At 44.0% G+C, this 71,067-nt stretch overlaps 1 protein-coding gene, 2 long non-coding RNA genes and 1 other non-coding gene across 13 annotated transcripts; 3 read left to right on the top strand and 1 right to left on the bottom strand.

The window, feature by feature from the left end:
- Window positions 1-12,821: 12,821 nt before the first annotated feature.
- On the bottom strand, window positions 12,822-18,902 carry LOC144336319 (uncharacterized). The gene is made up of 2 exons (XR_013407966.1): window positions 18,507-18,902; window positions 12,822-14,474 (listed from the first exon to the last, which is right to left on the bottom strand). It is a non-coding gene; the product is annotated as an uncharacterized LOC144336319 (long non-coding RNA).
- On the top strand, window positions 13,308-57,579 carry RUBCNL (rubicon like autophagy enhancer). 10 transcript variants are annotated; one of them, XM_077974331.1, is made up of 16 exons: window positions 13,666-14,067; window positions 14,684-14,766; window positions 28,289-28,948; window positions 32,424-32,506; window positions 32,990-33,200; window positions 38,543-38,641; window positions 39,207-39,267; window positions 40,225-40,357; window positions 42,452-42,597; window positions 43,971-44,035; window positions 50,179-50,417; window positions 51,194-51,255; window positions 54,933-55,086; window positions 55,701-55,791; window positions 56,206-56,287; window positions 57,035-57,579. In XM_077974331.1, the coding sequence occupies exons 3-16, from the start codon at window positions 28,414-28,416 to the stop codon at window positions 57,105-57,107; spliced, it is 2,034 nt and encodes a 677-aa protein (XP_077830457.1). In that variant the 5' UTR covers window positions 13,666-14,067; window positions 14,684-14,766; window positions 28,289-28,413; the 3' UTR covers window positions 57,108-57,579. The 10 variants fall into 10 exon arrangements, with proteins under 10 accessions (XP_077830458.1, XP_077830460.1, XP_014976532.3 ...); XM_077974332.1 differs by lacking the exons at window positions 13,666-14,067; window positions 14,684-14,766 and adding an exon at window positions 13,308-13,505; XM_015121046.3 differs by lacking the exon at window positions 14,684-14,766 and having other exon boundaries at window positions 13,654-14,067.
- Window positions 26,302-26,492, top strand: LOC114673639 (U2 spliceosomal RNA). The gene has a single exon (XR_003724409.1). It is a non-coding gene; the product is annotated as a U2 spliceosomal RNA (small nuclear RNA).
- Window positions 57,580-58,751: 1,172 nt separating the features above from the next.
- LOC144336320 (uncharacterized) lies at window positions 58,752-60,612 on the top strand. The gene is made up of 2 exons (XR_013407967.1): window positions 58,752-59,141; window positions 59,597-60,612. It is a non-coding gene; the product is annotated as an uncharacterized LOC144336320 (long non-coding RNA).
- Window positions 60,613-71,067: the final 10,455 nt, after the last annotated feature.

Genomic DNA, 71,067 nt, shown 5'->3' with positions numbered 1-71,067 from the left:
TGGTGGCCCAGGCTGGAGTGCAGTGGTGTGATCTCGGCTCATTGAAACCTCCACCTCCTGAGTTCAAGTGATTCTTGTGCCTCAGCCTCCCAAGTAGCTGGGATTACAGGTGCGTGCCACCATGCCCAGCTAATGTTTTGTATTTTTAGTACAGACAGGGTTTCACCATGTTGGCCAGGCTGGTCTGATCTCCTGGCCTCAGATGATCTGCCCGCCTCAGCCTCCCAAATTGTTGGGATTACAGGCATGAGCCACAGCTCCTGGCCAAATGGAATTTCAAAGTCCATTTGGTAACTAAGCACATGGAGAGCAAGATGAGACACAAAGTTCTGAGCTGAAAGAGCAGAGTCTAAGTAATGGTGCAGAACACAAAATGCTCAGAAGGAATGACTAATGACATTGCCACAATGTTCTCTGCCTGAGCAATTAGGTCACCCCAGGAAAACATGTAGCCATTTGAGGATGGAAAGGAGCTTTGTCTATGCCTTACAGCTACTCGCTTTCTTGCAGTCTCTGAAAAAGCCAATGGGGGAGGTTCACAAATGATTCTGTCTAGGACTTTGCTACTCAGAGAGCAGTCTAGGGCTCAGCAGCCCTGTCATCACCTAGGAGCTTTTCACAGCATCTGGAGCCTCACGTGAGACTAAATCAGAATCTGCACTTTCCCAAGATTCCAGGTAATTCCTGTGCACGTTAAAGTTTGGAAAGCACTGCCTTAAGGAATATTAGATCACCAAGGAAGGAAAATGCAAATATAGGCTTCCAACCTGATCATGCCCCACTTTTCAAAGCCCTTAAGTAGCTCCTACTGCCCTTGCAATGAAGTCTACAGCTCCTTAAAGTGGTTTTAGACTCCCACCTCCAGACTTTGCTGCTCCCTCTTCCTTCTCATAGTCCAGCCAAGTTCAACTTAGAGCAGCAACACAAACCAGTCAGGCTTTCTTTTTGTTCCATGTGTTGCACATCTTTCTGCCAACGCTTACGCTTTTTAACACTTTAACAAATAGGACTGAACAGGCGTGGTGTCTCAGGCCTGTAATCTCAGCACTTTGGGAGGCATGAGGTCAGGAGTTTGAGACCAGTCTGGCCAACATAGTGAAACCCCATCTCTACTGAAAATACAAAAATTAGCCAGGTATGGTGGTACACACCTGTAGTCCCAGCTACTCGGGAGACTGAGGCAGGAGAATCACCTGAACCTGGGAAGTGGAGGTTGTGGTGATCCAAGATGGCGCCACTGCACTCTAGCCTGGGTGACAGAGCAAGACTCTGTCTCAGGAAAAGAAAAAGAAAAAGAAAAAAATAATAATAGAACTGCTTTAAAGCCACAGAAATACAACACTAATTAGGGACAATGAACTTTTTTCTTTTTCTTTTTTTTAAGACGGAGTTTCACTCTTGTTGCCCAGGCTGGTGTGCAACGGCGAGACCTCAGCTCACGGCAACCTCTGCCTCCTGGGTTCAAGCGATTCTCCTGCCTCAGCCTCCCAAGTAGCTGGGATTACAGGTATGTGCCACCACACCCAGCTAATTTTGTATTTTTGGTAAAGACGGGGTTTCTCTATTTGGTCAGGCAGGTCTTGAGCTCCCAACCTCAGGTGATCCACCGGCCTCAGCCTCCCAAAGTGCTGAGATTACAGGCATGAGCCACCGCACCCCGCCGAACTTTTTTCTTTAAAGTCCCCAAGCCCACACAGGCCCAGTGAGTGTGGCTAGTCTCAATACAAGAAGCACATCTCTTCCCAGGAGGGTTCTCAAGCCAGCAACTTCCAACTGATGGCATTTTTCAAGGGACTTTTTTATTTACACTTGGTTTGACATTGTCACAGCAGCTCTAGCACCAGACAATAACAACTGGTCTCTTGGGAGCCCTTTGTAGCTGACCAAATGTTGTAATGGCTCATTGAAACGCCCTACTTGTCTTTTCTTCTTCAGACAGGCTCAGTGTTTAGTGTTGGACATGATACGCTGTCAGCGGTGTTGATCAGAATGTCACTAGCTTCCTAAATTGCCTAAACTTCCTAGACTGCCTAAAGAGCTTCCACACACCTCTAAATAGAAATAAAGCTTCCTGGGCCAGGCGCAGTGGCTCACACCTGTATTTCTAACACTTTGGAAGGCCGAGGTGGGCAGATCACCTGAGGTCAGGAGGTCCAGACCAGCCTGGCCAACATGGTGAAACCTCGTCTCTACTAAAATACAAAAAAGTACCCAGGCTTGGTGGTGTGCCCCTGTAGTCCCAACTATTTGGGAGACTAAGTCATGAGAATCGCTTGAACCCGGGAGGCAGAGGTTGCAGTGAGCCAAAATGGTGCTACTGCACTCCAGCCTGGGTGACAGGGTGAGACTCTGTCTAAAAATAAAATAAAATAAAATAAAGTTTCCTCTGGGGAAAGTCACTACTGTATGCTAAGACTAGGCATTGATTTTCAAAGGAATTCACATTTTCCCTGTAAGAAGAAAAAAGAGCTAGGTATTATCACAAATTTGCTGTTAAGTCCATATAATTTAACTACAGTTTCTTGATTTTTAGGGTTCTCCAGAGAAATAGAACCAATAGGATATTGAAATTGAGGGCTTTTGCTCATTTTGCTTTTGTGTATACATCTGTGTACATGTGTATGTATATATACACAAAAGCGTATGTATATGTATACATATTATGTATATATATATACACGATAATTCTTTGTGTATATATACACATATATATAATATACACATATGTATACATGCATATGTACATTTGTATATATAGCTATATATTATATATATGAGGGAGAGAGAAATTTACTTATTTATTTGCTTATTATTTTATTTTATTTTTTGAGATGGAGTCTCCCTCTGTCGCCAGGCTGGAGTGCGGTGGCACGATCTCAGTTCACTGCAACCTCCGCCTCCTGGGTTCAAGCGATTCTCCTGCCTCAGGCTCCCGAATAGCTGGAATTACAGGGGCCCGCCACCACACCTGGCTAATTTTTGCATTTTTAGTAGACACAGGGTTTCACCATGTTGGCCAGGATGGTCTCGAACTCCTGACCTTAGGTGATCCACCCGCCTTGGCCTCTCAAAGTGCTGGGATTACAGGCATGAGCCACTGCGTCTGGCTGAGAAGTTGATTTATTATGAGAAATTGGCTCACATGATTATGGAGGTTACAGGCGCTGAGAAATCCACAATATGCTGTCTGCTAGTTGGAGACCCAGGAAGGTCGATGGAATAATGAAATCCAAGTCTGAAGGGCTGAGAACCAAGGGCACAGTAGGAGATGAGATGAGATGTTCTAGCTCAGGCAGTGGGACGGAGAAAAAGGGGCGAATTCTTCCTTCCTCTGTCTTTTGTTCTATTCAGGCCCTCAAGGGATTGAATGATGCCCCCAACACTGGGGAGGGCCAACCTACTTTACTGAGTTCACAGATTCAAATGCTGCTCATCTTATCCAGAAACACCCTCACAGACACACCCAGAAATAATGTTTGACCAGCTATCTGGGCATCCTCTTATGCCGGTGACATGTAAAATGATACATCACATTGATATTAGAGGCATTTATTCACAACTCATTAGAGAGAGAAATGGTTAATCCTAAAAGTTTTCAGACTATCAAAAACACACCAGCCATGACTCACAGACTTTACAGTTAGCCAAAATTCACTGATTCAACAGATATTTTTAAGAGCCTATATTATGTTCAAAGCACTTGGATAATTAATTAGAGAAAGAAAAAAATTGAGATATTTCAGGTGAGTCCAGGAAACCACTTGGCAGGTATATGAAATCCAGAAACTGTATTTCGTCAGTGCAACCAAAATAATTCAGGCTCTCAGGGTCCCATGAGTTTCTTATTGCTGCTGTAACAACGAACTATAAATTTAGTGCTTAAAACAATAGAAATGGCCGGGGATGGTGACTCACGCCTGTAAACCAGCACTTTGAGAGGCTGAGGCAGGTGGATCACTTGAGGTCAGGAGTTTGAGACCAGCCCAGCCAACATGGTAAAACCCTGTCTCTACTAAAAATACAAAAAGTAGCCAGGCATCATGGCATGTGCCTGTAATCCCAGCCACTTGAGAGGCTCAGGCAGGAGAATCGGTTGAACCCAAGGAGGCGGAGGTTGCAGTGAGCTGAGATTGCACCACTGCACTCCAGCCTGAGTGACAGAGTGAGACTACCTCAAAAAAATCAAACAAACCAACCAACAAACAAAACCAATAGAAATGTATTATCATATAGCTCTGGAGGCCAGAAGTTTGAAATGAGCCTAACAGGGCTAAAATCAAGGTGTCTGTGGGGCTGTGTTCCTTTTGGAAAGCTCTGGGAGGATCTGTTTCCCAGTCTCTTCCACTTTCTAGAGGCTGCCCATATTCTTTGCCTCATGGATGGCCTCCTTCCATTTTTTTCAAAGGCAGCAATGGCTGGTCAAAATTTTGTCACATTGAATCACTCTGACTCTGTCTCTCTTTTACTATAAGGATCCTTGTCATGACATTGAACTCATATGGATAACCCAGGATAATCTCTTCATTTTAAAGCCAGCTGATTCACTAGCAACCTTAATTTAAAAAAAATAAAATAAAAAATATTTTGTTTTAAATTTTTGTTTATTTATTTTTAAGACCGCATTATGAGACTCGCTAATTTTTGTATTTTTGGTAGAGACAGGGTTTCGCCATATTGCCCAGGCTGGTCTTGAACTCCTGGCCTCAAGTGATTCACCCACCTCGGCCTCCCAAAGTGCTGGGATTACAGGCCTGAACCACTGTGCCCAGCCCAGCAATCTTAATTCTATCTGCGGTTTTAATTCCCCCTTACCATATAACATAATTATAGGCTCCTGGGATTAAAATGTGGACATCTTTGGGGGACCATTATTCCACTTATTACAGGTCTGATGTAATCGGACCAAACTCACTAGAGATTAATATATAAGTAAGAATGATAATTACTTACTATGTACTATAAAAATATAACATTAGGGGAGTGGAGTCGGTGGGAATGTCCATGCTGGTTGGTAAATGTCTTCTCTCTCCTTTTTTTTTTTTTTCTCGGTGTATTTTCTCTTTTATTCCAACGCTATATTTACTTTTACTATTTTTTTTTTTTTTTTTAGTTGGAGTTTCACTCTTGTTGCCCAGGAGCACAATGGCATGATCTCAGCTCACTGCAACTTCTGCCTCCTGGGTTCAAGTGATGCTCCTGCCTCAGCCTCCTGAGTAACTGAGATTACAGATGCCCGCCGCCACCTCCGGCTGCTTTACTAATATTTTATTTAGGGTCATTGCAAACATGTTAATGAGAGAAATTGTTTTATTAATTATACTGTAAGTTCTGTGATACATGTGCAGAACGTGCAGGTTTGATACATTGGTATACGTGTACCATGGTGGTTTGCTGCAGCCATCAACCCCTCATCTAGGTTTTTTTTTTTTTTGAGACAGAGTCTTACTCTGTCACCCAGGCTGGAGTGCAGTGGCGCAATCTCGATTCACTGCAACCTCCACCCTCTGAGTTCAAGCAGTTCTCTGCCTCAGCCTCCCAAGTAGCCAGGATTACAGGCACATGCCACCACGCCCAACTAATTTTTGTATTTTTAGTAGAGACGGGTTTCACCATCTTGGCCAGGCTGGTCCTGAACTCCTGACCTCGTGATCCACCCACCTTGGCCTCCCAAAGTGCTGGGATTACAGGCATGAGCCACCATGCCTGGCCTGTCGTCTAGGTTTTAAGCCCCATGTGCATTAGGTATTTGTCCTAGTGCTCTCCCTCCCCTTGCCCCCCACCCCTCGACAGGCCCTGGTGTGTGATATTCCCCTCCCTGTGTCCACGTGGTCTCATTGTTCAACTCCCACTTTGCACATGAATGTTTATTGCAGCACTATTCACAATAGCAAAAACTTGGAACCAACCCAAATGCCCATCAAAGATAGACTGGATAAAGAAAATGTGGCATATATGCACCACGGAATACTATGCAGTCATAAAAAAGAATGAGTTAATGTCCTTTGCAGGGACATGGATGAAGCTGGAAACCATCATTCTCTGCAAACTAACACAAGAACAGAAAACCAAACACCCGCATGTTCTCACTTATAAATTCCTTCTCTTTCTGTAGGCAAATTGGCATAGAAAATCCACTTTTAAGTAGATGGCTTGGTGAGCATAAAATCAGAGTATCACATTAAGCTGAATGAGTTTAATGGTTGGTGAAGTGAATTGATGCAAGAGATGCTGGATCTATAAACTTTATAGAGAGATGTAACCTCTGTTTAGGTCACAGACCAGTATCCATTGGTATTCATTGTACCAGTGCATTAAAATTTTTGAACCACTGTGGCAGGATAATTTATTGAGAAGTTCATTTGCATTTTGTGGCTGCTGATAATTAAGAAATTGATTTGTTTTGTTCTTATTGCTTTGTGGAAAAATCTGAATCAATGTGACCTCTTTTCTCCCCGCTCCCAAAAGACAGCCAGCAGGGCTGGGAGTCCCAAAGGGTAGAGTTAAAGATTTTTGTCTTTAGTTTTTTTGTCTCTAGGATATGGTATGCAGAGAGGCGGGAGTTGCCTGACTGGGAGGTAGCTTCTTCAGGTAGGAGATAAGGGAGAGGGATTTTTTTGTTTGTTTGTTTTGCTGGGAAGATTGAAGAAGGTGTATGAATGAGGAAGAGACTCTCTGAAAGGGTAGCATTTCGATGCTGAGCCATTAAACCTCTAGGGGTTTGGCAAAGGATCCCTGTACCTACACTGGGCATAGATTGATAGAACTTCCTAATTAACACAGGCTTTGAAAATGGGAACTTCTGCAGTGATAATGATGGAACAAAGACCAGAAATCTTTCCCTGGATGTTCCATAAGCACCTGGGCTCTCTTGGCCGGGCGCGGTGGCTCAAGCCTGTAATCCCAGCACTTTGGGAGGCCGAGGCGGGTGGATCACGAGGTCAGGAGATCGAGACTATCCTGGCTAACATGGTGAAACCCCGTCTCTACTAAAAATACAAAAAACTAGCCGGGCGTGGTGGCGGGCGCCTGTAGTCCCAGCTACTCGGGAGGCTGAGGCGGGAGAATGGCGTGAACCCGGGAGGCGGAGCTTGCAGTGAGCCGAGATCACGCCACTGCACTCCAGCCTGGGAGACACAGCGAGACTCTGTCTCAAAAAAAAAAAAAAAAAAAAAAGCACCTGGGCTCTCAAGAAGCTCTAGGGAGGCAAGAGTAAGGCTCTCCAACCCATGACAGACTCCATTGCTTGTCATTTACTCAAGTAGGAAATACCAGGTCAATTTAATTTGAGTTAGAAGAGATTTTAGAAAAATAAGGTAATGTCACTTTTTCTGATACCAGAGTTATGGAATAAAATTCATACCAGCCACCTAAGATTTTATCTAAATCTTTTAGCCTTTCCATATCAAACATTCCATGTGAAAATGACTTGGAGTTGTCTAAACTGGGCTACAAGGCTACCCCCAAAACAAAGGAAGTGTCAGGCACAAAACACGGAAGTATAGGGTCAACACCAGGAAGTACATGTGAAGAATATAAGATGTGGTCCATGACTTGGGGTACAAGGGTAGGAAAATGGAGAATGTTCTCAGAACAATTGGTGGCTATTGTGGATTTTACGGTATTTGAGGCAGGCTTGAAAGAAGAGACTGAAAATTAGGTTGAGATTACAGACAACACTATAAATGTTAGATGAAGGCTTTGAACTTTTGGACGTATTAACTGTTTCCAAGCATGGGATCTTAGTTTAATGTCTTCCTGTTTTGCAGGATGGCATTCAAATCATACCACACAAGCCATGTGAGCAGTTAAAAATATTTATGAAACACCTAAAGTATATAAAGTACGTGGCTAGGTTCTGGATAGGGGATGGGGAAGAAATTGAAGAATCAGTAACGTTTTCCTGGCTCCACAACCCAGTGGGCAAGACAGAGTACAAACAACTTAATGTTTTTCATTCTAACGGTAGATTGCCATTGCACTCATGTGGAACCACGGATTTTATCTATACACATTTTTAGTCATAAAAGTAGACCACAAGACAGGTGCAGCTTCTGGTTCTACTAGTCCAGCTAAGAGCATCTTCAAAGAGGAAAAGTGGCAACTGTGTACTGAAGATACAGGAGGAAGGACTAAAAGTCAAAGGTTACTTCTTGTTATCTGTCAGACTGAGAGCACATCCCCTCATCCAGTCATTTCCAGGAACAGGCCTACCATGGGGATAATGGTCAGCCTGAAGCTATGGGATGGTCCCATCTGGTCATCTTGGCTGCTGGAAGCAAATAGTCACTTGGGTCTACAATCCTTTTAATTTCTTCAATTTCTATCTCTCACTCTCTCTCATTCCCTCCCTCTCCTTCTCCCTCTCTTTGTAAGTAGTGCACAGATTTAATATTGAAGGTGTGGACGAGAAGAGTCAAACTCTATAAAATATTTGAAGAGATTTATTCTGAGTCAAATATGAGTGACCATGGCCTGTGACACAGCCCTCAGGAGGTCCTGAGAACATGTGTCCAAGGCGGTCAGGGCCCAGCTTGGTTTTATACATTTTAGAGAGGCATGAGACATCCATCAAATACATTGAAGAAATAGTTGGTTTGGTCCAGAAAGGTGGGACAATGAAAAGCCGGCGGTGGTGGGGCTTCCAGGTTATAGGTGAATGGAAACATTTTCTGGTTGACAATTGGTTGAGTTTGTCTAAAAACCTGGGATTCATAGAAAGGGATTGTTCAGGTTAAGATAAAAATTGTGGTGACCAAAGTTGTTTTGAAGTCTTATAGCGTCTGCCCTTAGAGACAATAGATGACAAATGTTTCCTATTCAGATCTTAGTTAATCTCTTTAGGATTGGGAGTGTCTGGAAGAAAAAGATCTAGCTATTTTAATAGATTCTTTACAGATGTAAATTTTCCCCTACAAAGAACAGCTTTGTGGGGCCATTTCAAAATATGGCAAAGAAACATGTTTTGGGGTAAAATATTTTGAATTTCTTCCTTATCTTGTGATGTTAGGCCAGAGTCAGATTGAAAAGTAAGTCACGACATACAGGGTTAAATAAAACCCATCTAATGAGAATTTATGATTTGTAGGGCATGACTCCCCAAACCCCTTAGATAGGAATTTGGGCAAGAAAAAAAAATCAGAGTTTAATCTTCAAAGGTAAAGAGTCCCTTTTAGGGCCACATCTCTGAATATGCCACCACAAACCCCCAGCTACTTAACACCAGCTGGAGCAGAGAGTAAAACGACATAACTACTCTTCCTTCTGAATAAGGAGCTGCAACAACCCAAAAGCTGGGCCCTGGCACCCCTAAATGGAAAGAAAAATAAATTAAGATTTATTTATTTATTTGATTATTTTGAGACAGAGTCTTGCTCTGTTAACAGCTCAGGCTGGAGTGTAGTGGCGCTGTCCTGGCTCAATGCAACCTCTGCCTCCTGGGTTCAACGATTCTCCTGCCTTAGCCTCCCAAGTAGCTGGGATTACAGGCAATTGCCATCATGCCCAGCTAATTTTTGTATTTTAGTAGAGACGGAGTTTCTCCACGTTGGCCAGGCTGGTCTGGAACTCCTGACCTCAAGAGATCCACCCACCTCCACCTCCCAAAGTGCTTGGATTACAGGCATGAGCCACCACGCCTGGCAAAGATTTATTAACATTCACAGAGCCAGGTGTGGTGGTTCATGCCTGTAATCCCAGCACTCTGGGAGGCCAAGGCGGGAGGATCGTTTGAGCCCAGGAGTTCGAGACCAGCCTGAGAAACATAGGGAAACCCTCATCTCTACAAATAACTTAAAAAATTTGGCTGGGTGTGGTGCTGTTTGCCTGTAGTCCAAATTATTAGGGAGGCTGGGGTGGGAGGATCACCTGAGCCTGGGAGGTCAAGGCTGCAGTGAGTCATGATCATGCCACTGCACTCAGGCTGGGCAACGCAGCAAGACCCTGTCTCAAAAAAAAAATTAAAAGCAAAAAGGCTGGGTGCGGTGGCTCACACCTGTAATCCCAGCACTTTGGGAGGCCAAGGCAGGCAGATCACCTGTGGTCAGGAGTTTGAGACCAGCCTGGCCAACACGGTGAAACCCCATCTCTACTACAAATACAAAAATTAGCTGAGTGTGGTGGTGACTGCCTGTAATCCTAGCTACTTGGGAGGCTGAGGCACAAGAATTACTTGAACCTGGGAGGTGGAGGTTGCATCGAGCCAAGATCATGCCACTGCACTCCAGCCTGGGTGACAGAGTGAGACTCCATCTCAAAAATAAATAAATAAAAATTAAAAAGAGAAACAAACAAACAAAAATTCAAGCAAAGAATTTCCATGTGTAGGGGCCATGTCAGCTGATTGCTTTCACCTGGGCTTTTACTCCAAAGAAGTATTACATCATGATAATACATTTATATTTTTTACATATATATGTATACATAAATTACATATACATATTTTACATAGACATATATATGTATGTGTAATTTTACATAAATGTATATGTAAAATATATAATATATACAAATATACATATGCCATACACATATGTGGTAAAATATAACAAAATGTATTATCATAACCGTTTTTCAGTGTACAATTCAGTGGCATTAAGTACATTTACAGCATTGTGCAACTATCACTACAATCTCTCTCCAGAACTTTTTCATCATCCAAACAGAAACTCTGTGTCCATTAAGCAGTAACTCCGGATTCCCCATCCTGCCAGGCCCGGCCAACGTCTGTTCTACTTTCTGTCTCTATGAATTTGTCTATTCTAGGTTCCTCATGTAAGTGGATTCATACAGATGTGTCCTTTTGCAGACAGTGACTGTTTAAGTCAGACAGGCAAGGAGGAAGAGAAACAGCCAAGCCAAATGCAGATTCTCTCGGTTCTTTCCTTCCCTGGTGCGTCTGGGATTCTCTCCCATGCGAAATCATCAGTCTTTCTTCCTGGGACTACTGTGTGGTGAGGATGCCATTAGGCACCCTCTGGTAGCTTACAATGCAGTTCATTTCATCTCATTTCCTTCCTGTTTTGTACAGGGACTGATTTCCCCTTTGCTGTCAGTTGAGTTCAAAACCAGGGTCAAAGCTCTGCTCACAGCACAAATCACTTCTTGTGAAGCCTGGCTGAGTTTTGGCCAGCAGCTGCTAGGCTTTCGGTCTTTTATGAGGCTGTCCTGGCCACAATGGAGCTTTGTGTGTGATCAAGGGGTGCTGGGCATGAGCCCGGCTGGGCTAGCTAACACGGTGAGTTGTCCCTGACACTCATGACTTTCAAGCCCTGTGTCCTGGAGGGCACTGTGATCTGGAAGTTCACCTTCCCCATGAAAAAAACCCAAACCAGCCTCTCCTTTTCCTGCATGGTGATCCATCTGTAATGATCAGTGACATTTTCAGAATTAACGATTCACGAAATTCTTGGAAAGCCCACACCTCAGCATTTAGTGCTTGGGAAATTCTACTGTCAGATCCCGGAGGGGACAGAGCAGATTTCCAGTGAGCATTCCTAACTTGAAAACCCTGTCCTCGAATGTTCCTCCTTAGTCCTAGAGATGCTCTTTCAGAATGTGAACCTCCTGCGTCTGTGATGAGATGTCGAGCGTCTATACTCAGATTTAGTAGGATGTCCATGTGATAGTGCCTAGGCCTGCCTTATGGCAGTTTTGATAAAGGTGATTTCAGAGTGGCTTCAGACAGGATGACTAAAGCCCACAATCTTGGTCCAAAATATCCTAATCTCCCTACAAGAATGATTTTCTTGCCTCGGACTATGTCCAATCTGCCAACTAGTACAGCTGTTTTTAGTTTTTGACTCACTGATTTACCTGGCATGACATTTCCTCTTGTTTCAAGATTATTTCTCTGAGTTCCTCCTTACTCCTCTTTCCCTTTAAATGTTCCTGAAACTGGCTCTTGCCTGGTCCCTTTATTTCATTTTTCTTCCATCTTGCTGGTGGTACAGTAGAAATTGGACATAGGGTTTGGTGTTAGATACACCTGACTTCAAAGCCTAACTGTGCTACCTACTAGCTCTGTGACCTTGGGCAAGTTACTTAAACCTCTCTAAGTCATAGATTCCCCCTTGTGAGATGGGAACAATGATTTGTTATTCTCAGGGATGTTCACAGACTTCCTTAAAATAATAAGACAAAGCACCTGGCACATAGCCGATACTCAAAAAATGTTAGCATACACCCACAACTTTTTCTTTCTGATTCATTTAAGGTAAGCCCTTCCCAATCGGCCTTCACCTGACCTGAATTCCTAGGACACTGTATTTGGAATTTTAAATGTTCTAAATATCCAGAGTTCTTGCAGGTTGAAGCTGGTCTAGGCTCCAAACAGGCTGCCCCTAAGGGAAGCAGGGTGATTGGCAGCTAGTATTCATCTGACTTTTGTCATATTGATTCAAGGTTTTATCTGAAGATGGCAGCAACTAGTACATGGTGCCACCGTTTAGCCACTCCATGCCAGAGGTACCAGGCAAGTAAAACCCAAATTACCAGTGCCTTTGCTCCATCCTGGAAATGACAAAGGACAAAGTCAAGGAACCCAGGAAAGTGCAACGGGATTTGGTTTTATGCAGCAGGGAATCTTCTAAGAAAGCCAGGACCAGAAGGCCAGAAACGGTTCACCTACGTGTCATTACCAGCGCAGGCAGTTCAGAGGTCCTTCCCTGGGAGAAGTTAGGGTACGGCGAGAGAGGGGCTTAGCTCCCTCCCTCCCTCCCTCCCTCCCTTCCTCCCTTCCTCCCTTCCTCCCTCCCTTCCTCCCTTCCTTCCTTCCTTCCTTCCTTCCTTCCAGGACTTAGGTTCCTTCTTCCTTTCTTCCTTCCTGGGCTTAGGTTCCTTCCTTCCTTCCTTCCTTTCCTTCCTGCCTTCCCTCCTCCCTCCCTCCCTTGGGTTCCTTCCTGCCTGCCTGCCTGCCTTCCTCTCTCCTTCCCTCCCTCCCTCCTCCCTTCTTCTCCTTTCTTTCTTTTTTCTTTTTCTTTTCTTTTTTTAGACAGAGTCTTGTTCTGTCGCCCAGGCTGGACTGCAATGGCGCCATCTCGGCTTACTGCAATCTCCGCCTCCCGGTTTGCTCCTGCTTCAGCCTCCCCAGTAGCCGGCATAACAGGCGCCCGCCACCACGCCCGGCTAATTTTTATACTTTTAGTAGAGACAGGTGTTCACCATGTTGGCCAGGCTGGTCTCGAACTCCTAACCTCAAGTGATCCGTCCGCCTCGGCCTCCCAAAGTAGGTGCTGGGATCACAGGCGTGAACCACCGCACCCGGCCAGAGCTTAGGTTTCTGTTCGTGACAACTTTCTGTATTGGTTGGCAGGTTCTCCTAGCACCACCATGATCTCAGGACTAACCGCTGCACACCCGTGATGGGATTCCAAACCTTCGCTGCAAGAAGACAAGGTGACGAGTTGCTGACAGTGAAGGCTGAACTAACACGGACAGTGAAGTGCTAAATGAGTCGGACTCCGACTCCAGGTGAAGCAGAGGTCAGAGCGAGGCAGCTCACGTTCTGGGTAAGCTGCAGTTCGATTTCAGGGCCGACTCATCCAGATTACTCAATCTTCATTTCAGGCAATTGTATGACTGCTAAATACAGCTGCTTGGGGCATCTGGGGTTGGGAACTCATTTCTGCCAGGTCTTTGACCCCTGAAAGCGTCGTTGCGTCTGGCCCCGTGGGTAGGGTAGGGCGGGATTTCTAGGAGGACCAGCAGAGGGGCGCATGGGTGCGCGATGCTGGGCCAGAGCGCCGCGGCACCGGTGTAGGAGCGCGCATGGCCAGAGCTCCTTCCATCTCAGCGGCGTCTCAGTGCTGCAGCGGGAACCGCTGTTTGCTTCCCTGAGGAGCTTCTAGAGAGCTACGGTGGCCCCCGTGTGGGAGGTGGGGCGGGGGGCGTGGCGGCGTGGGCGTCTCTGTCCTCTCCTCGGTAGCTCTCCTCCCTCCCCTTTCTGCTGCTATGGGGAGCGCGGTGGCCACGGAACGCTGCCCCGAGCCGCGCGAGGAAGGACCTGACGCGCGGCGTTTACCCAGCGCAACGTTCCACCGGCGCAGCGTTCCACCGCCCGGGTTTGGCTGGGTGAGGCGGGCGGGTCCGGGGACGAGAGTGCAGCGGCGTGGGACGGAGAGGGTGGTTAGAGAAAGGGAAGGGAGGGCAGCGGGAGAGCTGGGATGGTGCAAGGGGCGCCGGGGAGGTTTGTGCTCAGCAGAGACACCCAGGTATCTTAGTGTCGGGGACCCCTTGGAGACAGTGGGAAAGGGCTCCTCGCGGGGTGGCGGATTTCAATCCTGTTGACTTTGTAGAGTGAGGTTGAGCCTGTGTTCGGCTTGGGCCGGGAAGGGCGCAGAAGCGGGACCTCAGGGCACTTTTACGCAGGGCGATTCTCGGTGACTACAAAGCCTGCGTCCTGCGTCCTCCCAGGCGCAGTGTTCCAGGATGTGGCTTTTCTCTGTTCTTGTCGTCAACACAGCCAAAGTCGTGGCTATCTGGTGACAGAAAAACATTTTGCTACATAACTGAGCTAGGCTGGAGTGTGAAATCGCGGCGTGTTATTTGGTCCGAGCGCCCTACGTAGCAACTCCCCGCCTCTCGCCCCCCCGCCCCGCCCCGCAGGACACTGTCAGGCGGGCGTTCCCCCAACCCGCCCCTTGTGAAGTCCACCTGCTGAGACTGATATGGATCCCCTGCGAACTAGATGCTGTCCGCTTGGAGAACGTGGAGAACTTTCAGAGGAGGGGTTACTTCGCCTTGAGTGAAAATTAAGACTCAAAGGAAAAGGTATACTCAAGAGCTACCCTTACTAGGTTATTTCTATGAAATTTGGAAGGATCTTTGAATTGAAGATGTGGGAGCGCGCAGAGGACAGAATCTGTAAGCTTGAGTTTCTTAGACCCAGTTTCTTAAAGCCAAAGTAGCGGGGAGATCTTGGCAAGTCAAGCAACCTCCTTGAACATCAGTTCCTTTGCCTTGGCGGGGAGAATACTCCAGCCGTACCCCACTGTGTGGTTTAGAAGGTTAATGGCCTGAAGGGAGGGAGGTGTTTTGAAGCCTATAAAGTATCCTATGAAGGTATCCCCACATTTGCTGCCAGCTCAAACGCTGCCGGCCGCCGACAGAACCTTGTTTGGAGCCGAGTTAAGACAGCATGTTTATGGCAGTACTGGGGTTTTCATGATTACCAGTCCAGAGTGTCAGGACACATCTGTTTCTCAAACCCCAGTTTCTGCACTGCCACATGAAACTGCTCATTACTGAGTGACAGCACAGCACAGGAACTTTGCCTTTTTCATTAACTTCTTTAGGGCCTGTACAAAATGGGAGATGGTAGGAGCTTTGATGAAAATTGAGGGTCGTAGCCTCGGAGAGGGGTGGGTGGTTAGATTTGACTGGACATAGTCTTCATGCAACCGTTTAACTCCTAAAACATTGTTGGCTGAGTTCTTGTTTTTTGATACAGGGAACATTCTGTCAGAGCCAAGGTTAAACATCCAAGAGTAAACGTTTGTTGGTTTTTTTTTTTTTTTTTTTTGCATGATTTTAGAGGATTATAAGTGAAAAACTAAAGAAAGGATACATTGCTTGCTGACATATTTTCCCCCCACCCATCTGAAGGCACACATAATAGCACTGGAAAATTTGAATAGTTTCCCTTGTTACCAAATCTACATTCATATTTCTAATATGGAACGATTATTTCTAGTATGGAGAGAAATACGGAATTTCTAACATGGAAGATTTAGCATGGTGTGTTATTGTAACAATTTAGGCAGTTCTTGGATAAGTATGTCCAGCCTTCCAGAGACTATAAGTGTAGTAATATTAGTGCCTGTTAGTCATATTGTGTGTCTTCCTGATACCCAATTAGATCTCTGATTGTTTTTTCTTTTTAATTAAAAGGAGCTGAAAGATGACACAGTTAAGAAGCTGGAAAATAAAACTAGGTCTCTTTAACTGTGCTGTCTTATTCTGAACTGAAAGTCTTTCTGCAATAATAATGATGGTGATAATAAAGCTAACCTTCATAGGACATTGTGTACCAGACTGATACACGTACTACAATTCTGTTCATTGTCACACTATCCTTCATGGGGAGGTTAAGAGCATTGCTCAAAATCACACAGCTAATAAGTCATTTTTCTCAGATTGGCATAAAAATTATATTGAATTGGGTCCTGTGTGTGCGAGTATTTTAACTTTTGCATTGTGTTTTATCCCACACACGGAGGCGACATGGATGGTGAAACTAGGGGCTCTGGACAAGGTTCCAGAGTTTGGACTGAGCATGCTGCTGAGTGGCTATGTGGTCATCACTTTACTTCCTTTTCTGACCCATAACATGGTGATAATAATTCTACATTGAATGAATCCTTTGTTTCTAGTGAGCATAAAATATGCTCTGTGAAAGTAAAATACTCAGAATGTAAAAAGAAGAGTTTCAGATTCAAGCCTTTTTGTCATCAGTAGGCTGGAAAATGAACAGAAGTTAAAATAAACTATACACTTAATGCGATTTTTCCAACAATTATGTTGAAAAAATATTGTTTAAAAATGCATTCATTCCAATGATCCTTAGCTTTATATTTATTAAAAGAAGTAAATGTAAATTAGACCTCAAAGTTTTTTTTTAACAGGTAACGTTGAAAAAGCACCCACAGTCGACAGGTGCTGTTCACTGGTTGATTTTAGATGATGAAAATTGTAGGCCAGGTGCAGTGGCTCACGCCTGTAATCCCAGCACTTTGGGAGGCCGAGACGGGTGGATCACGAGGGCAGGAGATTGAGACCATCCTGGCTAACACGGTGAAGCCCCGTCTCTACTAAAAATACAAAAATTAGCCGGGCATGGTGGCGGGCACCTGTAGTCCCAGCTACTCGGGAGGCTGAGGCAGGAGAATGGTGTGAACCCAGGAGGCGGAGCTTGCAGTGAGTGGAGATCGCGCCACTGCACTCCAGCCTGGGCAACAGAGCAAGACTCTGTCTCAAAAAAAAAAAAAAAAGAAAATTGTAGAGTAAGTACAATCATAGAGTAAGTATAAGAAGAATTGTATTCAAAGGTATTATATTATTCTTATAAAGAATTGTATTCTTCTTATACTCTTTTACATTCTTTTATTCCAACAAGCTACCGTTGATCAGAAAAGAACTGAATTCCAAAAATATACGTAGGGCACTTCCCTATTCTCTCTGTATTTACTTGGAAATGATTCTTAGTTTTTGGCATGGCCACTTTGTTAAGTGAAGAGACTTCCACTTATCTATATGCATATTTTGCAGGTATTTTTAAAAATATGGCTCAATTGTTAAATCATTTTGTTAGTCCCATGACTTATATAAAAATCTGGGGGTTTTTTGCTTGCTGACTCTTAGTTTAGGCTTGGTTTTATGGTGATCTGGGCTCAGGAAGGTAGACATATCAATGTCACTAGCATTGCCAAGGTATAGGCAGTCTGCCGCATGCTGGGTGAATATTAATATTCGGAAGAGATATTTGAGTCCACAAGATTTAAAGATCTTCTCTCCACCCCTGTGCTTGTAGAATTAGGGCTAGATTAGTTTAGCCTGGGCGTCCTGGGTCTTGGTCATTTGAAAATAGCTCCTCAAGTAGGCTGGCTGTGTGTCTTAGTATGGCAGAAACAATTCATTATTCACTCCATGTATCTTCTATTGTATTGTGAAATTACAGATGATAGTTTTCTTGCTTTCTGTTTTTCCAAACAGTGCCACCTGGACTTGTGCGTTTTGCTCATATGTTGACTGTTTCTTAATCAAGATAGCTTTAATAGTCTTCACCCCACCCCCATCCTCCAGCTGCCCTTTGGATGTTGCTGTGTAGAAGCCAAGAGAGTTCATTTTTGTTGGGGGTTGGGCTAGGTTGGTAATAATCTGAAGCACCTTGAAAGATTCTGACCTAACAGAGGCATAGGGAAATGATGTGTGTGTAGAAAATTTGGAACTGTGCCAGGCGCAAAGTAAATGTCATGTAAACATTAGTTATGAATTGATGAGGAGGAAGGTGTCAGAAAATGAATGCTGTAGAGAAGGCTATAGGGCAGTACCTGGGGAGAGCAGTTACCTGTAGAGGTGTGGTTTTGTCAAAGGTGATGGGTAAGGTCTTCATTTGAATAAAGATCCACAAGAGGGTATGGGTAGAGGGATGTAGAGGTGTCCAGGTAGCAGAGAAGGAAGTCAGATAGGCAACCTAGGGACTCATGGACAGATGTAGCAAATTGAAGGTTTTTAGAAAACTTAGAGGAATTGTTTAATGGAAAATTTCAAACTTAAACATAGAGAGAATAGTACAATGAACAGCGTTCTCCCTTCGTCCAGCTTTGGCAGTTATCAACATGGCCAGTTGTGCTTCATCCATGTTGCCCACTGGCATTATTTTAAAGCAAATTCAAGCAATTCTACCAGTTATTTCTATTTATCATCCCCACTGACATTCTGTCAGTTATTTCTAAATACTTCTGTATATATTTCTTAAAAATAGGCACTTAAAACATAACCACAATACTTACCTTTTTTGACCTTGTTTATCATCTGTAAATCTTGGCCTGAGAGCCTTCTTGCAGCACTGGTTTAAAGATAAGCGTGGATAGGCCGGGTGCCGTGGCTCACCTGTAATCCCAGCACTTTGGGAGGCCAAGGCGGGTGGATCACTAGGTCAGGAGTTCGAGACTAGCCTGGCCAACATAGTGAAACCCCGTCTCTACTAAAAATACAAAAAAAAATTAGACGGTCATGGTGGCAGGTGCCTGTAATCCCAGCTACTTGGTAGGCTGAGGCAAGGAGAATTGCTTGAACCTGGGAGGCAGAGGTGGCAGTGAGCCGAGATTGTGCCACTGCACCCCAGCCTGGGTGAAAAGAGTGAAACTCCGTCTCAAAAAAAAAAAAAAAAACTCTGTCTTTACCAGGTCTTGATGTTTTTTGTTTTTTTCCTTTTCTAGATAGTTCTATCATGACAATTTCACTTTTACTTCCTCTTTCTTCTCCTTACCTATTTTTGACACATTTATTCAGTATTTCCTTTATCTACTTTCTACTTCTCCTTTTAACTTTCTCCTATCCTTTCAGTATTTTTGTTCACAGCCAGATGTGTAGCTTGTGCTCCTTGGATCCCTGTAGCCCATGAAATACAGCTCCCTTTAGTCCTAGATCTTTTTGAAGGGAGATGAGCATTTCCTACTCGTATTTTTAAAAAAATACTGTTATTGAGATTGAGATAGAATTTACATGCCAAACGCTTCACTGATTTAAAGTGTACAAGTCTAGCCCGGCATGGTGGCTCTTGCCTATAATCCCAGCACTTTGGGAGGCTGAACTAGGAGGATTGCTTGAGGCCAGGAGTTTGAGACCAACCTGAGCAACACAGTGAGGCCTTTCCTCTACAAAAATAAAAAAATTGGCCAGATGTGGTGGCACACCTGTGGTCCTAGCTGCTCTGAAGGCTGAGACAGTAGGATCACTTGAGCCAAGGAGGTCAAGGCTGCAGTGAGCCTTTGAGTAAGTCGCCTAATGGTCTCCATTTCAGTTCTCAAATTGGCATAATAACACCTGAAAATTTGCAAATTATTATTTTGCAGAATGAGACTGGGAAGGGTGTCATATGCAGTGACCACAGGGAGTTAGTCATTTGGGTGTTTTGGGCAACCCTGCAGTTCTTTTAGGTGAAATATTCAATTTTCCGTGAACTTTGCCTTTCCCTTCTTACTTACCCATTTCTCTTGATTGCTTTCTGCCTTCTTTTGTGTTCTTCTGACAGCAAACCTTCAAAATTAATGGTCATTGCCAAAGGCTAAATCAGAGTGGAGTCTTTTGTGACACCACCCAGCCACATCGCAGTATAGCACTGCTTCCTTTCTGTGGCTTTTATTACTACATAGTACATAGTATATAGATGAAATAGGAAAATTGTAGTTTACCACAATTCCTGGACACTGTTTTGGAAGCTGTCGAGTTAAATTATCGGGCGTCTTGACAGTTTATATTTGATATGTGATAGTTTTAGACTCTGTTATTCTCTTGGGGATATGAATCTTTGCCTAACTTCAAAGTATGAAGAGAAGTAGATCCCGAGAAAGAAGGGAAGAAGTTCTGGGGAACTGTGGTGACCAAGCAGCTCACATGCTACAGTTTAAGATTTATTCGTGCTCCACTCAGCATTTGTTTATTACTAGCCAGGGAGATAGTGAATAGACACACATTTATACATTCAGACATACACACATTTCAAGGATTGATAAGCAGAGGTAATACAGGTCTAAGCAATACTTAGCATCTTCTCAACATACTTCCTCCCACTGTCACAAAGGGGGTCACTATCTCCCTTCCACCAGCACATAAGCTGAGGAAGGGCAGGAAGCTCATTTTAGTCCCCTCTGTTACCCTAGTGCTACCAAAACACAAACAATGCCAGACCTATAGTAGATGCTCAGTAAATATTTCTTAACTGAATAACACACTACAAACAATATAGCAGCAAGGAACATAGCTGGCAATGGTATCATAGCACCTGTGCTTAGTAACGTAGCATAAAATTGATAAAAATCAATTTTACCTTTCACTCTAGACTCTTATTTATTTGTGATTTCTATTCTCTGATATCCTTTATTCTAAGGAAATGGTTGATGAACATTTAGGTCATGATTTCTAATTTCTTCTAAAGGGTGACATCCATTCTTGACTTCCTTTCTTGATTGACGAAGAAATAACCAACATAACCATACCTAGGTATTGTTTGATAATTTGTTCATGATTTCATTCATAAGTGCAAAGAATATATTTATCAAACACCTATTATTGCCACTGTTCTGGGTTCTGGGGACAAAGCAGTGTCCAGAATACCTTATTTTAAAAAGTACCCTTGGCCACATGTGGTGGCTCATACCTGTAATCCCAACACTTTGGGAGGCCGAGGCGGGTGGATCACCAGAGGCCAGGAGTTCGAGACCAGCCTGGCCAACGTTGCGAAACCCCATCTCTACTAAAAATACAAAAAAATTAGCCAAGCATGGTGGCGGGCACCTGTAATCCCAGCTACTTGGGAGGCTGAGGCAGGAGAATTGCTTGAACTTGGGAGGCAGAGGTCGCAGTGAGCTGAGATGGTGCCATTGCACTCCAGCCTGGGCAACAAGATGAAACCTCTGTCTCAAAAAAAAAAAAAGTGCCCTCATAGGTTTAACATTCTGGTGGGTGCTAGTCATTGAGGTTAAATATAATGAGATTTGTGCTAAAGAGAGAAACAGAGCTAAAAAGAGAGATAGGAACTTTTTGGGAGGGGCAATTGCTAGTTTTTATAGGCTGACCAGGGAGGCCTCACTGACAAGGTAAGATTTAAGATGTGTCTTTTGGCTGGGCGCAGTGGCTCACGCCTGTAATCCCAGCACTTTGGGAGGCCGAGGCGGGCAGATCACGAGGTCAGGAGATCGAGACCATCCTGGCTAACACGGTGAAACTCCGTCTGTACTAAAAATACAAAAAATTAGCCGGGCGTGGTGGTGAGCGCCTGTAGTCCCAGCTACTCGGAGGCTGAGGCAGGAGAATGGTGTGAACCCGGGAGGCGGAGCTTGCAGTGAGCCGAGATTGCTCCACTGCACTCCAGCCTGGGCAACAGAGCGAGACTCTGTCTCAAAAAAAAAAAAAAAAAAAGATGTGTCTTTACTCTGATGTCCCCAGTTGTATATTCAATAGGCAGTTAGGGTTGGGGCATAGAAAATCCTAAATCTTAAATCTGATGTACTTTTGCCTGTTCATGAAATAACTTCAAGAGTGTTTTACGTCGTGGGAGCTAAAGCTGCTCTGCCCTCCAAGTGCTAACTGCTTATGATCTGAAAGACTTTTGTGAGGTCACTGTAGGTGTCATGGTGGCACTGAGGCATCTGTCCCTCCTGCAGAAGTTGCATCTTTGCTGTAAATACTGTGTCTGTGTGGTGGCTCTAGTGATGCAATCATTCTCGATGGGGCCACTGACTCTGATGTCACAATGACTTAGCTGGAGGAGTCCTGAAGTCTCTTGTTTGTCTAGGGCCTTTGCTGCAGCTTATATGTTCACTAGTAATCTGGCCTGTGCTTACCTTTTAATCCCAGCTGGAAAATCTCAGTAGGAATGATGGTAAGCTTTGAGATTGAGATCTCTTCCTTTAAATGTTTTTGGAAATTGATTTTATTTTTTGTACCTAAGTATCTCTGATTCAAAGGGCCCCCTTTGTGACAGTGGGAGGAAGTATGTTGAGAAGATGCTAAGTGTTGCTTAGACCTGTATTACCTCTGCTTATCAATCCTTGAAATGTATGTATATCTGAAGGTGTAAATGTGTGTCCATTCACTATCTCCCTTCCACCAGCACATAAGCTGAGGAAGGGCAGGAAGCTCATTTTAGTCCCCTCTGTTACCCCAGTGCTACCAAAACAAAAACAATGCCAGACCTGTAGTAGATGCTCAATAAATATTTCTTAACTGAATAACACACTACAAACAATATGGAAACAAGTGACATACCTGGCAATGGTATCATAGCACCTGGCAAATTGTTTTTTGCCTTAAAGGTAAAATAAAAAATGGGGATATTGACCTCCTGTCACTACTGCATGGACTTTGATGGTTTCCAATCATTACTTTCTCCTCTGTGTCAATCTGCCTCTTCGAGAAACTCATACTCCCGGTGAGTGTCCGACCTGGCCTTTTGTCCTCTCTCTGCCACTGTCCAGCTGTGACCTTAGACATGGTTGTGAATATATTATGGGCCTATTCTAACTCTCAATGCTTTGATATTATAACCTTGCAAAGCAGCACCTGCTGGTTATTTTTGTGAAGCAACAACACTTTTCTAGAAGGAAGTGAAGCAAGCACCTGCTTCTGACAGTTGCTTTTTATGAGGAAGTTGGTTTTTGCTCAATTCACTTAGGTCATTCCATGTATGGGAGGCTCCAAATAAGGTCATTCTCTTTGAACTATTGACTTTAACTTGTTTATAAAAAAAAAAACACTGGGATCGGCCAGGCACAGTGGCCCACACCGCAATCCAGCACTTTGGGAGGCCGAGTTGGGTGGATCACTTGATGTCAGGAGTTTGAGACCAGCCTGGCCGACATGGTGAAACCCTGTCTCTACTAAAAATACAAAAATTAGCCAGCGTGGTGCCCACCTGTAATCCCAGCTGCTGGGGAGGCTGAGGCATGAAAATTGCTTGAATCCGGGAGGTGGAGGTTGCAGTGAGCCGTGATCGCACTGCTGCACTCCAGCTTGGGCCACAGAGCGAGACTCGTCTCAAAAAAAAAAAAAAATTAAAAACAAAACCACCTGTAATCACTACTGCTTTACCATTTGAGACTCCATATTTTTCATGTGGTTTCACATCTATAATCATCTCCCCTCACCAAACACACAAAAGATATGTGTAGAAAATTGAGAATAAACCATAACTTATATAGTTTTATTCTCTTGGAAATAATGAGGCTGTCATGAACTATGGACTCAGACTAAGAGTGGAACTAGTAAGAGAAAGGAACTAAAAAAGGAAAGTCAACCAAAAAAGGACACAAATAAGGATGTTCATTGTTATATACTTTATAACTGCAAAAAGTTATACATAAATTTCTATCAGTAGGGTCTGGCTAAGTAAGGTACGATGTATTTATACTATAGAAAGTGACAAGACAGTTTAGGAGAATCAGATACACCCTGAAGACATACTGTTGAGTGAAAAAGAAGGTAAGTTGTAGAATAACTCCAGTATGATCCCATGGATGTGTATAAAAAAGAAAACATATCTTCTGGTCTGAAATATGTACGTTAATTCATAGATAAAGGTCTAGAAATAATGGAATGGTTAACAATGTGATTCCTGAGAATAAAGTAGGATTGTGGGGCTTAGGGTGATGAGAGCTGTTCAGTTTTTACTCTAGGCTTCTATGTTTGGGCATTTTATAAAAACGTCATGGTTTCCTTTTGTAATTATAAAATCCAGAATTATTGGAGAGGAAAAGATGTGTGACAAAGAGAAATTGGTGCACAAGGTGGGATTTGAGGTCAGGAGAAGGAAGATAGGCATTTTGGCAGGTGAGTTCTGGCAGTTAACACAACCAGATATACTCTGTTGATATTTTGTGAATGGTGATTTGGGGCTTTTGTAGTGTTTTCAAGACGCATGTATACATTTATATATGTGTACTACAGACAAACGATGCATTTATGTATTAATATATGTTATATACAAAAGGTATATATATGTGTATGTGTGTGTGTGTATATATATATGCCTCCAGAAACAGTATATGTCATTTGCAAAATGTGTGTATATATACACACCCCTACAGTTGACCCTTCAACAATGCAGGGGTTAGGGACGCTAACACCCTGTGCAGCTGAAAATCTGCACACAACTTTTGACTCCCCCAAACCTAACACTACTTATAACCTACTGTTAACCGCAGCCTTACTGATAACATAAACAGTTGATTAACACATATGTTGTATGTTAGTGTACAATACTATATACTGCATTCTTACAATAAAGCAGAGAAAAGAAAATGTCATTAAGAAAACCATAAGGGGCCGGGCGCGGTGGCTCAAGCCTGTAATTCCAGCACTTTGGGAGGCCGAGACGGGCGGATCACAAGGTCAGGAGATCAAGAATATCCTGGCTAACACGGTGAAACCCCGTCTCTACTAAAAAATACAAAAAACTAGCCGGGCGAGGTGGCGGGCGCCTGTAGTCCCAGCTACTCGGGAGGCTGAGCCAGGAGAATGGCGTAAACCCGGGAGGGGGAGCTTGCAGTGAGCTGAGATCCGGTCACTGCACTCCAGCCTGGGTGACAGAGCGAGACTCCGTCTCAAAAAAAAAAAAAAAAGAGAAAAAAAGAAAACCATAAGGAAGAGAAAATATATTTACTGTTCATTAAATGGAAACAGATCATCATAAAGGTCTTCATCCTCGTCGTCTCATGTTGAGTAGACTGAAGAGGAGGAGGAAAAAGAGGCGTTAGTCTTGCTGCCTCATGGTGACAAATATGGAAGAAAAGCCACACGTTAGTGGGCCCACAAAGTTCAAATCCATGTTGTTCAAGGGTCAATCGTGTGTGCACGCGCATGTATGTAAATTATACATATAATCTTTATTACTCGAAAAGGTATAAACTAGAATATAGGGCCCCCAAATAAAGAAGTCTCAAACACTCTTGAGACTCAAAGTCTCAAAAACAGTTTTCATATGTACCTTATTTTGGTCTACTGAACTTTTATTATTGGGTGAGAACAATTTCATGTTTTAGGAAACATGGATTCACTTCTATTCCTATATGAGTAATTCTGCCCCATTAATAGAACAGTTATATCTGCCACAGAAGTTTTTTCTCTAGCTCTTTTTTTTTTTTTTTTGAGATGGAGTCTCGCTGTCTTCCAGGCTGGAGTGCAGTGGCACAATCTTGTCTCACTGCAACCTCCGCCTCCCAGGTTCAAGCGATTCTCCTGCCTCAGCCACCTGAGTAGCTGGGATTATAGGCGCCTGCCACCACGCTCAGCTAATTTTTGTATTTTTAGTAGAGATGGGGTTTCACCATGTTGGTCAGGCTGGTCTCGAACTCCTGACCTCAGGTTATCCACCCACCTCGGTCTCCCAAAGTACTGGGATTACAGGCGTAAGCCACTGCGCCTGGCCTTTTCTCTGGCTCTTAACTTTGTCTCCATTTTGTTGGATTTGTTCTTTCAATTTGTAAACATTTATTGCAACGTCATATACAGCTCTAGGTATGGGGCGTGCTACCCGGCAGGGAACAGACAAGGCCCCTCCTCTCATGAAGCTTATAGTTAGGTGGGAGTGGGGGGAGAATGGCGGTAATGAACTAAAAAATAGCAGGAAGTGAGCACCTCTGTGAAGAAAACTCAGTGTTTATGGTGATGTGAGAGGTAATGATGGGGGAACTACCTGAAGAAGAAAAGTGGTTAGGAAAGATATCTTTGAGGAAGTAATTTATAAATCAGGGCATTCACAACAGGAAAGAGCCAAATGTGTGATCATCTGGGGGAGGAGCATTTCAGAAAGAGGAAACAAAACAGCATTCCTAGGGTTAGAAGGAGTCTATAGGGCTCAAGAGCTTGCAGTGTGGTTGGGGCTTTTGGAGGCTGGATGAAGATAAGTGAGAGAGGTTTACAAGGACAGTATCATGTCAGGCCTTGAGGGCAAGGTAAGGAGTCTGGATTTTATTCCAGATTTGATGAGAAGCCTTTGGGGGGTTTCGATTAGGGCAATGACATGATCTGATTTAGGTTTATAAAAGATCTCTCCGAATACCTCTTGATTGTAAATGGGCAAGAGTAATCGCTTCTCGGCCTTTTGGCTAAGATCAAGTGTAGTATCTGTTCTTATCAGTTTAGTATCTGATATGTCCTCTATCCGAGGACAATATATTAAATGGGTTTTTGGAGCAGGAACATGGACTAGGAGCTTGCTCTGTCCACTCCACGCATCAACCTGGTATTGCCGTACCTCTAGGAACAGTGCACCCCTCTGGATGTTAAAACACGGTGTTACTGGCTGGGCACGTTGGGTCCCGCCTGTGATCCCAGCACTGGAAGGCTGAGGCAGGTGGATCACGAGGTCAGGAGTTGAAGACCAGCCTGGCCAACATGATGAAACCCCGTCTCTACTAAAAATACAAAAATTAGGTGGGTGTGGTGGCACACACCTGTAATCTCAGCTACTCAGGAGGCTGAGGCAGAGAATTGCTTGAACCTGGGAGGCAGAGGTTGGAGTGAGCCGAGATTGTGCCACTGCACTCCAGCCTGGGCAAAGAGTAACAGCAGGGAAAACTATTGGGAAGCTATGGCTGCACGTCCAGGTGTGAGAAGATGGTAACTCATACTAAGACGGCAGCTATAGCTATAAACTTGCTGATGGAATGAAGTTGGAGAGCTAAGGAAAGATAAAATCAGAAATGACTCCTAAGTTTCAGGCTTGGGCAATTGGGAGATGGGGGAAAAGCAGGGAAGGAGCAGGTTTCAGGAGAAATGAGTGACTGTTTTGGATGTATCAGGTTGCAATGCCTACTGGACAAATGTCAAAAAGGCAGTAAGATACGATAGCCGGGAGATCGGAAATAGAGATACATGTAGGAGTTGCCTACATACACCGCGATGGTATTTATAGCCCTGTAATTGACTCCAAAGTCTCACGTTCACCACCGTGCAGGGTGAATGTGGCATAGGCCACCCTTCTATCTCTAGGCCTTCCCCTGGCTCTTCTTACCTTTGCTGTTGAAAGTTGCTTTTAGCTTCACAATGCAAAGGGCAGTGGGAGAACAGAAAAGCAAAACATTTCCCGAGCCTGTAATTACAGTGACAAAGAGTGCTTCTTGTTTGTGTAGCTCTCAACATTTTAATCATTACCTCCTCACTAAAGCTAAAATCTGAGCTTAGAAGTGAGTGGGTTTTAAAGATGGATTCTAGATTCATACTGTGTTCTTTAAATATTATGAACTGAGAATACATTGATATTGATAAGTATGAAAGGTAATATAAGTTACATGAAGCAAAGCCTTTAGTGCTATAGATCATCCCTCTGTTTTATGTACCACTTTGCCTACTTCATTGAAACACAAGAACAAATTAAATGAAAATAAGAACATATGGAAATGGCTGGGCACAGTGGATCATGCCTATAATCCTAGCACTTTGAGAGGGCAAGGCGGGTGGATCACCTGAGGTCAGGAGTTCGAAACCAGCCTGGCTAACATGGTGAAACCCCCTCCCTACTAAAAATACAGAAATCAGTCAGGCATGATGGTGGGCACCTGTAATCCTGGCTACTCGGGAGGCTGAGGCACGAGAATAGCTTAAACCTGGGGGGTGGAGGTTGCAGTGAGCTGAGATCACCCCACTGCACTCCAGCCTGGGTGACAGAGTAAGACTCTGTCTCCAAAAAAAAAAAAAAAAAAGAAAGTATGGAAATGTATCTTTACTTCCAGATAGTATTCCTATCTTGGATTTGACATTTAATTTTATTAAAATAATTTTGATGCATGGATGTTTTACATTTTTATGGGATTTATCAGTTGATCCTTTGTGATTTCTTAATTTTATGCTTTGAAAAATGTTTCCTATCCCAATGTCAAGCCTCTGTAGGTTTACTGCTAGTTTTATAGCTGATTTATTTACTTTTTGACTTATAAATCCAAGTGGACTTTACTGTGTTGGATAGAACCAAATACAGACTTCTAAATTTTGGGGTTTTGCCATCTCAAAATAACTTGTAGCCAAAATACAATTGAATTCTTACTTACTTTGAATGATTCTTTGCTCATTGCAGAATAGCTCTCCAGACCCCCAGCTGGCCATGTGGTGAGTTCGGAGCCCAAATCAAGTAGTACCAGCCATCAGGGAACTCCCTCTATCTGTTTTGAATGGATTCACACCAGTCACAAGCCTGGAAAGATGGTGTCACAGTCTACAGTCAGGCAGGATTCTCCTGAGGACCCCTGGGAAAGGATCACCCATTACTCTGGCATTATTGATGGACCGCCTGGACTCCTGAACACTGACCATCCTCCTTGCCAATTAGACATCAGGCTCATGAGGCACAAAGCTGCCTGGATCAACCCCCAGGATGTGCAGCAACAGCTGCAGGACTTGCAACCTCAGGTGCCAGCAGCCGGGAACAGTGGGACCCATTTTGTGACAGATGCTGCCTCTCCCTCAGGCCCTTCATCTTCATGCCTCAGGGACTCCCTGGCAGAGACAACATTGTCTGAGGCTACTACAGACTCCATTGGCAGCGCTTCTCCCCATGGCTCGAGGGAAAAGAGTAGCAGCTTCTCTCTGTCCTCAACAGAAGGACACATGGTCCACCCAGGATACTCTCATCAAGTGTCTCTGCCCACAAGCCCTAGGATTTTGGTCACCTCCCCATATCCTGAGACCGACAGTGCTTTTTTTGAGCCTTCCCACCTGACATCTGCTGCTGCTGAAGGTAATTTTAGTAGGTGACCCCCCACATTCCTCTCTCTTCACACCCTTGCTTTACCTTGCTCTAAAGCCTGCTTTATTGTCTTCCCCATGGGAGAAAAGTTCGTGGGTTTCCACTTTGACCACATGCCAGTGCATTGCCTCATTTAATATTAGTCAGCAGCCCGGCCAGCTGGGTGGTCACAACAGGTGAAATCTAGTATTGGCTTTCTCCTTAGACTGCAGAGAATTGTTACCTTTTTAGCTTAACGTAGTTGATAATCAATGCCATGTGCCATCTTTAAGCTGGTGTCTGCCTTCGGGAACTTAGAGTTCATTAAATGGTCTGCAAGGGAGAGCATCAGAAGCACTCTCAAGTCAGTGTGGGGGTTGAAGGTGTTTTCAGACCGTCACAGAGAGCTCCATTTCACACCAGTACCTAGTGGGTGGTGAACTCACTTCACTTGTTATATTTATCTGTGTAGAGTCTGACGGGAAAATAGGAAGATTTTAAAACAATAACTACAGTACCCCCCGACGACTATACCAAACCCCTTTTTATTAAAACAAGGGCTCTCACTGCTATGAAGTAATGTACATATGCCTAAGACCCTAAAATTCCTAAAACTTGGATAATCCATGCAAAGTGCTACTCAAGAGTCAATAAATTAGCTATCACTGTTATCTGTGACATGTTTATTTCATTTTTAAATATTTATGTTATAGTCACACTTGTCATTATTAATTTACATTTCTATTAGAACCCTAGTACAAATAATTAATGAAGCTTTTTCTTTCCAAGCAATTTAAAAAGTCATCAGTCTGCCTGCTGCCTGCCTATTTCTCTATATGTTTATTTCTCACTAGCAGGAGCTCAACTTTGTTATTCGTTCTTTTGGAATGTTCTTTGGAAATGTTGGGGCAATCAAAGATGATGACAGTCTGTAACACATTTATTCATTGCTTAAGAAGAACACATTTTGGATAATCTTTCAATGGTTAATTTTGAGATAAGGACCAAGTGTAAGCGAAATGACAAGACCGATGACAGGCCTTTGTTTTGTTTTTTTTTTTTCTATTTTTTTGCTCACTTGCTTCGATAGTTCTAAGATGTAAGAGTGACTTGCAAATTTAGTAATGGCTAAGCGAGAGATTAGTCTTAATAGACTGTCTCATAGAGGAAAGCCCTCTCCCCAACAGAGCACCACCATAACGACAAGTTATAATAAACTGAAGGTGATCTTTGGGGCCTAGGATGCCCTTGCCTGAAACCTTTTGTTCTATCACGGTACAGGAAGTCGTACTACAATTTACAAGTATCCTTTAGCTTTGTCTTTTTCTCAGAAAGAAAACAGGTACCCCAGCCCCTGTTGCCCAAAGACAAGGACTCCCAGCAGCTCCTGCCAGCGCCTTTAGAAACAACTCACAGAGCCGGGCGCGGTGGCTCACGCCTGTAATCCCAGCGCTTTGGGAGGCCGAGGCCGGCGGATCACGAGGTCAGGAGATCGAGACCATCCTGGCTAACACGGTGAAACCCCGTCTCTACTAAAAATACAAAAAATTAGCCGGGCGTGGTGTCGGGCGCCTGTAGTCCCAGCTACTCGGGAGGCTGAGGCAGGAGAATGGCGTGAACCCGGGAGGCGGAGCTTGCAGTGAGCCGAGATCGCTCCACTGCACTCCAGCCTGGGCGGCAGAGCGAGACTCCATCTGAAAAAAACAAAACAAAACAAAAAAAACAACTCACAGAATGTTTTGAGAATATTTCTTAGACTCAGAGAGGGGATTCATTCTATAAGAGTAAGAAAAAGAAGCCCTGAGTGATCGGGTTTTCTTTCTGTGGTGTGGAGGCAGCAATAGGGAAAACAGCTATTGGCCACTAAGACGTGGATATTCCTATGACCGCTGCATCTCAGATGGCAGCAAAAGGGTTTTTTGTTTTTTTTTTTGTTGGGGGGGGGAAATACTTTAAGGAAAGACTGTCTGCATCTGTAAGCATTTCTTGAGACTGTAGGAAGGGAATCCACAGTTTCTTTGGTTTGCGTAGGAACTACACGTTCACAAGCGCTTTCACCTGCCTTTATCTCCTTAATGTCCTGATAAATATCCCAATTTCAGGGCTGAGAGCATTTTGATGCAGAGGCACAGCCGGTGAATGGACAGCTGGAACTGGAATCTACTCTGTTTCACTTCTTCTCTGTGTTCTTTCCTCTATACTCAGAGTCTGCAAACTATGACCTGTGGACCAAATCCTGCCAGCTTCCTGTTTTTATAAATGAATTTCTCTTTTGTCTATAGCTGCTTTCTCATTACAGTGGCAGAATAGAGTAGTTGAAACAGATACTGTATGGCCCTCAGATCCTCCAATATATACCACCTAGCCCTTTATAGAAAGGTTTGCCAACCCATAGCTTCTGAAGCTAAGAAGTCCAAGTTTTTCCATGCAACAATTACTTTCTTGAACATGAAGCAAAGGATTTGAATGATCCTGCTTGCAACTCCATCACGCTGAGAGCTGTGTCACCACCATGTGCAGCATTTTGTTCTAATTTAGCAGGTTGGGACATCTCAGCTCTTGACACAGAAATTTTTGCTTTAAATGCTGCAGTAAGAAATCACATGACAGAAAAAATGTTTGTTTTGATGGTGGTCATTGCCAGTAATGGAGTGGCTAAGGGTGCAGGAATGGATGTGTCAGCAGAATGTGCCTTCTGCAGTTTGTTGGTTTTGACTGGAAGAAGACTGTCTTAGAGAAGCAATGCTGACCTTTTTTTGGATGGATTTTATTTCTCTAGACAGGAGGTTTAGGGCTGGGTGCAGTGGCTCATGCCTGTAATTTCAGCACTTTGGGAGGCTGAGGTGGAAGGATAACTTGAGCCCAGTAATTTGAGACCAGCCTGGGCAGCCTAATGAGACCCCCATCTCTGCAAACAAAATTTAGAAAATTAGCTGGGCATGGTGGCACCTGTAGTCTCAGCTGCTAGGGAGACTGAGGTGGAAGATTCGCTTGAGCCCAGGAGGTTGAAGCTGCACTAAACTGTGATCACGCCACTGCACTCTAGCCTGGGTGACAGAGCGAGATATTGTCTCAAAAGAAGAAGAAAAAAAGGAAGTTTAAGGTCAATCACAATGAGTTAGAGAAGCGATCTCATAATCCTTAGGACCCTGCTTCTGGACTGTGGCTTCTCACCCTACCCCAGCCCCTGTTGGGATTTCCCAGGACCATATTCTCTTTCTACCCTTTTCCTCATTGGTCTCCTCCACTCTGGTGGCTGAGGATACCTCCTAGTTGCTCCAACAGCCTCTCCTAGAAATGACCATCATTAAAGCAGTATCTGCAAGACCTGCCATGTCTTTCTTTTTCTGTCATCTTAATTTATTCTAGAATTGTGCTTACTGTTTTTTTACATTATTTAAAAGCCGCTTCCTAGAATTGTTTTATTTTATTAGGTAATCTTTAAACTCCCTTTTCTCCATTTTTTAATAATTTGCTATATTGGCAGATGCTGTTCAAGTCAGTAGAAGAACCATTTCTTTGAATTCCTTCTCACCAGAAGTATTTGTGCTGCCTGTTGATGTAGAAAAGGTGAGTACTATCTTCTTTCTTTTTAACCATAGAGTCTTAATCCTTTAGATAATGTTGTTCTGATTTAATCTGGAAACTTCAATTTGATGAAGCATTACAAATAGGTTTCCTTTCAGCATTTCATTGATAGAGACTGCTAGAAACACTAAGCTAAGAAGGGTTCCAAGGCAGTGCCTGTGCTCAGCTGGAAAGTTTTCTGTGATTGATAAATGATGTCTGGCTTAGGCTTCCCCCAGCCTAAGGTTTTGTATAACAAGAAATCCAACTTGAGTTGTCCGTTGATTACAGTAAGCCAAATGTACGGCTCTGGACAATGTGTGCTATAAGTCATAGAGTGACCTATGACAACTCAGTTAAATAAATATTTATATTGATATGCATTAATTCCACTTAAATAGAATGCCTTGATTTTTCAAATCGCATCTACCCTCTATGAAAAAAAGTTGATTATGCGTGTATTTTAATTGATTTCTTTTTCTGCAGGAAAATGCCCACTTTCATGTTGCAGATATGATTATATCAGCAATGGAGAAAATGAAGTGTAACATTCTGAGTCAACAGCAGACAGAGAACTGGAGTAAAGAAGAAGCCAGTGGGTTACTTGGGAGTGATCAGCCTGACTCTGACGTGACTTTTGATACCAACATAAAGCAAGAGTCTGGGTCTTCCACTTCTTCATACAGTGGCTATGAAGGCAAGTTGGGCAAATACGAGAAAGCTGTATGTCATGTGTTTCACGTACATTTCCTCTGTAATTCCCCTTTATCCACGGGGCATATATTCCAAGACCCCCAGTGGAAGCCTGAAACCTCAAATAGTACCAAACCCTACATACACTACTTTTTTTTTTGTTCTTGTAACCAAGAGGGTTACTAAGTGACTAGTGGGTGAGTAGTATATACAGTGTGGTATGCTGGACAAAGGATGATTCATGTTCCAGAGGGGACATGGCAAGACGGTGTAGGACTTCATCATCCTACTCAGGGTGGTGCACAGTTTAAAACTTAAGAATTGTTCATTTCTGCAACTTTTCATTGAATATTTTTGGATCACTTGACTCTAGGTGACTAAAACCACGGGAAGCGAAACTGCAGATAAAGGAGGACACATGTATGTCTTTAAATCCTTTGTCTAAAAATGTCTTGAGTAACCTCTGTAATCCTCACCATTTCTGCTGTCTTGGGTCAGGATTGGTTATCATGCTCCATTCAGTTGTCAAATCCTATGGGTTTTTTTTGTTGTTGTTGTTTTTGTTTTGTTTTTTGTTTTTTTTTTTTTTTTTTTGGAGACGGCGTCTCGCTCTGTTGCCCAGGCTGGAGTGCAGTGGCCGGATCTCAGCTCACTGCAAGCTCCGCCTCCCGGGTCTACGCCCTTCTCCTGCCTCAGCCTCCCGAGTAGCTGGGACTACAGGCGCCCGCCACCTTGCCCGGCTAGTTTTTTGTATTTTTTAGTAGAGACGGGGTTTCACTGTGTTAGCCAGGATGGTCTCGATCTCCTGACCTCGTGATCCGCCCGTCTCAGCCTCCCAAAGTGCTGGGATTACAGGCTTGAGCCACCGCGCCCGGCCTGTTTTTTGTTTTAATCTTGGACTTCATCCTACTTTTCTTTTTCACTGGAAATAAAAGTGGCTGATGTCTCCTCTTCCTTTGTTTTCTGTCACATGGCATTCTCCTGGCTCTTCTTACACCATCTTTCCTTTTCCAACGAGTCTTCTTTTTCATCGTTCAGTAATGAGCCTGTGTCATGCTAGGTGCTGAGCATCAGCAGTACACAGGGTGTGCTCCTTCCATCAAGGAGCCTGCATGCTAGAGCACGGGACCGGGAAGCCCTGTGGGGTAACTTGTAGAACAGAGGCGAGGACCCAGCACAGTGCATCACCGTCACTGAGGAGGAACGGCTCGGCTCACTCTAGGACCCAGGGGTTCTTCCCCGAGGGACAAGTGCCTAAGCTATTAGCTCATGTTAGGGTTTGCTACTTTCTTACCATTTCCTAAGTCCTGCCTCCAGTCCTATATTCTTTTTTTAAATCTGTATTTGCTTCCTGGCATATTTAACCTACTATACACCTTCAATGATCACCTTCAATTATTCCTTCTCAGCTATTATCTCCCAAATCTATGTTTTCAGTCCTGGACATCTCTTCTAAGTGCTTGCTGTCTATGGCTGGAGCCTTGTCCGTCTGGCTGACCCCGCAGGACCTCTGACTTAATACTTCATTTCTGGGTGACTTAAAATGCTTCATTTTATTCATTGTTCATATATGTTCACTGCAACATAAAGGTGGGCATAGTTAACCTATAACTTAATATGTCTAAACTAGTCATTTCTCCATCACTCCCTCACAATCCTCTTCCTTCCAAAGAAAACCACTAAAGCTTGCTTTTCTTCTTGACTTCCTTTGCTACACGTTAATCAGGAATATTCAATAACAGAGGAAGAACTCACTCCATATGTTGTGTAGCACAATGCCTGGCCCAGAATAGGTGTACGATCAAATGCCTGTTGAATGCACTAACTGGCTCAAATTAAAAGGGTTGTTTTGTCGTAAGATACAGAACATTCTCACTGAACCCAGTCGTGGGAAATATATCTGGAACATATATGACCAGTATAGACATAGCTCCAGTGTCTATCTTTTCGCGGACTTTAAGCCTCTCACCTCTTCTTTTTCTAGCAATTGCTTCATTCTTTTTCTGTAGCCTACCTACTTATACCCACCCCTGGCATCTAGTTTCAGCTCTGTAGTCTTCCTGACTACTCAGCCAGGTCCTCACAGCTCAACAACTCAGTTTTGCAGGACCCTCAATCCAGATCCCAGGGCAGAGCACCTGATGGGCCTTTCCTTGGTTGGATGTCCATGACTGGTTGGTCCGATGCAGCCAAAGGGCTGGGGGAATGTCATATGGACAATCATGCCTTCTGAGGCTACCAGTAGGGAGAAAATGAATATGGGTGGAGAAGTAATTCTTGTTTTAGTACACTGGGCTCCATCTTGGACTCTTTCTTCTTCCTTGGTCTTGTGCTCCTGTCCCGTTTCTAGTTAGTGAACAAATCAATCCTGACTTCTCAGTCATAATCACTTCTCTTCCATCCATTTCCTGTTTCTATCCCTTACCTGGCCCGCTGCAGTAGCCTTCTGGCTAGTCATTTTGTAAGAACTACAATTTAGTTCTTCAATACTGATTTGGTTTAATTTTCCCTCTTTCCTTTCAACTTGTTTCCCCTAGTTTATCCTGCACTTATCTGTCTTCCTGGATCACAACTTCTTGTCCTCTATAATGGCTTGCCGACTTTGTGCCACATTTTATTCTGGAATTTTTAGTCTTGTGGCATCTGGCTGCTTCTTGCCTTTTAAACAGGAATCTCCTGCCATTCCCCTTGGCCGGATGGTGAGCTGTAGTTGAACTAGACTGCGTATAGTTGCTGGCAGACATGTCCCCCCATGGCTTTGGGAAGGATGTCCTGAAATGTGGGTTCCCCCAGTAACCACACATCAGGTCTTTCATCCTTCCCATCCTTCAGAAGCAATCTCCTGCCACTGTCACTGTGACATGCTCCCTGGTTTGTATCCCAGTGGAGGGGCACCATCCATGTGGAATGAAACACAGGTTGTGCTCCAGAATGCTCCAGTGCCATCTGCATGCATGGCTTTCCCTGGACTTGTGTAGTGCAGAGCCCTGCCTCAGAACTTCTCAAGGCCCATGCAATGCAACTGTGTTGTGTGTGTGTGTGTGGTTTAGGTCTGTTAGTATATCAGCTCCCTCATGGGATTTTTTTTCTTTTTTTGAGTTGGAGTCTTGCTCTGTTGCCCAGGCTGGAGTGGAGTGGTGTGATCTTGGCTCATGGCAACCTCCACCTCCCACATTCAAACCATTCTTCTGCCTCAGCCCCCCAAATAGCTGGGATTACAGGCACACACCATCACACCCAGCTGATTTTTGTATTTTTAGTAGAGACAAGCTTTCACCATGTTGGCCAGGCTGGTCTCGAACTCCTGACCTCAGGTGATCCACTTGCCTCGGCCTCCCAAAGTGCTGGGATTACAGGCGCGAGCCACCGCATCCAGCCCTTCGTGAGATTTTAAACTCTTAGATGGATGAGAAATTGTCTTGTTCGTATTTGTGTTTAGTATAATGCCTTGTCTGAAATAGGTATTTTTATAAATAGTGGTTGGGTAGAAATTGATGGTAGCTGAAACTTTAAGAAAATGTGAATAAATATGAATATGTTAAATGAAAATTAAGAACATTTCTATCCTCCAAATATAAATATTTATCTTGTATTACGTATTTCTCTTGTGACATCTGTGGCAATAGATGTTCCTCCATGAGGTGGGTTGGTATTACTCAAACTGTCAGTTGGTCCTGAGAACATTAAAAAAGAAACAAACAAGAGTAGAAAGTATCAGAGTGCATCTTGCTGAGGGTGAGCAATATTTCCCGAAAGTTTTTTGTTTTTTTAATCAGTTAAACATATTATTGTGTCTGTACTAAGTCACAATGTGAATTGTATGTTACTATGGGTGATGGGCAAAAGACAGTGAAAAACACAGATGGGCGCTCTTACCCCCATTCTGCCCATGAGGAAACTGCAGCTGGAAGCAGTGGTTGTCCATAGTCACCCAGCTAGAATGGGTTCTTAAAGTCAGCCAGCCTACTGCAAAACCCTTCATATAACTTCTTTTTTTTTTTTTTGAGACGGAGTCTCTCTCTGTCGCCTAGGCTGGAATGCAGTGGCGCAGTCTCAGCTCACTGCAACCTCTGCCTCCCAGGTTCAAGCGATTCTGCAGCCTCAGCCTTCCGAGTAGCTGGGACTACAGGTACCTGTAAACACGCCTGGCTAATTCTTTTTTTGTATTTTTAGTACAGACGGGATTTCACCATGTTGGCCAGGCTGGTCTCAAGAAACCTGCAGGCACAGCTACAGGTTTCTGTGATATCATTAAAATCTCCAAGCTCTGTGGGAAAATAAAAGAAAGAGTGGTGAGGTTGTTTAGTCTGTTTCATTTCATCGCAGTCCATTTTATAAGAACACTAGAATCACTCTCTGCATCTCAGAAAGAGCAAATTATTGATCCATCTGCCTCAGCCTCCCAAAGTGCTGGAATTACAGGCATGAGCCCCCATGCCCAGCCCACATAACTTCTATGTAAACTATGGGCTAGACTATTTCCCTAAACAACTGTATTCATTTTTCTGTGTTTCTCTCCTATGTTTATTCAAATGAAGACAGTTTTACAAATTTATATTTACAATGATTATATAATTATATTAACAATATAATTAATCATAATATAATGATTATTAATGCTATTATCAGTATTAATAGTATTAATGCTATTCATACTAATAGTATTAATAATCATGTTGCTTTAGTTTTCACATTTTTTTTTTTTTGAGACAGGGTCTTACTCTGTCACCTAGGCTGGACTGCAGTGGCATGATCTCAGCACACTGCAATCTCCGCCTTGCAGGCTCAAGTGATTCTCCCACCTCAGTCTTTCGAGCAGCTGGGACTACAGGCACAGGCCGGGCCACCACACTGGGCTAATTTTTTTGTATTTTTTGTAGAGACAGTGTTCTGCCACGTTGCCCAGGCTGGACTTGAACTCCTGGGCTCAAGTGATTCTCCTACCGCAGCTTGCTGAGTAGCTGGGACTACAAGAACACGCCACTGCCCCTGGCAGATTCACATTTTTAAATGATAGTATTTAATCGTGTGATTTGCAAAATCAATTTCCTATTATTAAACGTTTAGGTGCTTTCAGTGTTTTAATATTTTAAAACATTGGATGTACTGCAAATAGCTTCTTTGTGATGAAAGGCTTCTGAGTAGCTGGGATTACAGGCACTTAATCATAGTGAATGCAAAAAGCACACACAAACAGTTCCCTAATTTTTTAATTCTTTAAGTTGAAGTGTTTAATTCTCTTAAACTTTTAGCCCTCTTCATTTCCCAGTTTCTATTTAGTTGGGTGTTGCAGGTTGCACAGTTTTTCTTCTTATTGGTAAAAACCTCCTTCCTTTCTTTGTCTAGGTTGTGCTGTGTTACAGGTCAGCCCAGTGACTGAAACACGTCCTTACCCTGATGTGAAAGAGATTTGCCAATGCGACATTGATGAATTTGTTATTTTAGGTAAGATTTGGAAACTACTTGGATGTGACTGGCTGCCTCCCCAATCCCATCCGCATACACATACTAACATACATCACACACAATACTATGCTACAGTGGCATTCGAATCAACTTCTTCCAAAATCAGATTATGTCCCTGATATATATACTTATATATTTATATATATATATATTTTATATATTTATATATATTTATATATATATATTTTATATATTTATATATATTTTTATATATATATGGGTGTTCTTGTTTCAAATGTCTGGATAGCTAATCTTCCATCTCACTTGTAGAGTTGAATGAAAAAGCAGATATTCATTGTGGTCTGATATCTCCTTGGCCTCTCAGTTATATTTTGGCGAAATTTCAGATGAAATCCCATCTTTGATCATTATCTGTACTCTCATTATCTGTTCTGTCCATTTCTCAGAACCTGAAACATGGAGATGCTGAATAATTTGCTCTTTCTGAGATGCAGGGAGTGATTTTAGTATTCTTATAAAATGGACTGCGATGAAATGAAACAGACTAAACGACCTCACCACTCTTTCTTTTATTTTCCCACAGAGCTTGGAGATTTTAATGATATCACAGAAACCTGTAGCTGTTCCTGCAACTCCTCTAAGAGGTATCTGTCTTCCGTGCGCAGTGCACATAGACCCTTGGGCTGTCACCTCTGAGGCAGTGTGAACACTAGGCCTCTGACATTCTGGGCCTACTTCAACTACTTCCAATAATTTGTTCCCACAAATCTAGGATATGAACACCTAGAATTGAAACAATCACCCCCGAAGTTTCTATAGTGTTTTACAATATATAAAAGGCTTTTGTATGCATTTTCATTTAATCCTCATTTCAGTTAAACAGGCTGGGCGAATTTTGTATATGCATGTGTGTGTATATTTCTGATTTTTGTTCTTGTTGTTTTTGAGACCGAGTTTTGCTCTCGTCACCCAGGGTAGAGTGCAATGGCCCGATCTCGGCTCACTGCAACCTCCACCTCTTGGATTCAGGCAATTCTCCTGCCTCAGCCTCCTGAATAGCTGGGATTACAGACGCCTGTCACCACACCTGGTTACTTTTTTTTTTGTATTTTTAGTAGAGACGTGTTTTCACTATGTTGACCAGGTTCATCTTGAACTCCTGACCTCAGGTGATCCGCCTGCCTCAGCCTCCCAAAGTTCTGGGATTACAGGCATGAGCCACCACACCCGACCATGTATTTATGAATTTTTAAACCTAATTTTATAGACATAAAAATTGAGACTCATACAGGATGTGCTTCAGGACGCGAAGGCTGTGAGGTAGAAGCAGGGCTCAAATGCAGGTCTTCTGACTCTAAAACCAGTGCTCCTTCACCACACCTCTAAGTCTTAGTGCCCTCAGTAAATAAAAGATGCTTTATTTATTGAACATGGAGGAGCTATGTTGAGTAAGATACCTGGTGAGTGATTGATGCATCATCTCATATGACAGCCTCTTCTGAGTTTTGGGGGCTGGGAAGAACAGTTGAAAACCTCAGGAAGACCCTGAACATACTCCTCATGAATATAATTTCCTGGTTTTTGCATCTCTTACATTTCAGTGTCACTTATGAGCCAGAGTTCAATTCTGCTGAACTATTAGCCAAAGAGCTGTACCGCGTGTTCCGGAAGTGCTGGATGCTGTCACTAGTTAATTCTCAGCTGGCAGGTTCCCTGAGTGCAGCTGGCTCAATAGTAAGTATCAAAAAAAATTGACCTTGGGCCGGGCGCGGTGGCTCACGCCTGTAATCCCAGCACTTTGGGAGGCCGAGGCGGGCGGATCACAAGGTCAGGAGATCGAGACCACGGTGAAACCCCGTCTCTACTAAAAATACAAAAAATTAGCCGGGCGCGGTTGTGGGCGCCTGTAGTCCCAGCTACTCGGGAGGCTGAGGCAGGAGAATGGCGTGAACCCGGGAGGCGGAGCTTGCAGTGAGCCGAGATCGCGCCACTGCACTCCATCCTGGGCGACAGAGCGAGACTCCGTCTCAAAAAAAAATTGACCTTGAATTGAAAGTTCCTAAATCCTCATTTTGCCTGCCCTGTTCAGTTTAAACATTTGTGTTTCCTTGTACGGTCATTGGATATTAGGGGAGACTCAAAATGAATGAGGAAACTGGCATGTATTGAGTACTTATTGTGCACCAGAGACTGCTCAGCAGTCCACATTATTTTATTTTATTTATAATTTTTTTTGAGATGGATTCTTGCTCTGTCACTCAGGCTGGAGTGCAGTGGCGTGATCTCAGCTCACTGCAACCTCCGCCTCCTGGGTTCAAGCGATTTTCCTGCCTCAGCCTCCCAAGTAGCTGGGACTATAGGTGCCTGCTACCATGCCCAGCTAACTTTTTGTATTTTTAGTAGAGACAGGGTTTCACCATGCTGACCAGGCTGGTTTCCAACACCTTACCTCAAGTGATCTGCCCACCTTGGCCTCTCAAAGAGCTAGGATTATAGGCCTGAGCCACTATGCCCAGCCAGCAGTCCACATTTTAATCCTCATAAGTATCCTATTAGGTAGAGGCTGTCCTTATTTTTATTTTTAAGTGCTGGGCCCAGTCTCCCAGCAGGGCTGGTCAGCCGTGAAGCAGGAGTCATGACCAGGCTGCCTCACTGGAAAGTACATGTTGGTTCCCTCATGGAACACACTGCTCACTGCTGTCAGAGAGCAGCCAGCCTTCTCGGGGTGGAGAATATTATGACAAAGGCTAAAATAGGGGTAGGGAAGATGCCCTCGAAGTGCAGAGGAGGGCGTGTTTAATTTTACTGGGGGAACGTAGGAAGGCTGATTGCAGATTTCAGAACTTGAGCTAAGTATTGGGCTGGCCAGAACTGTGGCAGGTAGAACGGTTGGGGGAGGACATTCTTGGCAAAGGGGAGCTGCAGCAAAAGCAGAGGGGCATGCTATGCTCTTGAGCAGAGTGATTTGGCGCGGTTGGATAATACCCGTTTGTGACTATTTGTGTGCGAGAGGTTGTTCTTTATGGAAATAAGGTTTGAATGATGGTAGCCAAATTGCGGAGGATGTAGAATGCTAATTTGAGAAGTTTGGATTTAATTAAATTAATTAATTAATTAATTTTTTGAGGTGGAGTCTCACTCTGTTGCCCAGGCTGGAGTGCAGTGGCACAAGCTCGGCTCACTGCAACCTCCACCTCCAGGGTTCAAGCAATTTCTGGCTAACTTTTGTATTTTTAGTAGAGATGGGTTTTCACTGTGTTGGCTAGGCTGGTCTCGAACTCCTAACCTCAAGTGATCCGCCCATCTTGGTCTCCCAAAGTGGTAGACTTACAGGCGTGAGCCACTGCACCGGCTGAGAAGTTTGGATTTTAAATGACAGTAGGAAGGTCCAGTGGTTTGGGGGGAGGCACTGAACATTTATAAGCAAGGAGAATGGTCTTAATAGAGCTGTTTCTGGGGAAGACTAATAATGATAGGGGTTCTGATTGGTAGCATTTGTCAGTCTGTTGACTAAGAGGGGTAAGACTTCTGCTATTCATAAATGCATTCCAGGTCAAAATGACCTACTTACAGTAAATTTGAAGTCTGGAAATAAATGAACTAAAAATACTAAGAAAAGTGATCTCATCTGGGTGGTGTTTAAAGCAATTCTTTTGCAGATGGCTTTAGAGATGTGGAGGGCTCTTGGTATGTCCTTTAGTTCAGTTAAAAGCACTATTAATTTTTCGTGGTAAATTTTACTGTTGGAAATACATTTAGATGTTCCTTTAATTTAAATTCTTTGAAATATGCTTAAGTTGTTCCTAAATCATTTTATGTCTTATGCAGGTTGTAAATGAAGAGCGTGTCCGAAAAAACTTTGAATCCAGTATGAATGTTGTACAGGAAATTAAATTTAAGTCTAGGATCAGAGGGACTGAAGACTGGGCTCCTCCTAGATTTCAAATCATATTTAATATTCATCCACCACTCAAGTAAGTATGGGCTGCTGCTTGGGCCTCCAATCCATTTAAATCACATTGTAACAGATCCCACCTGACGCTCTATGGCAGTAGGTGAAAAAAAATACATATGCTAAAGAACACAGGAAAATTTGTTTTAGGGAAAGGGAAGTTGGCTGTATTTTCTGGGTTAGGTTTTTTTTTTTTTCCTCTTGTTTACCATGGACTTTTGGGGCCTCTATAAGTTTTCACAAGTTGAGAATTCAACTATGCAAGCCTAATGTAAATATTACATAGCAACTCACAATTAAATAGGCTTAAAGGAGATTTTTTTAAGTGGCTAATATCAAAACTTAAAAATTATATACAATAATTTTTTTTAAATTTGTTTCCTTTTTGAAAAAGTTAGAGATGGGGTTTCACCATGTTGCCCAGGCTGGTGTTGGACTCCTGGGCTCAAGTGATCCACCCACCTCAGCCTCCCAAAGTGCTGGAATTACAGGTGTGAGCCACCTTGCCCAGCCTATGATAATTTTAAAAGACTGGACCTCTTTATCTTCCAGAACAATCAGTGTGAAATAAAAATGAATGAATAAACTTCTAAAAAAGGAACATTTAATCTCAGGGAAAGCACTTATAGTTAAAAAATGTTACAGAGACCAGGCAGTGGCCTCCCAAGTAGCTGGGACCACAGGCGTCCACCAGCACGCCTGGCTAATTTTGTGTATTTTTAGTAAAGACGGAGTTTCACCGTGTTAGCCAGGATGGTCTAGATCTCCTGACCTCATGATCTGCCTGCCTTGGCCTCCCAAAGTGCTGGGATTACAGGCATGAGCCACTGCGCCCGGCCTAGCAGAAGCTTTTAAAGAGATGTAGCTTTAAGGATGGGCACAGTGGCTCATACCTGTAATTCCAGTACTTTGGGAGGCTGAAGTAGGAGGATGACTTGAGGCCAGGAGTTCGAGACCAGCGTGGGCAACATATAGAGACCCTATCTCTACAAAAATAAATAAATAAATAAATAAAGCCAAAAAAAAGCTAGCTGGGGTTGGTGGCGTGTACCTATAGTCCTAGCTGTCTACACAGGAGGCTGAGGAGTACTTGAGCCAAGTCGAGGAGTTTGAGGCAGTAGTGAACTATGATCATGCCAGTGCCCTCCAGCCTGTGTGACAGAGCAAGACCCTGTCTCAGGAAAAAAAAAATAAAAATTAGTTGTAGTTTTAAAAGACCCAGAGATTTCAACTAGAAATTGTATTTAATAAATCTATTTCTTTCCCAAATGAAAGGTGACAAAGTTAAGGCCCTTAGTTGAGAAAAGTGTCACGATGGCAATTTCTTTTCTAATTAGTGAAAAATATTCCATTGACCTTCTCTGAAATGTAACTAGTATCATTTTTTGTATTCAGGAGGGACCTTGTGGTAGCAGCCCAGAATTTTTTCTGTGCCGGCTGTGGAACTCCAATAGAGCCTAGTAAGTATGGATAATGGATCACCTGCTTATTATGTGATGGCAAGGTCAAGAATAGCAAAGTAGGGCAGTGCATTGCTTGTGTGAGAGACGCCTTTGATGAGAAGTTGTTATAAGAGCTTCACAGAAGTTGCCCTCTGTTTCATGACGAGGCCATCGTGACTGACAAGGCTGTGTGACCAACTAGGACCGAGGACACCAGGACCAGCCTCCTAGTTCTCTCCCTGTTGGGCAAAAGCTCCAACCACGTGGCCTCCTGCTGCCCCTTGAAAATGCCAGGCTCACTTCTGACATATTTGCATTTGTGGTTTTCTCTCCCCCAAATACTCTCCCCGCAGACACCCCCATGACTAATTCCTTTGCTTCTTTCACATTTTCACTCCAAAGTCATGAGGTCTTCCCTTGCTGCTCTATCTAAAATGCCTGTCTTGCCCCACTGCTGGTCACAAACAATCCCATGTACACTTTATATTACCCATCCTTATTTTTTTTCTTTATTTTCTTGCATAATATTTTCTTAGAAGCTCCTTCTTTTTATTCTTAGCACAGTCTTTCTAAAATAGTCTCTTATATGTTACTAATATGTCTTCTTATTATCTGTCTTCAACACTAGATTGTAAGTTCTGTGAGGCCAAATGTATTGTCTGTTATATTTATTACTTTAGTCCCAGCTTCTAGAAGAGTGCCTGGCATGTAGTAGGTCCTCGAAAGATATGTGTTGAGTAAAGGTATGACTTACCAAGGAGCTAGCCAAACTTCTCTGAGAGAATTTGAGGAGGTAGCCTGAGAGGATCATTCCTGGGCCAACTGAGGCCTAGAAGATTAGACTTTCCTGGGCCAGGCACGGTGTCTCCCACCTGTAATCCCAGCACTTTGGGAGGCCGAGGTGGGCAGATCACCTGAGGTCAGGAGTTTGAGACCAGCCTGGCCAACGTGGTGAAACCACATCTCTACTAAAAATACAAAAAAAAAAAAAAAAAAATAGCCAGGCATGGTGGCAGTCACCTGTAATCCCAGCTACTCGGGAGGCTGAGACAGGAGAATTCCTTGAACCCAGGAGGCAGAAGTTGCAGTGAGTCAAGATCGCACTATTGCACTCCAGCCTGTGCGACAAAGTGAGACTCTGTCTCAAAAAAAAAAAAAAAAGTGCTCAGGCTTTCCTCAGTCAGAAATGCAAGTTGACCCCTTGAGACTGGGAATCACTTGTTTTGCTCTGATGGTACCTGTATGTCTGACCTGCAAAAGGCTGGAAAGAGGAGCCTTGTGGCATGAGTTCCCTTAGCCTTTGATAGTCAGTATTTGAAGGAAAAAGACTATGAGGAGCTCCTACTTCAAGAGATAAAAATAGGAAGCAGGAATCGATCTAGGCTTCCTCTCCCACACTGGATGATAATGCCTGATGGGCATCACCGTTGTTGCTGATTTTCTTTGAATGAGTCATTTTCCCAGCACATCTAGTGGGGAACATGTCTCTTTGGTTAACCACTACGTCCTGGCACTTCCATAAATACCTAATGCATGAGTCAGAAACTGTACACATATGACTATCATTCCACCAACTTTTTGTTATTTCCCTAAGCTTGTTCAGGTATGGAGGTGTGTGTCTGCACTTTTGTACGTTGGCCTTGCCCCCAGAGAGCTTGCTTATCTTTTAGGGAAGATACAACATCAGCCAAGTAAGTATATGTAACAAAAGAGTCAAGAGTGCTGTGGGATTTACAGCAGGGGAACTTCGTCTGAGCTTGAGAAGCTGGGAGTAAGAGGTTTCATCAGAAACTGATTGTCCACAGAAGTAGGGGTGTTTGTCATGTGCAAAGGGCCTGTGGCAAGTAAAAGAAACCCTGTGTGAGCAGAGAGTAAGAATAGGAGGAGAGAACATGCCACAGAGGTAGGCAGAGCACAGATTGCAGACAGCATAGAAATAATTTTGGGCTTTTCCCGTTAACTTCCTCTAGCTTCTAGGATAAATTTTTTTTAACTTGCGACTTTGAGTTAATTTTAGACTTAGAGAAGAGTTGCAAAAATAGTAGAGAGAGTTCCTGTACACCCTTCACCCAGCTTCCTCTACTGCTAACATCTTACATAATCATAGTATAATTATTCAACCTGAGAAATTAGCATTGGGTACAGTCCTATTAATGAAACCCCAGGCTTTATTCAGATTTCACCAGATTTTCAACAACATCCTTTATCTGTTTCAGAATCCAATTCAGAATTCCATGTTGAATTTAGTTGTCATGTTTTCCTTAGTCTCCCTCAATTTCCACACACCGAACATGAGATTTTACCCTTTACTAGTTCAGTATGGCCCAACAATAAGGATAATAAACAAGTTATCACACCAAAAAAATTAAAACAATTCTCTATATTGTCTACTTCCTAGTCCTTGTTGTTCTTAAGGTATCATTTATGGCAATTTTTTCCATCTAGGTTGCAATCAAGTTTCACACATCACATTTAGTCATTGTTTCTCTTTAGTTAGCTTTGTTCTACTATGCAGTATGGTAGCCACTAGCCCATGTGGCTATTTAAAATTAAATTTAAATTAATTGAAATTAAGAATTCAGTTCCTCAGTCACACTAACTACATTTCAAGTACTCAATAGCCACATGTAACTCATGGCTACTGTATTGGACAGCACAGATATAGAATATTTTCATCCTCATGGAAAGTTATAGTGGACATCTCTGTCGTAGAATATTTCCCTTCCACCTTACCCCCTGACACTGACTTTTCATAAAATGAGAACAATTGTGTTTTAGAGCAGGATTTCTCAACTTCAGTACCATGGACTTTGTCGTGGGTGGTGTCCTGTGCACTATAGGATGTTTAGCAGCATCATTAGCTGCCAGAAGCAGCTCCCAGTGGCAACTGAAAATGGCTTCAGACATTTGCAAATGTCCCTTGGGAAGCAAAAATCACCCTTGGGCAAGAACCACTGGTTTAGGTCATTTTGTATTGTTCTCTTTTAGTTAAAGGACTTAGGAAACTAAAAAAGATGGGCATTAGTGTATTCTGTATTGATAGTATAACAGCATGTATTCAATAAAGTTTAATGAATGAGTGAATGGATATTGAGTGTGCGTTGAGGAGTAGATGAAACTGTTTCTACCAGAAGCTCACAGGTGCCTAACCCTGAATTTCCCCCAGGAGCAGTGGTTCAGTATTGACTAATTCAGTGTTCATGGCAACTCTGTAGAACATAACTATAATGAATAACAAAAAACAACTCTATTTGTTTGCTTGTAAACATCAACTGAGTGTGACCTGGGTCTGAGGGACAATTTGGGCGTGTGCAAAGGCATTAGCTCCCTCTCCCTTTCCCTCCATCGAATGCAGCAGAGGAGGAGTGGGACATGGTGGCTGTGGGCTGGAGCTTTGGCAGTCCGGGCTTGGGTTGGAATCCTGCGTGGCTACATACTGTTCGTGTGTCCCTACCTGTTGCCTAACTTCAGTGTCTTGTGCTTTCATCAATGAAATAGGGGAAATAACTGTCCCTTCTCACAGACTTTCGAGCACAGAATGACATAGTAAACATAAAACATTTAACAGATCTGTGGCACAGAGTAAGTATTCAGTAAGATTCCTTTCTCTGGTCACTCCCAGCCAGGCCCTGTTTTTTTTTTTATTTTTATTTTTTTGAGATGGAGTTTCACTCTTGTTGCCCACCCAGGCTGGAGTGCAATGGCACAATCTCGGGTCACTGCAACCTCCACCTCCTGGGTTCAAGCAATTCTCCTGCCTCAGCCTCCCAAGTAGCAGGGATTACAAGCATGCACCACCACTCTAGTCTAATTTTGTATTTATAGTAGAGACGGGGTTTCTCCATGTTGGTCAAGCTGGTCTCGAATTTCCGACCTCAGATGATCCACCTGCCTTGGCCTCCCAAAGTGCTGGGATTACAGGCATGAGCCACCGCGCCCGGCCAGGCCTTGTTTATTTTTAAAGCTGTTATTTGGAAATGATCTTCAGAATCTGCAGTGTACGGGTTCTACAGCAACTGCTTTCCCATTCATGATTTCACTAATCCTCCCAATATATGGCAACTAAGATTTGTGTTATGCTGTATGATATTTCAATTACAAAGACATACATGACTGAAACTATGAATGATAAATATCAAACTTGGTTCATGTCAGAACCTAGTGTTGAGGGAGGGGCACTTAGGAGACTTCAACTGACCTGTTTTCTTTCTGAAGCTGGGTGGTGAGCGCACAGGTATTTGTCACATTCGTTTCTATACCTTTTGTTTGTTAGTGTATTTTATTAGAGACATTTCAAAAAGTGGTCTGTGAGTGTTTATTTTAGTAGGTTAAAAAGTGCGCTGGGCGTGGTGGCTCACACCTGTAATCCCAGCACTTCAGGAGGCCAAGACGGGTGGATCACTTGAGGTCAGGAGTTTGAGACCAGCCTGGCCAACATGGTGAAACCCCATCTCTACTGAAAATACAAAAATTAGCTGGGCATGGTGGCGCGCCCTGTAGTCCCAGCTACTAGGGAGGCTGAGGCAGGAGAATCGCTTGAACCCAGGAGGGAGAGGTTGCAGTGAACCGAGATCATGCCACTGCACTCCAGCCTGGGCAACAGAGCGAGACTCCTTCTCAAAAAAAAAAAAAAAAAAAAAAGAAGTATAAAGAGCAAAAATTCCTTCTTTCCCCTTCCCTCCAGAAATAGTCACTGTTGGCTTTTTGGTGGAGATCTAGACAGTGCATATGTGTTTATGTGTATGTTTATATATACGTTCTTAAATAAAATTGAGATCACATTGTACCTACTTGTAACTGGATGTCCACTTCCCATCCTCTTCCATGTACTTTATGGGCTGTACGGCATTTCACGTTGAGTGCACCACACTTAATCAATTGCCTTTTGATGAACATTTTGGTTGCCACCCCCATTATAAATGTGCTGTAATGAATATCTTTTTATGTCACTGTGTGTACCTGTTAGCACTTCTGTCTGATGGAGTCACAGAAGCAGGATTACTGTTGTACATGTAAGAATTGAAGTCTATCACAAAAATGTCTTCCTATAAATTAGTTCTATCAGTGCTAGACGTAAGTGCCCTCCTCTAGATACTGCACCAGTTCTGGGTCTTCTAAATTTATGACAGGCTGAGTCAAAACAGAGTATCTCACTTTTCTTCTCTTTCATTTCATTTCAATTTCATTTTATTATTTGTCATCAGTTTATGACAGGATCTTACTCTGTTGCCCAGGCTGGAATGCAGTGGCTTGATGATGGCTTACTGTAGCCTCCACCTTCAAGCGATCCTCCTGCCTTAGCCTCTCAAGTAGCTAGGACTACAGGCACACACCACATTGCCTGGCTAATTTTGTGTGTGTGCATGTGTGTGTGTGTGTGTGTGTGTGTGTGTGTGTGTGTGAAGATGGGGTCCCACTATGTTGCCCACGCTGGTCTTGAACTCCTGGGCTCAAGTGATCCTCCTGTCTTGGCTTCCCAAAGTGCTGGGATTACCGGTACAAGCCACTGTACTCAGCCTCACTTTTAAAATATGCATTTCTTTGTTTCTGAGGTTTTTTTTCTCTGTTAGTTATCTGCATTTCTTCTTTCCATGAATTACCTATTCCCATCCTTTGTGCATTTTTGTGTTTTTTTCTCATTGATTTATCAAGGGATCTTTATGATGCTGCTTCCTAACATTGTATATATACTGCTTCACAATTTATAAAGCACTTTTCATATGTGTAATATCACTCAATCCAGTTCTGAGTCACATTCTGTGGTCTCAGAACAGTTAGCCTAAAGAGATTACAACCCGCCTTCAGTCTTCCTGCTCATGAGAGGAGTCTGGACTCCCACCCAGATTTCCAGATCCTAAAATGAATGTTCCTTTTGCTACACTACAGTTTGCAATTTCCATCTTCCAAATCCAGGAGTATTTTGGGAAGGTTTTGTTTTTCCGACATCTGTTCCACAAGAGCAGAGCTCATGAATGGCCGTGATTTGATTCCCCGAGTCTCTGCCAGAGCCTTCCCAGCTGTCGTGAGGTTGAGTATGGCTTTATCATCATGAAACACGTCATCAGAGTCTTTGCATCTTGCATAGGAATTGGAAGTCGGGGGTAGACCAGGATAGGTTTTCAGCACCAGGTGCAGCACTCACCCTCTGGTATGCTTGGCAGAGTTTGTGAAGCGGCTTCGGTACTGCGAATACCTAGGGAAGTATTTCTGTGACTGCTGCCACTCATATGCAGAGTCCTGCATCCCTGCCCGAATCCTGATGATGTGGGACTTCAAGAAGTACTACGTCAGCAATTTCTCCAAACGGCTGCTGGACAGCATATGGAACCAGCCCATTTTCAATTTGCTGAGCATTGGCCAAAGCCTGTATGCGAAAGCCAAGGAGCTGGGCAGAATGAAGGTGAGCCGCAGGCCCAACCCCATCCCTCTCATTGGAAGTGTCCTGTGGCAGGAAATGCACATCACACTAGCTTAGGGAACCCACAGATACATGCTCTAAGAGGCAAATGGATCATAAAGCGAGTGAAGCGGCTGGGTGTGGTGGCTCATGCCCGTAATCCTGGCACTTTGAGAGGCCAAAGTGGGCGGATTGCCTGAGGTCAGGAGTTCGAGGCCAGCCTGGCCAACATGGCGAAATCCCATCTCTACTAGAAATACAAAAAAAACAAACAAAAAAAAATTAGTCGGGTATAGTAGCACATGCCTGTAATCCCAGCTACTCAGGGAGGCTGAGGCAGGAGAATCACTTGAACCCAGGAGGCAGAGGTTGCAGTGAGCTGAGATTGCACTACTGCACTCCAGCCTGGGTGACAGAGCAAGACCCTGTCTCAAAAAAAAAAAAAAAAAAAAAAAGTGAAGCTTACACTTTGAAACCCCTCTCCTGCACAGGCTCTTTCCAGGACCCCACACTGAATCTTATACTTAGTATTATGTTTTTCTTGAAGAAGACCCCAAAGTTCTGTAAGTTTCAGGTTCCACAAAACCTGGATCCATCCAGGACACAATCTGTGGATCAGTGGACTCGGTTATGAAGCCTTGCTGTATAGGCTGTTTGCTTTCAAGGTTTGTTTTATACAAATGCAGCATTTCAAGGTTAGAAATATTTAAATTTGACTAGCACTTTTCCTGTGTCATTTATTACATTTAACTTTCCTTGTGTTTGATTTCTCCCATTAGGAAATTCAGGAACAGCTCTTCCATATCAAGAAGCTATTGAAGACCTGTAGGTTTGCCGACAGGTACTATTCTCAGCTGGGACAGGCTGCTTTCCCTCCATTCATCTGCTAATCCTATTAGTGCCTCCTGCATCTGGCTCCCCCATTACACAGGGCTTCTTAGCACAGTGATGACCTCATGTCTTTCCTTGGGAAATCAGCCGTCTCTTTGAATTACTAAGCCAATGGTGGAAAGCATTAGTCTGTTCTCAAGTAGCTAATAAAGACATACCAGAGACTGGGTAATTTATAAAGGAAGGAGGATTAATTGACTCACAGTTCCACATAGCTGGGGAGGCCTCACAATCATGGTGGAAGGTGAATGAGGAGCAAAAGCACGTCTTACATGGTGGCAGGCAAAGAGAGAGCATTTGCAGGGGAACTCTCTGTTATGAAGCCATCAGATAGGTCGGGCACGGTGGCTCATACCTGTAATCCCAGCACTTTGGGAGGCCGAGGTGGGTGGATCACGGGGTCAAGAGATCAAGACCATCCTGGCCAACATGGTGAAACCCCGTCTCTACTAAAATTACAAAAATTAGCTAGGCGTGGTGCCATGCCCCTGTAGTCCCAGCTACTCGGGAGACTGAGGTGGGAGAAATCGCTTGAACCTGGGAGGCAGAGGTTGCAGTGAGTCGAGATCGCACCACTGAACTCCAGCCTAGAGACAGAACGAGACTCCGTCTCAAAACAAAAAAAAGAAAAATCAGATATCGTGAGACTTATTCACTACCATGAGAACAACACAGGAAAGACGTGCCTCATGATTCAGTTACCTCCCACCGGGCTCCTTCCATGACACATGGGAATTAATGGGAGCTATAATTCAAAATGAGATTTGGGTGGGGACACAGCCTAACCATATAATGGAGAATTTAACTCATTAAGAATGGTTTAGCTGGAGGATGAAACAACTCTAGCCAGTGACCTTTTTATTATTATTATTGTCATCATTAAATTGTGGTAAATACATATAAAATTTACCATCTTAACCATTTTTAGCATATACTTTGGTGGCTTTAAAGTATTAACATCCTTATGCAATCATCACCACCATCCAGCCCCCAAACTCTTTTTCATCTTGCAAAACTAAAACTCATTTTTAACAACTCCCCAATTCCCTCTTCCTCCTAGCCTAACTCCTGGCAGCCACTATTCTAATTTCTGTCTCCATGATTTTACCCACTCACATGCCTTATATAAGTGGAATCTTACAGTATGTGTCTTTTTGTGACTGGTTTGTTTGACTTAGCATAACGTCCTCAAGGTTCATTCATGTTGTAACGTGTCAGAATTTCCCTCCTTCTTAAGGTTGAGTAATATTTCATTGTATGTATATACATTTTTTTAATCCATCTATTCATCCATGGAAACTAGGGTTGCTTCTCCTCGGCTATTGTGAATAAGGGTGGATATGACCATGAGTATACCAGAGGCCTTTTAAAACCCCTTATAGGGAGGCGTGTCTAACCAAGTGGGACCATGGTCTTCAGAAATTCTACTTTTAGAAGTTTATCCTAAGGACATACTGATGGATATAGGCAGAGATTTAAAGTATAGTTTTTTTGTTTGTTTGTTTTTGTTTTTTTTAGACAGTCTCGCTCTGTCGCCCAGTCTAGCGTGCACTGGCACAATCTTGGCTCACTGCAACCTCTGCCTCCCAGGTTCAAGCCATTCTTGTGCCTCAGCCTGCCAAGTAGGTGGGATTACGGACATGTGCCATCACACCTGGCTAATTTTTGTATTTTCAGTAGAGACAGGATTTCACCATGTTGGGCAGGCTGGTCTTAAACTCCCAACCTCAGGTGAACTGTCTGCCTCAGCCTCCCAAAGTGCTGAAACTACTAGTTTTGTTTTTAAATAAGAAAAGGTATTAAAAGTCTATTAAGAGGTATTATGCTCTCTCCCTGGATGATGGGATCATTGGTACTCCAAACCTCAGTGTCATGCAGTATGCCTATGTAACAAACCTGCACACATACCCCCACATCTAAAATAATAGTTGAAATTATTTTAAAAATCTACTGGCGTTCATAATGGGGTAGTACCTACATTAATACCATGTCCATAGAATAGAATACTATGCAACCAGTAAAGATTTAGGCATGAATTCATTCAGAGAGAGATTTTTAAGTGGAAAAAGCATAGGTTACTCAAGGGAGTTAAGATTATTTATTGTAGTTGGTGAAATCATAGAGTTTTTAAATAAATGGTTTAGCTTAAAAGTGTTTTTTCAGTCTCTAATCTTTAATGATAATGTATTGCTTTTTAATTAAATTTGGGGGGAAGGAGCATGTATTCTTTTTTTTTTTTTTTGAGACGGAGTCTCGCTCTGTTGCCCAGGCTGGAGTGCAGTGGCCGGATCTCAGCTCACTGCAAGCTCCGCCTCCCGAGTTCACGCCATTCTCCTGCCTCAGCCTCCCGAGTAGCTGGGACTACAGGCGCCTGCCACCTCGCCCAGCTAGTTTTTTTTTTTTGTATTTTTTAATAGAGATGGGGTTTCACCGTGTTAGCCAGGATGGTCTCGATCTCCTGACCTTGTGATCCGCCCGTCTCAGCCTCCCAAACTGCTGGAATTACAGGCTTGAGCCACCGCGCCCGGCCAGGAGCATGTGTTCTATAGTCATTTAGTTTTGAGCCTTTGCTTCATGGCCTTGGCATGGCATTGGTCTCAGGGCCTCAGTTCTTTCATCCACAACATGTAACAATACCTATACTTCCTACCTTGTGCAAAAATTATTGAATATCCATTCTGGACTTCAGATAAAAAAAATTGGTAGATCTGTGTTAAGTCCAGGGGGATGGTCAGCACAAACCAATCATTGCTGGACTGAGTGCTAGACATGTGTCAGCGCACCGTGAGGATACAAACAGAGGCAGCATTTAGCTCAGGAGTGAGGTGGGGTAGAGAGCAAGCAAGGATTCCAGGAGAAAAAGGCTGAGCTTAAGAGTAAGGTGGAGCAAAGAAGAGGGATTGGGGATTCTCCAGGCAGAGGATGCCGCAGGAGTGGGCACCGCAGGCTGGGTGGAGACTTGAAGAGAATTTGGCATTGTAGCATGCCAAGTCCAGTGTAGGCCGTGGCTGTTTTGGAAGTGCAGGGAATAGTGCTTCTGCTAGCCATTTAGAGAATTCAGGTCGACACCTGCTGGCTTTGGAGAAGATTAAGTTTTGAATGCTCTAGGGACCATGACCACTGGCCGTTGGCTGCGTGAGCCTTAAGCTCAGTGCCTGACTCGTGCATTGGAAGTCAGGCTTGCCGGGTGAGTGAGAATTCTCCCAGCTGAGCCGATAGACCATAAGGCTGATAGACTTGAAATGTAGCTGGAAGAAATAAGGTGGGAATTTTGATTACTTGGTAATCAAAGGGTACTAGGTACACCTTCTTTAAGACTTAACAAACTAATGCTCAGTTTTCTTTTGCTCCATGTGTGCCTGGGCAGGCTGTAAGAGATGTGTGTCTCTGCTTAGTCAGCTTCTTGAAATCAGCTTTCATGGAATTTTAACTTCCTGGCTTCCAAGCAAACTTGCAAAATGTAGAATGCTGGCGAGCATGGCTCACTGTTGTTCTTGGAGCTATTTGTTTTTTAAATTGAGTTAAAAAAAATTAAGCGTGAGTGCCAAGAGAAAACAACTGGCCTCATTCTTCCCCAGTCTCTGTGTGGGTGGGTTTCTGAATTCCTCTTTGTTTCCTCTCTGGCAGTGCATTAAAGGAGTTTGAGCAGGTGCCGGGACACTTGACTGATGAGCTCCACCTGTTCTCCCTTGAGGACCTGGTCAGGATCAAGAAAGGGCTGCTGGCACCCTTACTCAAGGACATTCTGAAAGCTTCCCTTGCACACGTGGCCGGCTGCGAGGTGAGGGTGCACCCGGGGCAGATGCGTTCCCGACGCACAGGGCATGTGCTGGCTGTTCCGCCCTTCATTTCACTCTCACAAACCCTGAGGGAAGTGCCAGTGACCTAGTTAGAGATGAGAAAACTGAGGTCAGAGCCGTGAAGTAGCAGCTGAGATCGCCCTGCTGGTAAGTGGCAGAGCCGGGATGCAAGCCTGGACCAAGGGACTTCATCTAGGTGCCCAGTTCTGCTCAGGGCCCACTCTGCCCTGAAGCACCAAATACAGTCATGTGGAACCAGGATTCAATGGAACGGGAAGCTCTGTGTCTCCAAGGATTGAAGAACTGTAGGGCAGCAATGAGAAATGAAATTAGATCATCGCAGAGTGCATGTTTACAATTAGGCCCTTACCCTGGTACTTTAAAACTGCTTTGATGTGGAATTGGATGAACGTGTGTTTTTTTCTTTTTTTTTTTGATTCTGATCCATTCGTTGCTGCAAAACACAACATCCTTTTCTTTCTAGAGGCTGGCATCATAGACATTCAAACACTAATGTTTATAAAGTTCTGTAATAGTGAAAACTCAGCTTCTCCATCAAGAGAAGGTTGTAACTTTTTGATGTCTTCTTTTACAGCTGTGTCAAGGAAAGGGCTTTATTTGTGAATTTTGCCAGAATACGACTGTCATCTTCCCATTTCAGACAGCAACATGTAGAAGATGTTCAGGTATCTTAATAACTTAATAGCATAAACTTAATAATAGCTTAACTAATTAACTAAACTAAGTTTAGTAACTTAAGCACAAAATTAACTTAAGCTGAATAATAGCTTAATAATTCAAGCACAGTTATTTAAAGTACAGTCATGCTGGTGTGTGCTTGTGTGTTGGATTGGAGATAATGAAGTTTTGGGCACAGAAGGAGGAGTATTTGGGTGGGGCAGGGATAAAGGATAAAGGTTTGGATAGAGGAAATGTTCCCTTTGTTGCCTATGCCCACCTCTCTGTCTTGTAATTGGATCAGTCATGCCCAGTGGTGACGTCTCTGACTGCTTTTGCACCACAGAGGCAGAGCTGAGTAGCTATTGTAGAGACCACGTGACCCACAAGGTCTAAAACATTTGCTATCTGGCTCTTTACAGAAAAGGTTGCCGACCCTTCTACGGTATTAGTGCCCGAGAGAATCCCGTGTTCTGTAAACTCTGTTTCATGGGAGAGATCCTGGTAATGCACTCTACCTTCACCCTTGATAGGGGCACATCCTCCTCTCAGGCCACTCCAGTGTTGTCTCCCCAACCCTTTAGGCAGTGTTGCAGGACTGGCTCCCCAGCAAGGAGACTCTGGGGCAGAGATTTGCCAGAAAAAGTTTCATGTTCCTCAACTTAATACCTGTGGCGGCGTGCAGGCAGCAAGACTGGGAGAGGGAGAAGTTGAACAGTGGTGAGGTTGCAGTGGAGCCCTCAGCTCATCTCACGGACAGCTCTGGAGTTTGGTGGCCTTTCAGCATTGTTCCAAACTGGGGACAAATTGGGGCCAGCCTTCTCACTACATAGTGATCAGTCACTGAATGCAGGCTGGTGCCAGGCACGGGGCATGAGCTTAGACAAAGCAGCTTTCTCGATGTAGGGCCATTTCTAGAGAAACAATGTGGCTTGCCAACAGTTATCAGCCACCAGCTGTCTTGGCAATTGGGGAAACGCCTGCCTCGGTGCTTGGGCAGATCCAGAGGGCACTGCGGCGTCCATTATGTCAGGCTCTCTGAGTCTCCTGTTCATGACCGGTTGGAAGAGTCCAACAGGTCTGCTGAAACGTGACCTGCTGAAATGTGAGTTTCAGCCTGGCTGGTTTCTTTTTAGAGACTCTGGGTTCTGGATTCAGACCCCCTCCCTCCCTAGGATGGAGATGAATGTCTGCAGAAATGTGAGAAAACAAGATAGGCTGTTTGCTAACAGCTGTCTTCCTTGCTTGCAGCGTGCAGGGCTTGCTTTCACAAACAGTGCTTCCAGTCCTCCGAGTGCCCCCGGTGTGTGAGGATCACAGCTAGGAGAAAACTTCTGGAAAGTGTGGCCTCTGCAGCAACATGATGCCCCTGAGTATTGTGAAAAAGACTGTTCAACCTGCCTTATGATAACATCGATTTGTGTCCATTATTGGTGACATTGTTTTAGATATCTGGTATTGTATATTAAGGAAAAAGATGGTCTATATTCTCTTTATTGCATATACTTAATGTTTCAAAAGATTGCAGAGTCTGTGATTAAGCACAGGGTTGATAGTGGTTTTGTTTACAAATGTTCTGTTTTGGCTGCTATTGGTTTTTTAAAGAGGTTTTTTTTATACTTTTGTATTTGAATAGTGATGTTTAACTGATGTTGAGCCAGTGTGTGTGTGTGTGTGTGTGTGTGTGTACATATGTGAATGGTAACTGACAAGATGAATTACTCAATTTCTCTCCCTCTAATGCTTGTTTGATGAAACTGCTTGGTTCTTTCAGTGAACAAGAATATGACCCCAAATCTGTTTGTCCTGGCTTTTATTTCTTCAAGAAACAGACTTCCACTTAAATGCCATTTTGTGATTGTGTCAATCATACACATTTTATTTACTCCAGAGTTTGAATAGAGAGTACACATTTCTTCTGCAGCTTTATTTCATGATGAGTTTGAGTTGCTTAGCAGGGCGTGTAGATCCAGTTGAAGTGCAGTTTGAAGCAGCTGCCTCTAGATGGCATTCTTTCAGGTGGCACAAATCAAACCTGTATTTGTCGTCTCTGTTCCACACGCTGTAATGTCAAGGGACGCAGGAGTAGAACTCCATCCCTGCCCTTGAGGATCTTGCTTTATAGATGTAAAACTGAACATACGGTATTTGCAGATTTAAACAAATTGGGGGAAATAATGAACAGTGTAATTCTAGTAATAACATTAAAATCATAGACATTGACTAATAAGGTTAAATGAATCACAAAACCTTTATGAATTTCTTTTTCCTAGTAGTTCTTATATGTTTTCCTGAAACATGTGAGCCTATTCTTTTTTCTTCTTTCTACTTTCTATATACTTTCTCCTACTTGAAAAAGGGGCCTTGAGGCTGGGTCCCTTCATGGTATATCTTTAGACTGAACGGTTTTCAGCCTAGGGCTTGGATGTTATATTCCCTGGGATTCGCATGCCCTGACTAAACCTACCTTGATTTTCTCAGACAGCACAGGCAGGCAATAAAGCATCACAGATTGTCCCCTAACTCCATCCAGCCGTGTGTATGTGTGTGTGTTATTCAATGGGATAGTACTGAGCACGTGAAAGAAATGAATGACTTCTGTCAGTCTCTTTTCATTCAGTCTTCTCATTCTGTCAGTGTTTTCTCATCCGTGATGCCTCTGCCAGAACTGTGCTCACATTCATCATTTAAGCCAGATCTTTTTTTTAACTATTATAGAAGGTAGGCACGGCCGGGCACGGTGGCTCAAGCCTGTAATCCCAGCACTTTGGGAGGCCGAGACAGGCGGATCACAAGGTCAGGAGATCAAGACCATCCTGGCTAACACGGTGAAATCCCGTCTCTACTAAAAATACAAAAAAATTAGTCGGGCGTGGTGGCGGGCGCCTGTAGTCCCAGCTACCCCGGAGGCTGAGGCGGGAGAATGGCGGGAACCTGGGAGGCGGAGCTTGCAGAGAGCCGAGATCGCGCCACTGCACTCCAGCAGCCTGGGCGACAGAGCAAAGACTCCGTCTCAAAAAAAAAAAAAAAAAAAAAAAGAAGGTAGGCACATAGAATAAATAAAACCAGATTTCAAACAATGTTTCATTCTTGCCCATTGCTCATATTCCCTGTTAGGAATCAAGGGTAAGAGGAGTGGTATGTTCACATTCCTTTCTGAGGTAAATGTCTGTATCTCCATTTACAGGCATGGAAACTGAGGCCTAGAGAAGAGAAATAACTTGCCTACGTTCCCACAGGAAGTGCATGATGGAGCTGGGGTTGGCATTCAAGTCCACCTGCCTCCAAAGCCCATGCTTAGCCCCTGCTTCTTTTGTGGCGTCTTTTCGAGACAAAGGAGTAAAAACAACCTTAACTGGTACGTGTTGCTCGAACCTGCGGAACTGGCATTGGGCGGAGCTTTTCTCACCTCAGTGTTGATGTAAGACAGTCGCTGTGGCCCGAGCCTTGCTTGAAGGGCTCTGTGCTCGGGGTTTGTGTGTTTGTAAGGCACGATGAGCCTGTGTGTGTTACGTATCTTTGGTATTAAGGAAGAGTGCACAGCAGTCGCTAGGAAGTGATGCTTTTGATTTTTTATTTTGAGGAAGAATGAGGTCATTTAAATCACTGCAATGTGGGATTTGTCTGAGACTTTGTTCCTCTCCAATGTGGTACCAGAGGCTTCTTCCCAGGGCGACACCTGTTATGGAAGTGATCTTCAGCCCACATGGAGCACCCCGTAGGGAAGTGATGAGTCATGGCATAGATAGCTGTTTAATGGGTCTTCCTGATCGTGAGGGTTTTCTGTTCCATTCTTCCTTGGCTGCCGGAAAGAAGACAAATGCCTGGTCAGACCATTCCCCGCTGTGAGGCATCAGCTGCAGTGCTGTGAAGGTCAGCGATTCATTTCCTGCCTCTACACTCTTCACATGGGCAATTCCAGCAGTGTGTCATTTACAGTCATGATTCTCAGCTGCAGAGAGGAAGTTACACCATCTCGAGGCAGAGGCTATAGGATGCGGAGGGGCGAGCCATCCCAAAGACGTCTGGTGTGTTGACCTGGGTGAGAATTCTTGGCCACAGCTTCAGATTAGATCCCAAATATGCCACTTTCTACCTACCTATGGTGACTCTGGGTGCTCTAGTTTGGTTTGTTTGACTCCTGCAAACCTCACGCTGAAATTTGGTCCCCAGTGTTGAAGGTGGGTCTAATAAGAGGTGTTTGGGTCGTGTGCGGGCAGATCCCTCATGAATAGCTTGGTGGTGTCTTTGTGGTAATGAGTGAGTTCTCACTCTTAGTTCCCGTGAGAGTTGGTTGTTATAAAGAGCCTGGCGCCTCCCTGCCCTCTCTTTGCCTCCTCTCTTTCCTTACAGTCTCTGCACACGCAGGCTCCTCTTCCCCTCAGCCACAAATCCTCACCAGAAGCAGATATGGGTGCCATGCTTGTACAGCCTGCAGAACCATGAGCCAAATTAACCTCTTTTCTTTATAAATCACCCAGCCTCAGGTGTTCCTTTACGGCAACACAAATAGACTCAGACACCGGAGAAGCCATTTAAACTATCTAAGCCTCTGTTTGTAAAATGAGGGATATGACTCTCTGCAGTTGAGATGAGGATTAGAAATGAAAATGAAGCACCCACGAAAAGGCCTGGTATAAGCAAGGGCAAATGGTAATAATGAGGTCTAGACAGATTACAAACTGAGTCATACCCCTTCTTTTCTGTATCTCAGGGTCAGTTACTCCCTGGGTCTCAGTTTATACTCTGTAATACAAGGATTAGAACAATAGCTACTGCTGTGGGTTGAATTGTGTCCTGTGAAAGAATACGTTAAAGGCCTAACTCCAGATGTCTGTGCTGTGTCCTGTTGGGATGAGGGTCTTTGCAGATGTGGTTAAGTTAGGATGAGGACATAGTGCATTAGGATGAGTTTGGATCTAGTGACTGGTGTCCTTATAAGAAAAGGGAAATTGAGAGAAGAGAGAAGATGGAGGGAAGAACAAAAGCAGAGGTTGGGGTGATGCATCTACAAGCCAAGGAGCACCAAGGATTGCTGGTGGCCACCAGAAGCCGGAGATAGGCAGGGGGCAGATTCTTCCTCAGAGCCTTTAAAAAAAAAAAAAAAAAAAACCAACGTGGCTGACCCCTGGATTTCAAACTTCTGGCACTGAGAATTATGAGAGAATAAATTCCTGGTTTTTTTTTTTTTTTTTTTTTGAGGTGGAGTCTTGCTCTGTCACCCAGTCTGGAGTGCAGTGGTACGATCTCGGCTCACTGCAACCTTCGCCACCTGGGTTCAAGTGATTCTCCTGTCTCAGCCTCCTGGGTAGCTGGAATTGCAGGCGCACGCCACCACACCTGAATAATTTTTGTATTTTTAGTAGAGACGGGTTTTCACCATGTTGGCCAGGCTGGTCTCAAACTCCTGACCTCAGGTGATCTGCCTGGCCCGGCTTCTGAAAGTGCTGGGATTACAGGCCTGAGCCACTGCACTTGGCTCTGTTGTTTTAAACCACCCAGAGTGTGGTCATTTGTCTGAGACTTCAGAATTCAAACTGCTGGAAGGAGCATGGTAGACATGTTGGGAAGGGGTTTGACACTGAGTTTCTGCTCCCAGGTCTGAGCCTGCATGGCTGGCTTAGCCACTGTCAAACGCCACCTGCAGGAAGCCTTCCTGAGCTAAGTGTGTCATTTGTCAACCTCCTTTACAAGCGTGCTTCCTTAAAACAAGCATTTAAGGATCTCTGTCTTTAAATAATTTCTCAACTGGTATGGGAAGGAAAACTGTAGTTCCCCTTTTTCACTTCACTAGAAACTAAAACAATACTTTTATGAGTAATGCTGAGGTAGCAGGCTGTAGGCACAATTGGGAAGCTTCAGCGCAAACATGAGAAAATGAGAACCTCTGCATCCTTGCACGTCTGGGCAGCTCTCCAAGCCAAGAGGACTAAGGATTGAAGAGCTTAACCACATAGGTTAAGCAAATTGTGTATTTTTCCTTGCACTTTTTTTTTTTTTTTTTTTGAGACAGGGTCTCGCTCTGTCTCTCTGGCTGGAGTGCAGTTGGCGTGATCTTGGCTCACTGCAACCTCTGCCACCCAGTTCAAACGATTTTCCAGCCTCAGCTTCCCTAGTAGCTGGGACCACAGGCATGTGGCACCACGCCCAGCTAATTTTTTTCTGTTTTTGGTAGAGATGGAGTTTCGCCATGTTGGCCAGGCTGGTCTCAATCTCCTGACCTCGAGTGATCTGCCCGCCTCGGCCTCCCAAAGTGCTTGGATTACCGGCATGAGCCAGTGCGCCCAGCCCTTCCTTGCACATTTTGTGGCCTTTACCTGTGCTTCCAGCCTTCTGTCTCCCCAGAGCTGCCCCCTCTTTTTTTGTCTTGCCATGTTCCTGCCTCCATGGTCTTGTTCTTGCATCCCTTGCCTGGGATCAGGACTGCCCCTTCATCCTGAGAAAGAGGCCCTGCTCTGGCCTTCCTCGGGCTACGTACATCCCCACTGGTGAGGAGACAAAGGGCAAGGGCACTCAAAGCCCCCAGCCCTCCTGTTAGATCATGTACCTGGAGCCCCAGACAGAATCCCCTGCCCTGTCATCTCAAATCCACTTTTAGGGCTGCTCAGGTCTTTCCCCTGGTCCAGCCTCCGGAAAGTGAACTGCGCTGCTAAGACCAAGAGGCAGCTGTTTGTGGGACAGAGCCAAAGTGGGAAGAGACAGGGGCAGGGGTTGGCCCGATGCTAGCTATACCTGAGCCACCATGCTCCAGAGCAGAGCACTGAGGAGTCAAAGATTTCAAAACTCAAACCTGCTTTCTCGGGTCCTGATGAAGGAATATTCACCATGGCAGGAGGATAAAACATATTTCAGATTTTAAATACTTGGATACATGGCACGTGGGCCTGTATGTGTACTCTTGCATAGGCTCTGCAGATGGGAGTGGTGGGCTCCTCCCCTTTCCATCTCCCTCCCGATCTTGCTCATCCTTCAGGGTACTGCACATGCACACACACGCTCCCTTCGCCTTAAACTCTGATATCTGCATTTACCTCATTATTCCACTGGGAACAGCTCTCAGAACTTTTGGCAACCTTTGATCCTTTCTATCTGCCCTTGAAAGTCTCTTGGAGACTATGAGAGAGACTTGATTCTCCCTTTGCTCCTGCAGCCCCCGAAGGTCCACGTTCCTGAGGGTCCTACCCAGCTCCCTGTGATTGTTTGAAATAGAACTACTCAGGAGTGTGGCTCCTGCATTGGACTTCGCACAAGCAAGAGTAAACCTTTATGGTGTTCAGTTCCTGAGATTCTGTGGGGCTGGCTCCTGCAGTGTGACCTAACCTACTCTGGCTAATATAAGATGTCCTGATGCCTGTTGTCCAGGGGATGAGTACTGAGGGAACAGGCTTGTCACTGTCCTAGTCTGTTTGGGCTGCTACAATAAAATACCTCACACTAGGTGGATAATAAACAACAGAAATTTACTGCTCACAGTCCTGGAAGCTAGGAAGTCCAAGATCAAGACAACAGCAGATGTGATGTCTATTGAGGGACCACGTCCTGGTTCATAGATGGCACCATCTCACTGTAACCTTACATGGTAGAAAGGAGAGGGAGCAGGCCGGACGTGGTGGCTCACGCTTGTAATCCCAGCACTTTGGGAGGCCGAGGCAGGCGGATCACGAGGTCAGGAGATCGAGACCATGCTGGCCTACATGGTGAAACCCTATGTCTACTAAAACTACAAAAAATTAGCTAGGCATGGTGGTGTGTGCCTGTAGTCCCAGCTACTCGGGAGGCTGAGGCAGAAAAATCGAACTGGGGAGTCAGAGGTTGCAGTGAGCCAAAATCACGCCACTGCATTTCAGCCTGGCAACAGAGCGAGACTTGGTTCCCGGCCCCCTGCCCCCCCCAAAAAAAGAGAACTTCCTGGGGTCTCTTTTTATAAGGGCATTAATTCCCTTTATGAGGGTCCCACCATCATGAACTAATCGCCACCTGAAGACCCCACCTCCTAATACTGTCACAATTGGGGGTTAGGTCTTCAACACATGACTTTTGAGGAGATATAAATATTCAGTCCATAATGCTCATGCAGACATCAAAAACTATTCTATTCCTCTGAGTTATCCATATTATCTAGTATTCCTTATATTAAAAAATAAAGGAATATGCAGAGAGAAAAAAATTCTTTAACGTCACATTCCTTTCCAGTCCTACCTCTATGAACTTTTTCACAGCAACATTTTTGAAAGAACAGTTTTTAATGTTTGCCATCGCTTCCACACCTCTTTCTTCCTTTACCTACAACAATAGCATTTCCCTCTCAACCATTCTCCCCAAACTGTCAAGGTCACTAACAATATCTAAATGCAGTAGTCACTGTATTGTCTTCATCTACCTCTCTACCACAGTTGCTTGCATTCTTCTTAACAAAAGAGAAGAATATTTTATAATAAAATATAGCTAAAAAGCTAGACTATAATGAATTTTATCATATTGTAGTGGTGATTATCTCTGTATAGTGGGATTAGAATAATTTTCAAGAATTTTCTTTGTAAATGTTACCCTATAGACTAGATATCATTTTAAATAAATGATAAATCAGATGATACTAATGACAAATTATGGATGATAAATCTGATCAGTACTATACTATTTTTAAGAGTGATGGTTACATTTCTGCTGTCCACACCCACAATGGAGAAATCAGATTAGCTGTTGGGGACCACCTGAAACTTCATCTTCATAGAGTCTGATGATGGAGTTGCTGCCTGGTACCCAAAGCTCCTGGTTTTCCTGGTTACTTAGTAAATTACTAAAGACCTTGTGAACAAAAAAGAACAGGGCCAGCTGTCAGATGGACCAGATGGATGGATGCAACCATTCACCTTCCCCCTGGAAGCTTTGGAACCCTGGAAACATCGTGACATTTGTGATTTGTCTCCTTCCTCTGCAGACAGTGGTCTCTTTTCTTGGTCTCCTTTGTGGGTTTTCCTCTTCTTTCTCTGTCCATCTCTAAATAAAGACAGAGATTCCAGGGCTCAGTTTTACCATCTCTTTTCTTCTCTTGGGATGGTCTTACCTAGTGAAATAGCTTTGAATGACTTCTAAGTTTGTAGCTTCAGCCCAGAGGCATGTACTCAGCAGCCCACTGATAGCTGTGTTTGTATTAATATTTCTTTACAGGCTTTTCCATCTCAGAAAATGTCACTACCATAGACCCAGTCGCTTAAGAAAACACCTAGGAGTCATCCTCTCCCTTTCCCTCACTCCCCAGATCCAGTCCATCAATAACTTCTGTCAGTTCTACCTACAAAACATGTCTTAGTTGATGGCTCACCACAGCCACTGACATTATTACAGTCCAAGCCACCATCTCTCTCCTGAACTTCTTCTGTTAGGTTGAACTACGTAGCATTGCTGCTCTTTTATAATTGTTGAGCTACCAAATGGCAATTTCGTGTGTGGTTCAGCCTAATTAAAAGCCTCCTATCTCCTCTTTCCACACTTGCCCCTCTATAGTCCATTCTCCACAGAACACCAGAATGTTTATAAAGCGTAAATCAGATCATCTATCTCCTGGATTAAGCCCTCTGAAGACTTGATTTAAAATTAAGTTGACTGGGTGCTGGCTCATGCCTGTAATCCTAGCACTTTGGGGAGGCCTATGCAGGAGGATCACTTGAGCCCAGGAGTTTGTGACCAGCCTGTGCAACATAGCGAGACCCTGTCCCTTAAAAAAAAAAAAAAAAGTTAGCTGGGCACAATGGTGTGTGCTAGTGGTCCCAGCTACCCAGGAGGCTGAGGTGGGAGGATTGATTGAGCCCAGGAGTTTGAGGCTGTAGTGAAGCATGATGCCGCCACTGCATTCCAGCCTGGATGACAGAGTGAGACCCCATCTCAAAAAAAAAAAAAGGCCAAATTCTTTACCCAAGCAGATTTCCTGTCGGGCTTGACCTGCACCACCTCCTGAGCTGTTCCTCTCTTCCCTCCACCAGGAACCTCTTTAAAAATTCCTCTTGCCCTTTCCATGATTTCACCTGAGTATACCCCAAAATCTTCCCCCACTTTCCCTTGGAGTACAGTGAGTCTAAGTGATCCAGAATTTAGAGCCAGAAGCACTTGGATCCTTTCACTTCTAGTCCTGTGATTTGTGAAAAGTTGCTCCAATTTCTTAAGACTCAGGTTTCCTATTTGTACAATGCTGATAATCTGTCTCACAAGGTGGTTGTACAGATTAAATGATGTAAGTTATGAAAAGTGTGTTTAGCACCTTGTCTATCACTTTGTGTATAAAATTCAGTGGTTTTTTTTTTTCCTGGCCTCCAAGCACCCTTGCCTACCCTTAGTCCATCCCCTTTCCTCTCTAAATCATAACTTGTCTATAACCTCTTGATTCAGCCCTGGTATAATTCACACATCTGAATCATTATCCCTGCCTCCTACTTGTCTGACCCTCTGAGTCTTCCATAAAAATAACATCAACTTTCCTAAGGGACCCTTCCCATTCAGTCACTTAAGTGACGTGGGGAGGAAGGAGTGATGGTTTTGGCCCACGGGCATCATGAGAATGTAGAGTGGTCCGTTAACAGTCAGGAAAGCTACACGGAAAGGGTGGCTTAGACATTCAAGTGGAGTGACTTTGGACAGGTTGTTTCATTTCTGCGTCTTGGCTCCCGTATCTGGAAAGTGGCGCATAACACCTACCTTGCAGGGTGATTGTGTGCATCTAACAAGATAATGGCAGTGGAAGTGCTATAATGTAAAGCACACGGAGATGGAGCTTAGAACAGTTACTCTCTTCTGGTGCTAGTGCTTATGAAAACCTCATGCCGGTGGTTTCCACCTTCAGAGCACATGTCAGTTGCCATTGGATTTCCTCAGAGTCACCTCCCTGCCAACCGTCTTTCACTGTCAGAGTCCAGATTGGCCACATTTCGACTGAGCTTCCTGGGGCCCTGTCTTTGGATGAGAGAAATGGTGTGGGAGTGGTACAACCCTAGTAGGGTTGTCAGATTTGGCACATAAAAATTCAGGCACCCAGTTAAACTGAACTTGAGATATACGAGTAAGTTTTTACATATATGGGTACGTTTTTACTGTATATATGTCCTGTGCGATATTTATGTTTCTCCAACCCTGAACTCTATAGAAAGCTGTGTGGACACCTTTCCTGCACTATGGCCATTCACGGTGACCTGTGAGCTAACGTGATATTCTGACCATGTCCTGACCAGTCCCAGAGCACGTGCCACCCTCTTGGCGAGTCATTTTACCCAGGGAGCTGCTATTGGTGGCCGTGGCCGACTGAGGATGCTGGTATATGTGCATCTGCACAAAGCTCTCCCGGTACTGGAAGACTGACCACAATTTTCAGGTCTCCGTCACCCACCTTCTGCATCTTTACTTCTTGGGTGATCTCATGTATCCAGCAATTCTGAGTTGAAGACAGTTTAAAAATCTATCACTGAGCATCAGCCTTCCTCCGGAAGCACAGGTGTGAACCTGATCCAGTGCATACTTTAGAGACCCTTGCAGCCTCCAAAGTTGACAGTTTTAAACAGTCAGAATCGCCTTCTGATTCCAGCTCCTCCTCAGGCTCTCACTTGGTTCTAAAGCATGACCTATAAAAATGCTCGAGTAAGCCCATCTTCGTCACCATGGGGGCAGGAGAGTGGGTCAGGCTGCATACCACAAATGCCATCAGGCCCTCCTGTTCCCTTGCAGAGTAGTCCTAGGACCCCCTGGAGAAGTCTCCCGAAGATGCATGCTAGGGAACACTCTCCATATACATACACATTACAAACACAAACACAAACACAGGCAGAATTTATTGCCTTTTTCTGACCAAACCTGATTCCAATTAGGTTAACTTCGTCTATTAACTACCTCCTCTCCTCCCCAACCTGAAGCTGTGACATGTTGTCTCTGCTGTAGTGTCCAGATGGCCAAAGCGTGGGGCAGGGCTGACCCTGATGGCCCCTGCCTCTAGCCCCTGCAGCCATCTGGGTCAATGTGGGTCCATGTGGGATCTCAGTACCTGCCCAATTCCAGTTCCCCACAGAGGAGGAAAAAAGGCAGAAAAGGGAAGTGGGGTTAAGATGCTGCAGTCAGTTATGGAATCTCCATTGACATTCTGGCTCCCCAAGTTTTGTTGCTGATGTGTCCTCTCTCATCCTTTCTGTTCTTGTAAGTTTATGTCTTTAAAATAATTCCTTGATTGTTGCTTTTGAGCAGTCTTTCTACCGTTGCTTTAGAGGGACTTGAGCAGTATGCAAAAGTAAACGTATGTTCAGGCTGCCATTTTTACAGGAAACTCAAGCTCACAGTCTTTTTATTTTATAATTATGGTTAAGCTTACACTCTTAACTGTTGTACTATGCCTCACCTCTATGTTTCACTGTCTCAGAAGCCCTTCTCTTTTTTTTTTTTTTTTGAGATGGAGTCTCGCTCTGTCGCCCAGGCTGGAGTGCAGTGGCACGAGCTCAGCTCACTGCAAGCTCCACCTCCCGGGTTCACGCCATTCTCCTGCCTCAGCCTCCCGAGTAGCTGGGACTACAGGCACCCGCCACCACGCCCGGCTAATTTTTTGTATTTTTAGTAGAGACGGGGTTTCACCGTGTTAGCCAGGATGGTCTCGATCTCCTGACCTCATGATCTGCCCACCTCAGCCTTCCAAAGTGCTGGGATTACAGGCGCGAGCTACCGCACCCTGCCCAGAAGCACTTTTAACAGGGGACTACTATGTTTGTGGCTTTAGAAAGTTAACTGTGGTGATGGCATGGAAGATGGAGATATAATTGTGGTAGGGAAGCTGTTCTGAGGCTAGTATTGACAAACCTCTGTTACAAGAAGGAACACTGGACTCTTACCTTCCTGGGAGCATCACTCAGTGCTGGGGGATTGAAGTTCTGAAGTTGGATTAAAAATTCCTTACTAGAAAGCTCTGAAGCAGCAGCCACATGGGAGATAAACATGGAGAATTAATAAGTCCAGCAAAGCAAGGCTGTTCCTCACTTTGGAATACATTGCTGTTTTAACACTTGAACAACAGAAAAAGTAGTTGACTTGCATTTCTTGAATTAAAAAAAATTGTCTTCAGATATTATTTTCACACTCACGGTGGCATTGTACATGCAATGGGGACCAAGAGCCCCCAAGGGGACCACAGGCTGTCTGCCTCTCTCCACAGCACAGCCTCCTCTTTTGTTGTTTCTTTTTCCTTCTCTCTCTCTCTTTTTTTTTTTTTCTGCAAGCTTTTGGTTAAATTGTGGTAAGTCAAATATGCAGATGATGAGATAGTAGTGTAATAACAAGAAAGGAAGTAGATAGCTGCGGGGAGGATAAAATGGTTTTGTGCCTACATAAATCGTGGCTATTTAAAAAATATTCCTCAATTCTTTCTCCTCTTAGTCTTGATTCCAAACATAACTGCAGATTTTTCTCTCATATTTTTACTTTACAATATTGTTGGGGGGTGAAGGAAATGATTATTTTCCCCTGCCTAGCATCTAAATTCCCTTCCTACCTTTGGGAAATTTCAATCTGGTGATTCTTGCTGGGAGCTAAGGCCACATCCTGCCATAAATGCAAAAATTTCCAGTCTTCTTCCTTCTCTGACCTTTTTTTCAGCCAGGGCACTGGCAGGCGACCCAGGTACCACGGATTGGATGCATCCTGGCAGTTCTGAAATCAGGATCTTGTGATACAGGGAGGCGGGGCTGGGGAGCACCCATTCCAGGGGCACAGCCGTGGTGTGATGGTGCATGAGGTTCTGGCGACCGAAGGCTTCTCATTTCGGATTATTTCTAAGCATGGTTCTTTAACCTTCCTTGCTATTCTGGAAGCTCCTGATGTCCTTTCTACAAATCTCTGTTCTGCTTAAAGCAACTGGAGCAGATGACTCTTGCTTTCAATTGTGAAGTCTGACAGATGTTTTAAAAAGGGAATTTTCCAGGAGCCTGGTCCCAGTCCACAGCCACCAGGGTAACATGCCTAGTGACAGAGCTGTGTGCACGCACATCCAAGTACACGCACATCCAAGTGCACGCACATCCAAGTACACGCGCATCCAAGTACACACACACAGCCTCATTTACGTAGGCTTTCTTTGCTGTCTGGGTTAGGTTTTGGGGGCTTAAGCATGTTTGACTCCCAGTGAGAAGGGCCAGGCCGCACTTGCTGCTCCGGTTCACAGCCTGGGGGAGTGGATAGAGTGTGAAGAAGGAAGTGGGGAGGAGGAAGCCCATGGCAGAGAGAGCCATGATTTTCACCCTTGCCTTGTCCCGGCCCAGGCAGTGTTGACCTCGGAGGGCCTCCCTTCCAGTTTTACCTCATGTCTGGTCTGGTGGGGACAAAACACATCTTTTTTGAATAGAAGTGAGTTTGCATTGGACACCTTTTCACTGTTTCTAGCTGCTACAATTAGCAGACAGTCATAAAGCTGCAGAGGTGCTTCTGCTGAATTTTTGTTGGTATTTGAAAGCATAAACCCAGAAGGACTGTGTCATTAAAATGAAGAAGAAAACATAAGGGGAAGTCTTTCCTCATTATTCACCTGGAAAACTCCTATTCACCCTTCATTGCCATCCTCTGTGAACTTAGCCTTGTTCTCCAACTCCTCTCAGTATCAGTTACTCTTTCTGCTTTATTATTTTTATACCTTGTATATATTTATACTATTGCACATTTTTTTACTGATTATTAGTCTGGCTCACCTATGATACCCTAAGGTTTTTGAGGGTATCTTGAGTATCTCTGAATGTTTTACCCACAATGCTCCTGACAGCAAATATGTGGGGGTTTTCCACACCAATGACCAATTCTCCTTCTCTCAGGACACCAACTGGTTGTCCTACAGTTTAATTCAATTCTGGCACTAACTACCCGGAGTTAGTGTTGGACTGTACACATTTAATCACTCAGCCCCCAAAGACTGTCCTCACTTCAGATGCCGGACCCAAGTATTGTGTGCCCAGGCTACTCACATTGCTGTCTAATTTGGCTACAAAGTTGGAGGTTCTCACAAGCCTCCCCTCTTTAAGGTTCGATAATTTGCTAGGATGACTCAGAGCTCAGAAAAGTACCTGTATTTACCCGTTTATTATAAAAGATATAACTCAGGAGCAGCCAAATGGAAGAGATGCAGAGGGCGGACTATGGCGGAGGGCGCAGAGCTTCCACACTCTCTCTGGGTGCAGCACCCTCCCAGTGTCTTGACGTGTCCACCAACCTGAAAGCTCTGCAAACCCCGTGGGATTGCTATGTTCTACCCACACTGATTTTTCTATTTTCAGAAGGCG

Source organism: Macaca mulatta, chromosome 17, assembly GCF_049350105.2.
Source record: "Macaca mulatta isolate MMU2019108-1 chromosome 17, T2T-MMU8v2.0, whole genome shotgun sequence".
Classification (NCBI taxonomy): Eukaryota; Metazoa; Chordata; class Mammalia; order Primates; family Cercopithecidae; genus Macaca; species Macaca mulatta.
Note: the sequence above shows the minus strand (reverse complement) of the source record. Positions and strands in the feature narration are given on the sequence as shown.

Excerpts from the sequence above, each read along its gene's own strand:
- RUBCNL (XM_077974332.1), top strand. The coding sequence starts at position 28,414 with ATGGTGTCACAGTCTACAGTCAGGCAGGATTCTCCTGAGGACCCCTGG. Across the intron at positions 51,256-54,932 it reads ACCTGTAGGTTTGCCGACAG|TGCATTAAAGGAGTTTGAGC; the intron begins GTACTATTCTCA and ends CCTCTCTGGCAG. Across the intron at positions 56,288-57,034 it reads GTTTCATGGGAGAGATCCTG|CGTGCAGGGCTTGCTTTCAC; the intron begins GTAATGCACTCT and ends CCTTGCTTGCAG.